This window comes from Cydia amplana, chromosome 26 (genome assembly GCF_948474715.1).
Source record: "Cydia amplana chromosome 26, ilCydAmpl1.1, whole genome shotgun sequence".
NCBI classification, from domain to species: domain Eukaryota; kingdom Metazoa; phylum Arthropoda; class Insecta; order Lepidoptera; family Tortricidae; genus Cydia; species Cydia amplana.
In genome coordinates this window covers 58435-127329 of record NC_086094.1, presented here as the reverse complement: position 1 = coordinate 127329, position 68895 = coordinate 58435, and the positions used below count along the sequence as shown (strand labels likewise).

The following is a 68895-nucleotide window of genomic DNA, read 5'->3' as shown; positions in this document are numbered from 1 at the left end:
CAACTATCACTATGCCCGTCACTTTCGCACTTACATACTTGTTAGAACGTGACAGGCATGGTGATAAACGATAAAAATGCGACCGTGCTACTAGGGCAGGAACTTACTTACTTACTTTTTGAACCATTGACATATATGTCGGAGCGAGACACCAGAAAGACGTATTGCAGCATTACAGTTCATAGTTAGACGCCTGTATAAAGTCGATTAGCAATGTTTGGCTACGTATTATTTGCTTGTAACGAAATAATAAAGTTGCGTAGTGAATAACGCCACCATCTATTGGCGTATTGATGAACTAAGATGACAGGTAGAAGGCTTTGGAACGTCAAGATGTGTATCTTGAGTGAACGTAGGCACGAGCAGCATTTTTGTCGTTATGTTGGTAGACTGGTCAGGCAGGCTTACCAACTTGAATTGGAGGCGGGAGCGGTTGGCTCCGCCGCTGGAACTGGCTTCCTTAATTCTTCTTGATCGGACCGCGCTAGAGATCGGACGTTAGCCAAGCTTATGCCTAATTCGCTACGTTCCTGAAGGCTTATACCTGAAGGATTATTCTGAAAGCTTATAGATTCTCACGTTCTTTAACCGTTTAAGTGTTTTATTCCAAGTGTTATTTTGATTTCTTGTGTGCCATTAGAAGCTTACTTTTGTAAAATAAAGATTATGTGTTGTTTTGAAAAGATATGTCCCGCCGAGTTTGTTGCCGTGTTAAATCTTCCCGGGTCAGCGGTGTAGGGTTGGAGCCGGTGTAGTTTGACTTGAATAAAGATTTGAACGGATTTATGCGATCTTTTTATTTTCAAATCAATCCTTTTAAAACTAAATAGCAATTAGTTCTTTTTATCGCTTAGTCCTAAAATATGGTAGGCACTAGTATGGTTAACAAGTCCGAATGTTTATTTCATGCGTTGGTAGCATACCTATTATTTTGGCTGTGAAGTAATACATCTAGGTACTACCCCCACGCGCCCACCGCCATTAGGATCATCTGTTCTCCGACATATATATCGTTCAAAAGCTTAAATTCCTGTTAGTTGTTAGTGAGGTTCCGCAGGGCAGTGGACATAAATTGAGTTTAAGCTTTTAAAATAAATAGTCACTGTTCACACACCAATTCGTTTTATTGTCTTAGAACATATGAATACGTATGGTACAGTATGTATTAAAAAATAGGGAGCGCACACGTCGACCATCGGCAAAGTCGATAGGTATCAAAGAGAGAAGGCATAAGGTAACGTGGAGTAAGACTATCGCCGACCCTATGGACTTGAACTGAGTTAGTTTACTCAAAGAGTCTCAAGAATACAATACCATTGTGTGGTAAACCACAAATTAGGATAACTACCTCGTAGTAAAAGCAGATTATAACCGCCTTGAAATGCGACTCATTAACGACTCTATTTCTTTAAACAATAGAAACATGACTTAACCTAGACGGCCCCGACCCCACGGTAGACCAAAAACCGGCCAAGTGCGAGTTGGACTCGCGCACGGAGGGTTCCGCACCATCAACAGAAAAATAGAGCAAAAAAATGTTTGTTGTATGGGAGCCCCCCTTAAATATTTATTTTATTTTATTTTTAGTATTTGTTGTTATAGCGGCAACAGAGATACATCATTTGTGAAAATTTCAACTGTCTAGCTATCGCGGTTCATGAAATACAGCCTGGTGACAGACGGACGGACGGACAGCGAAGTCTTAGTAATAGGGTCCCGTGTTTTACCCTTTGGGTACGGAACCCTAAAAAGCGATGCATCGATGTCGTGAAAGCAGATATGAGCGTAAACGGGTTCACACGAGCCGACGCCCAGGATCGGGCAAAGTGGGGGAAAGCAAGGCGGAAAGCGGACCCTGGCAAAGGCCGTGATAACGCTAGTTGGAAGAAGAATAGACTACAAAATACACTAACTAAATAATGGCTAATATACCTAACTTTATTTGCGTTTTACAACCGTCGACAGTATTTTGAAAGTAACTGGTTGGCGGCTACGAAAACAAAAGCAGATAATAGCATTGTAATAATACAATAGCATTATTAGTACAGGTAAGTGAGTTCAAATGATTTTTACTATACAACTCAGCATCAAAAGCATTAAGCATAATATATTTCCACCACACCAAGGTGACAGACAATCAATTGCGCTACGATAACGAAACGCTTTGTCTCTACACCACTCTTACATATTAGTGCGAGTGACAGTTGCGTTTCGTTCGCTACGGAGCGTAAACAATTGGCATGTTGGCTACGCACACAGTTCGTATAAGCTGTTTTTATTTTTTGCTTAACATCAGCTCTTCATTTCACATTTAAGTTTTTGATGTTGTGTGTTGTTGGTGTTTCTCTCCCGTGTATCATCTGGTGGTATCGCAGGTGCTGTTTCAGGCTGCACTTGTACTCGCTATTGCTGCGTGGTTAGGCTTCGCCCACTGATGCGTCTTCTGATGACGTAATAAGCTTGATTTTAGATTGAATTTGTAATCACAGTCGCTACACTGAAATGGGTTCGCCCCTGGTGTGTATCCTCTGGTGTTTTAGCAAGTTTCCTTTCGTCCTGCACCTGTAGTCACAGTTGCTACATTGAAATGGCTTCGCCCCAGTGTGTATCATCATGTGTCTCTTCAGGTTTGATTTTTCACGGCATTTGTAATCGCAGTGACTACACTGAAAAGGCTTCTCCCCGGTGTGTGTCATCTGATGAACTAGCAAGTGTCCTTTACGATCGAACCTGTATTCGCAGTTGCTACATTGAAATGGCCTCGCCCCACTGTGTATCGTCATGTGTATTTTAAGGTCTGATTTTCGACTGCATTTGTAATCGCAGTGACTACACTGAAAATGCTTCTCCCCGGTGTGTTTCATCTGGTGTATTAGCAAGGATCGTTTCTGCATGCACGTGTAGTCGCAGTTGCTACATTGAAATGGCTTCGTCCCAGTGTGTATCATAATGTGTTGTTTTAGGTCTGGTTTTCGACGGCATTTGTAATCGCAGTGACTACACTGTAAAGGCTTCTCCCCGGTGTGTGTCGTCTGCTGGTGTAATAGCAAGTGTGCTTTCTCCCTGCCGCTGTAGTCGCAGTAGCTACATTGAAATGGCTTCGCCCCAGTGTGTATCATAATGTGCCTTTTTAGGCTTGATTTTAGACTGAATTTGGAATCACAGTAGTTACACTGAAAAGGCTTCTCTCCGGTGTGTGTCCTCTGGTGAACTAGCAAGGATCTTTTCTGCGTGCAACTGTAGTCGCAGATGCTACATTGAAATGGCTTCGCCCCAGTGTGTGTCATCATGTGTATTTTCAGTTCATATTTTCGCCTGCATTTGTAATCGCAGTTACTACACTGAAAAGGCTTATCCCCGGTGTGTGTCCTCTGGTGTGATAGCATGTGTCCTTTCTGCCCGCAGCTGTAGTCGCAGTAGCTACATTGAAACTGCTTCGCCCCAGTATGTATCATCTGGTGTAATTGTAAGTATGATTTATCACGGCACTTGTAACCACAATGACAACATGTGTACGGCTTTTGGTGTCTTCTGGTGTGCGTCTTCTGGTGACGTCGCAGGTTTGATTTAACACTGCATTTGAGACCACGCTTTGTACACTTAAGAGGCTTTTCCCCAATTGTTTGGTGTTTGTGTATTTCACTTTTATACTGACTATTAAATAGATTCTCCGCAGAGTGACTCTTTACATGGATCCGCAAACTCTTCTTGGAACTTGTTGAATACTCACATTCAGCACACATGAAATTTGTAACACCGTGTTCCTTTTTTTCATGCTCAAATACAAGCAATTTAGTTCGAAATGTAAAGTTACAAAAATCACAAGTGAATTTCTTGGATCCAGACGATAAGTGAGTATCATGTATGTGTTTTCTTAAAATAGACATATTTATAAAATGTTCGTCACAGTGTCCGCAGCCATATGGTTTGTCTCCACTGTGAACAGTCGCGTCGTCACGGAGGCGCTCGAGCACCACGGAACAACCCATCGCGAGCTGTTCCATGCCGCGGGCGGCGCTGCCCTCCGAATACACTGAAAAACAAATTGACAAAACAATTTACCGCTTATACTCATAATTACTTTTTCAGCCCTTCGGCCGGAAAGCGCTAGCTTACAGCCCGCTGCGCTATACAAAGTTGCCGCTTTCCGACTGTAGCGCAGAAAAATAGTACACACACGGCCAGTAAATAAGAAAGTCTCAGATCACATGTAATTGTCGGCGGAAGGCGAAGATATTTCTCACTTTACTGTCCTGTGTGTGTCTAACGAGAGTAGGGTTTGCACGACGGATCCGAAATGTATGGGAATATCCGCGGATCCGGATCCAGATCCGGATAATTTCATACATTTCGGATCCGGATTGCAAACCCTAAACGAGAGTAACGAGTGACTCACCAATCAAGACAAATCGATTGAAGTAAGTGTCATCAAAGTTGGCTCACACGTGTGGTCTCAACAGTGCCACAAAGGAAATTTTTCGTGCTAGATAATAAATTTAATAATCCAAAATATCCGGTCATGTAGCGGATAGCTATACAAGTTCTACTCTACAGTATGTGTGTACTGTTTATCGATTTAACCAGGATTTAACCTTTCGTATGTTGCTGTCCAAATATATATTCTTAAGATGAACTTAATAATACACTAATCAATGCTACCCAAAGCTCATTGACAAAGCATACCGGTTACGTAGTTCAGCTTTGCTTAGCTTAACTAGGGCTAGGCCGACTTATGAAGGATTTAGGAAGGACTGTGGTCAAATGTTGATTTATTTAATTAATTTTAACCGCGCCATAACATCCACAAGGGTTCACCATCAATACAGAACTGGCGAACAATAGAAATATCCTCGCTTTATATCACGAGTATGGGTGATACACAGGAAATCATCAGGTCAATAGATCGTAGTGTCGCAGTACTCACCCGGCACCGGCACCGGCAGCCGCGACACGCAGTGCTCGTCACTCGCCGCGTCCCACACCTGCGCCCTGACCGCGCGCTCCTCCGCTACAACAACGACTCTACTTCACGCTGGCTCTATTACACGTGTACTTATTTAAAACTGAATAGTAGGTATTAAAGACTCGGACTACCGCGATAGAGTTTGGTGTATTCATGAATCAATGTTTTTTATAAGTTTTTTATGCAACACACGGTGAAGGAAACATCGTGAGGAAACCGGACTACTCCCGAAAAGGCCTAGTTTCCCTTCCCCTATAGATTGGAACGCAGCGAAATATAAGTAAAGAAAGAGTGGTAATTCCATACATCGGTTTTCTTATCACAACGCGAACTATTTCGTAATCGACATCTAACGTCAAGTAGCGGACATTATCGGTTCTGCTGTTGACAATAGATGTCGCAAAGTAAAATTCTAATGCTCAACAATTTTCAGCCAATATTATAAACGGACGCACCGGTACTCTATTTTCAACTCCTCCCGCTTATAATATTAGTAGTAAATTATTTTAGCAGTACATTTATCGTCAGTAGCGAAACTTGGGACATCTGGTGTCAAGTAGCGGTACTGATAGTTCAATACTGGACGTTAGATGTCGACTACGAAATAACTCGCAATTTGTGGTAAGAAAACTGATGTATGGAGTTACCACTCTTTCTTTACTTATATTTCTCTATGATTGGAAGGTCAAATGGCAGTAGTTTTCATAAAAACTAGTGCACACGCCAATTTGTTTGGATTAGTTGTCAAGCGGACCACAGGCTGAGTATCCACCGAGTATAGTTTAGGTATAGGTAGGTACTTAAGTTGTTAGGTACCACTTTCTGAACAAAGGATTTTAAAATTCTCGCATGAAACAAAGTCTCATCACAATCTACCGATAGCCCGGAGTACAATATATGTACACAAATTAACACACGTTATTATACTTTATTTCGAAAATAGTATTCTTAAATCTATGATATTAATCTTTAGTCCCAGTTTATTGGTAGATTGGTTCGCCCTTCCTTCCCAATGCTACAGTTTGTGTTTCCTATTCGAGTTGGTACTTACGCGACATCTCATCACTTGTGCCATCATCATCACTTGTGCCATCATCATCACTTGTGCCATCATCATCACCGCCCGCCAGCTCCGGCTTGATCAGGAGCTCCTCATCTGAAACAAACATAATACACTATTCGTGGGTTTGTATCAACCTTGCATCCTCTCCACGCTCCGGGTCCTACCTACTTCTATTCCTAGATAGTATTCTATTATATTATTTTAGTAGTATTTAAATACCTAGTAGTGAAAATAGTGTAACGGAATCGAGAAGTCGAAATTCAATAATCGGCCCCCTGGTGTACCAGATCTCGTTCAGTGTGCCAACGCTGCCAGTGATATAGTGAAGCTCGAATTTATTTTCGACACAATAGAAGAAAACCAGCCAGGTTCGAGTCGGGCTCGCCCACCGAGGGTTCCGTACAAATTTATAATTTTATTTATCTTCCTTATTTCTTACAAATTTTAGTTTTAAAAATTTTCCCCGTATTTGTAGTGTTTTTCCGATTTATGCCCCAAAAAATGTATATTTCGACACTCTCAAGGGAATCAAAATTGATAGGGTACTTCCCGTTCACCTAGAACTATGAAATTTGGCGAGTAATATCGTCTTACACTACAAGTACAGGGAAAAATCTGAAAACTATAAATTTGTAAAAACAAAAACCGGCCAAGTGCAAGTTTTTAAATACACATTTTATTTTACTTGTATTCGCAATGAAAAATAGAATGTTCAACTCGGGTGAAAGGCACCATTTCATTCCTTCGTTACCAATCTATATATACTATTACAGAAGGTCGTGTATGTTATCCTAATATCAATACATTTTAAGTTACTTCACTGGGTGTTTAGTCCAATATTTACATTATTTATGCAGATGGTTCAAATATAATCTGAGCCCGCAGCTGGTCTAGTCACCCCCCCCCCCCCTCTAAACCTGGCACTTACGCAGCATCTCACCCGGTGCGCCATCTTCATCCGGCCTCTCCGGCTTCACCAGGGGCTCTTCGCCTGAAGCAAACATACAACATTATAACCAACACATTACTTTAGCCATAAGCTACAAACATAGTAACCATTACTATGAAACAAATTCCCACTAGCCATTATAAAGTAGCGAGAGTGTGGGTTTGGACAAACTGCCAGATGACGTGGTCTCGGCCCATATTTTTTTTTTTTATCTTTATTTATGAAAAAATCGGCCAAGTGCGAGTCGGACTCGCGCACGGAGGGTTCCGCACCATCAACAAAAAATAGAGCAAAACAAGCAAAAAATCGGTCACCCATCCAAGTACTGACCCCGCCCGACGTTGCTTAACTTCGGTCAAAAATCACGTTTGTTGTATGGGAGCCCCACTTAAATCTTTATTTTATTCTGTTTTTAGTATTTGTTGTTATAGCGGCAACAGAAATACATCATCTGTGAAAATTTCAACTGTCTAGCTATCACGGTTCGTGAGATACAGCCTGGTGACAGACGGACGGACGGACGGACAGCAGAGTCTTAGTAATAGGGTCCCGTTTTTACCCTTTGGGTACGGAACCCTAAAAAAGGCCTTCGTCGCTGAGCGATGATGCCGGCCTCATAATAGTTACATATGATTATTGTCTACAATTTAACAATTTGATTATTAAGTGGTACAATTTAATAGTCTGCTTAGATTCGGCCCATAATGTCAATGTGTCTTCTAATACTTCACAATGACATTATCTGTTCTACATGACTAAAGCTCTCCAGAGGGCCTCTACGTGTTGGATCTATATTCCCACGCAAGCCTATCAAAAGACCGGGATTTATAGGCCAGTGAAATCCAAAATGGGTATGATATTGTCACCCTCTAGTTCACAAATTAGGCGGAAAATTTGGTCGTAATATAGACCTTTTGTTTGCACACTATGCTATGGTACTAATTGCAACATATTTTCGCCTTAATTAGTACGATTTTGAACTAGGGTGACGTTATTGGAACTGCAAAGTAGGTTTGCCTGATGTTTCGTTTGCCAAATTTTAATTTGGACCACAGACATAAAATTTTCACGCAATTCTATTTCTATGATTTGAACAAGTGGGTTTTTTTCTGAACAAATGAATTTTTCTAGACTTGTAACAAAGAGTAAGTAAAGTAGTTCTTAGAGTTTATACATACATACTTATAAAAAAGGCATCCTGTACAAGTCATTAGGTTAGGTTAGATGACTCTAAAATTAAAGAAACAAACATATTCAAATTTGGCTAAATGAAACATCAGACGTTTTGAAGTTGCAACAGCTAACCATAATCATGATTATTATTATTCATTGCAGAGGGATGGACTCATCTGATACTGTCTCACTGGTCCCCATTTCTGGATTCTCGGGCTCCACTGCACATTCTTCCTCGAGAGCAAACAAACACATGTCACATAATCTCACTATTAAATTTATGCTCATAAAAGCCATTACTAAGAAATGTAATAACACTATCCCGCAAGATATTGGACAGTAAACACATAGTAGGAGTGTGTATGGTTCAACCATCTACAATTGCGGATCCAAGTGTCATTGTACCATTGTGACTTAAAAGCTTTATGTACAGAAATCAAACGATGTGACTAAAATTCACTAGTTGTTCTCTACCTTTAACACCACTTGCACCCAGCGTGCGCGCCTGCAGCTCTGCCTGGCTGCGCTGCACTTGCAGCTTGAAGTCGCTCGCGTCTCGCAGGCGGCCCACGCACATAGAGCAGATGCCACACAAGCCCGAGCCGCCCACCACCAGCTGCATGTTAAATACTTAATCAATCACACACATTTGCTAGTATTAAATGAAAGATCAAGCTGTCCTAACACTGAAATAAATGTCATATACTAAGAAAAAGTGACCAAGGCCTCCAGTGCCCCAGGCTGGAATCGAACCAGCGTCCTCTGCCATTGCGGCAGGTGCCTGTGCCATTCGGCCGCCGGGCCACAGCGGCATAGGTCGAATTTTTCCAAGTATATGCACTTCTTACTGAAGGCTTATGGCGCCCCCTGGCCCTAACACTGTTACTAACAATATCATCCGTCTTTAACTTATCAAAATGTTAAGTTTGTGTACGTTTTGCTACAAGAATGTCCTACTTACATTTATGTCAAAGCACTGTTTGATCATGTCGGCGTAAATCTCTGTGTTGCCGAGATGTGTGTACGGCGTGGTCAGGTCCTTGTCCGGGGGACACCGCAGGCAGCACTGACACGCACGCATCACCTCCATCATGGCAACCGCCAAGCTACGTTGTACCTACTGGCCGATCCCTACAAGTAGCCCTTTGTCTCACAAACTCTCACAATGGGAAAGGGGAATGTAAACTAACGCAAAGAACTAGTAGTATCTAAAGTAAATAAAACAAAATGAAAATTGTGAAGTGCTTTTAGGGCTTTCCTTCGTGTTAATTACACAAACTACTAAGAAGTGGTTAATTAACACGTTAACCGTGCCGTGCGCGAACCAACGCATCGCTAATCGCTAACGGTAACCTCATTTCATAGTTTTATACACATCCATCATTTGACAGCTACCACAGACACAGACTTGAGATATTAAAAGTCGTAACACACTATCGCACCGCACCGTGACCTAGGTGCGTTACACCCATAAGTGAGAGTGAGAAAGAGATGTCTGTCTCTCGCCCTTACTCATAGATATAATATTTGTAAAGATGGACCCTAAGCGAGCTGTCACTGTTGCCACTTTTTAGGGTTCCGTAGCCAAATGGCAAAAAACGGAACCCTTATAGATTCGTCATGTCTGTCTGTCTGTCTGTCTGTCTGTCTGTCTGTCTGTCCGTCTGTCTGTCCGTCCGTATGTCACAGCCACTTTTCTCCGAAACTATAAGAACTATACTGTTGAAACTTGGTAAGTAGATGTATTCTGTGAACCGCATTAAGATTTTCATACAAAAATAGAAAAAAAAACAATAAATTTTTGGGGTTCCCCATACTTCGAACTGAAACTCAAAAATTTTTTTTTCATCAAACCCATACGTGTGGGGTATCTATGGATAGGTCTTCAAAAGCGGCCAAGTGCGAGTCGGACTCGCCCATGAAGGGTTCCGTATTTAAGCGATTTATGACGTATAAAAAAAACCTACTTACTAGATCTCGTTCAAACCAATTTTCGGTGGAAGTTTACATGGTAATGTACATCATATATTTTTTTTAGTTTTATCATTCTCTTATTTTAGAAGTTACAGGGGGGGGGACACACATTTTACCACTTTGGAAGTGTCTCTCGCGCAAACTATTCAGTTTAGAAAAAAATGATATTAGAAACCTCAATATCATTTTTGAAGACCTATCCATAGATACCCCACACGTATGGGTTTGATGAAAAAAAAATTATTGAGTTTCAGTTCGAAGTATGGGGAACCCCAAAAATTTATTGTTTTTTTTCTATTTTTGTGTGAAAATCTTAATGCGGTTCACAGAATACATCTACTTACCAAGTTTCAACAGTATAGTTCTTATAGTTTCGGAGAAAAGTGGCTGTGACATACGGACGGACAGACAGACGGACAGACAGACGGACAGACAGACAGATAGACAGACATGACGAATCTATAAGGGTTCCGTTTTTTGCCATTTGGCTACGGAACCCTAAAAATGATATTGAGGTTTCTAATATCATTTTTTTCTAAACTGAATAGTTTGCGCGAGAGACACTTCCAAAGTGGTAAAATGTGTGTCCCCCCCCTGTAACTTCTAAAATAAGAGAATGATAAAACTAAAAAAAATATATGATGTACATTACCATGTAAACTTCCACCGAAAATTGGTTTGAACGAGATCTAGTAAGTAGTTTTTTTTTAATACGTCATAAATCGCCTAAATACGGAACCCTTCATGGGCGAGTCCGACTCGCACTTGGCCGCTTTTTTATCATTGTGTGCGGTAGGCGCCGTGTAAAATGCTATACTGTGTGCGTGACAGTGCGTGTAAACGGCGACTGAGAAACTTTGATCCTAGTACTGTGTATTTGGTTTTATAGTATAGTATGTAACTACCGGACAGCATTAAAGATATTTGAAATGATCTGATATTTTATAAGTACTAAATTAAAAAAAACCGGCCAAGTGCGAGTCGGACTCGCGCACGGAGGGTTCCGCACCATCAACAAAAAATAGAGCAAAACAAGCAAATAAATAAAAAATAATAAAAAACTTAAAAATAAACAAAAAGAAAACCAAAACAAAATAACTTAATATAAATTCTTTTTTTAAAAAAGGGAACCGCCTTCAAAAATCCAACCCACTGAAAAGCATAAAATAATTGTTATATGGCACCCCTATACATGTCCAGTCCCTATATCCCGTCGTAAAGCAAATTTCTGCCAAAAAGTAATTAATACCTAATAATAAGAAAATTAATAATCATCCGGGTAATTACTTCGTTTTTGAAGTCGGTGCCAAACCAAAATTTTAGAGAACCGATATCTTAGACAACGAAGAACGCTGCACGTACTTGCATTATAAATACATACTTAGTTTACTCATTAATTTAGTTCTTGTAGGTACTACATACTCGTATTTTTTTTTTCTGATTTGGTAGCAAAGAATGTTTTTGTTGGTTTGGCACCGCCTTCAAAAACGAAGTAATTACCCGGATGATTATTAATTTTCTTATTATTAGGTATTAATTACTTTTTGGCAGAAATTTGCTTTACGACGGGATATAGGGACTGGACATGTATAGGGGTGCCATATAACAATTATTTTATGCTTTTCAGTGGGTTGGATTTTTGAAGGCGGTTCCCTTTTTTAAAAAAAGAATTTATATTAAGTTATTTTGGTTTGGTTTTCTTTTTGTTTATTTTTAAGTTTTTTATTATTTTTTATTTATTTTATTTTATTTTTTACTTTTTAGTGATAGGTCAATCATTTATTTTAGGTTTTGGGCTAAAATACTAGTTTGTTAGGCTTAGTTTTAGTGTAATTTAGTATTAAGTTATTTTGTTTTGGATTTCTTTTTGTTTATTTTTAATTTGTTTATTCTTTTTTATTTATTTAATTTTATTTTTTATTTTTAGTGATAGGTACTTCATTTATTTTAGGTTTTGGGCTAAAATACTTGTTTGTTAGGATCTTCATTTAGTTTTGGGCTAGTAAGTAACTACCTACCTACTAATGTTGCTGAACTGATGGCCTAACTCGATGATAATCGCGACAAAACATAAGATGACGTTTCGGTGCTAAACGATTTGTATTAATATTGCTCCCACTCCCACTGCCACTCCCACTTCCAGTCGCAGTCCCAGTCCCACTCCCATTCCCAGTCCGAGTCCAACTCCGACTCCCACTGCCACTATTTTATCTAAATCGGATTCAGCAACTTAAATTTGATGGTAGGTATACCGATAGCATCGCCACCTACCGGATCCAATTGGTTTTTCTAACCATCCATGTACTGTACACTAAAACTTTCTCCAGAATGTAACAAACACTTTTCCGAAAATGGCATCAAAATCGGTTCAGTCAAACACGAGATAATCACGAAGAAACATACATACAAACATACGGGTCAAACGGAGAACTTCCTTTTTTTAAAGGCGGTTAGAAAATAGTTGATCGACCCACCTAGTGGAGCTCTGCAACATAGGCACATGACGATAAGTCGGCTAACCAAAACAAAGTGTGCCTATGTTGCACCAAATCTGAGTTCCACTAGGTACAGCCAGGGTTCACCATCAGTTCTATCTAGGGTACTGCTCTCCCAAGTGCTCATCAAGATGTGACGGATGACCAAAATAGCGTGGGCCTATGTTGCACCAAACCTGAGTTCCACTAGGTACATCCAGGGTTCTGCATCAGCTCTATCTTGGGTACTGCTCTCCCAAGTGCTCATCAAGGCGTGTCGGATGACCAAAACAGCGTGGGACTATATTGCACCAAACCTTAGTTCCACTAGGTACAGCCAGGGTTCAGCATCAGCTCTATCTTGGGTACTGCTCTTCCAAGTGCTTATCAAGACGCGTCGGATGACCAAAACAGCGTGGGCCTATGTTGCACCAAACCTGAGTTCCACTAGGTACATCCTGAGTTCCACTAGATACATCCAGAGTTTAGCATCAGCTCCATCTTGGGTACTACTCTCCCAAGTGCTCATCAAGATGTGACAGATGACCAAAATAGCGTGGGCCTATGTTGCACCAAACCTGAGTTCCACTAGGTACAGCCAGGGTTCAGCATCAACTCTATCTTGGGTACTGCTCTTCCAAGTGCTCATCAAGACGCGTCGGATGACCAAAACAGCGTGGGCCTATGTTGCACCAAACCTGAGTTCCACTAGGTACATCCAGGGTTCAGCATCAGCTCTATCTTGGGTACTGCTCTTCCAAGTGCTCATCAAGACGCGTCGGATGACCAAAACAGCGTGGGCCTATGTTGCACCAAACCTGAGTTCCACTAGGTACTTCCAGGGTTCAGCATCAGCTCTATCTTGGGTACTGCTCTCCCAATTGCTCATCAAGGCGTGTCGGATGACCAAAACAGCGTGGGCCTATGTTGCACCAAACCTGAGTTCCACTAGGTACTTCCAGGGTTCAGCATCAGCTCTATCTTGGGTACTGCTCTCCCAATTGCTCATCAAGGCGTGTCGGATGACCAAAACAGCGTGGGCCTATGTTGCACCAAACCTGAGTTCCACTAGGTACAGCCAGGGTTCAGCATCAGCTCAGATCTATGTATACTAAAACCTTCTCCAGAATGTAACAAACACTTTTCTGAAAACCGCATCAAAATCGGTTCAGCCAAACGCGAGATAATCGCGAACAAATATACATACATACATACATACATACATACGGGTCAAACTGAGAACCTCCTCTTTTTTTGAAGGCGGTTAAAAAACGGTCACCCATCCAAGTACTGACCCCGCCCGACGTTGCTTAACTTCGGCCAAAAATCAGGTTTGTTATATGGGAGCCCCACTTAAATCTTTATTTTATTCTGTTTTTATTAGTATTTATTGTTATAGCGGCAACAGAAATACATCATCTGTGAACATTTCAACTGTCTAGCTATCACGGTTCGTGAGATACAGCCTGGTGACAGACGGACGGACGGACAGCGGAGTCTTAGTAAGAGGGTCAAGTTTTTACCCTTTGGGTACGGAACCCTAAAAATGGCTGAATACAAATGCTTTTGATGACATGTCAGAATCAGAATATATAGGTCTGATGATGGAGCTTGGAGGTGGTCACCGGTACCAGTCAACCACGCAACTAAACCACTTCGTGTTTCGGCTTGTTTGATTCGTCTCAACAAGATCTTTGACACAAGATAGGACTCAGGGTCTGATGATGGAGCTGGATGGTGGTCACCGGTACCAGTCAACCACGCAACTAAACCACTTCGTGTTTGGGCTCGTTTGATTCGTCTCAACAAGATCTTTGACATGATAGGACTCAGGGTCTGATGATGGAGCTGGAAGGTGGTCACCGGTACCAGTCAACCACGCAACTAAACCACTTTGTGTTTGGGCTCGTTTGATTCCTCTCAACGAGATCTTTGACACAAGATAGAACTCAGGGTCTGATAATGAAGCTGGAAGGTGGTCAACGGTACCAGTCAACCATGCAACTAAACCACTTCGTGTTTCGGCTCGTTTGATTCGTCTCAACAAGATCTTTGACACAAGATAGGACTCAGGGTCTGATGATGGAGCTGGAAGGTGGTCACCGGTACCAGTCAACCACGCAACTAAACCACTTCGTGTTTGGGCTCGTTTGATTCGTCTCAACAAGATCTTTGACATGATAGGACTCAGGGTCTGATGATGGAGCTGGAAGGTGGTCACCGGTACCAGTCAACCACGCAACTAAACCACTTCGTGTTTGGGCTCGTTTGATTCCTCTCAACGAGATCTTTGACACAAGATAGAACTCAGGGTCTGATGATGAAGCTGGAAGGTGGTCACCGGTACCAGTCAACCATGCAACTAAACCACTACGTGTTTGGGCTCGTTTGATTCCTCTCAACGAGATCTTTGACACAAGATAGAACTCAGGGTCTGATGATGAAGCTGGAAGGTGGTCAACGGTACCAGTCAACCATGCAACTAAACCACTTCGTGTTTCGGCTCGTTTGATTCGTCTCAACAAGATCTTTGACACAAGATAGTACTGAGGGTCTGATGATGGAGCTAGAAGGTGGTCACCGGTACCAGTCAACCACGCAACTAAACCACTTCGTGTTTGGGCTCGTTTGAATCATCTCAACAAGATCTTTGACACAAGATAGGACTCAGGGTCTGATTTTTGGGTTTGGGTTAGGTTTTGGGTTAGGTTTTGGGTTAGGTTTTGGGTTAGGTTTTGGGTTAGGTTTTGGGTTAGGTTTTGGGTTAGGTTTTGGGTTAGGTTTTGGGTTAGGTTTTGGGTTAGGTTTTGGGTTAGGTTTTGGGTTAGGTTTTGGGTTAGGTTTTGGGTTAGGTTTTGGGTTAGGTTTTGGGTTAGGTTTTGGGTTAGGTTTTGGGTTAGGTTTTGGGTTAGGTTTTGGGTTAGGTTTTGGGTTAGGTTTTGGGTTAGGTTTTGGGTTAGGTTTTGGGTTAGGTTTTGGGTTAGGTTTTGGGTTAGGTTTTGGGTTAGGTTTTGGGTTAGGTTTTGGGTTAGGTTTTGGGTTAGGTTTTGGGTTAGGTTTTGGGTTAGGTTTTGGGTTAGGTTTTGGGTTAGGTTTTGGGTTAGGTTTTGGGTTAGGTTTTGGGTTAGGTTTTGGGTTAGGTTTTGGGTTAGGTTTTGGGTTAGGTTTTGGGTTAGGTTAGGTTAGGTTTTTTTTTTTTTTTTTTTTTTTTTTTTTTTTTTTTTTTTTTATTCCTATTCTACCTCCAACATGATCGGAGCCTGTGTTTTCTATTTTCTCTTACATGCCAGTTCTCGCTTATTTGCTTCTCGCACTTTCATTCTACATACGATTCTTTCTTGCATTCATCGTCTTTCTTGCTTTTTTGTGGGTGGGATTCCCACCTATATCTCTATCTCTCTACACTATCTATATACTATCTATTTGTTTATTTATTTTCATTTTCATGCGTTTCGGGATGGGTGGGTGAATTAGTTTCAACACTTTTCCTTTATTGTTTGTTTTACAATTTTCACGTTTTTTATACATTTCTTATATCTATTACTTTTAAACTATATTTATTACATATTTCTTAGTTGGTTTCTTAATTATATTTCTTATTGCTCTATATAAAAATTTTATGCTTAACATTAATATAATCATTATATTATGTAAACATAATTTATGCACTCTCGTTTCGTTTTGCTACTTTTTTACAAATTTTCTCACAATAGTTTAAGAATTCCTCTCTGTTTACTGATGTTATTAGCTCATTTATATTTGCTAGTTTTAAGTTTAAGTTTAATTTCATTTCCAGGTCAAACCGCATCTGGTCATGGACAGGACACTCCAGCAAGATATGCGGCACCGTCTCCCTGACTGCGGGGTCGCAGATACACGACGGGCTCTCTTTACATTTGAAGCGATGTAGGTATTCCGAGAACCCGCCGTGGCCCGTCATCAGTTGGGTTCTTACTCCGGTTGGTTGTATTTTCCGTATCATTTTATAGGCATTTACTGCGTCCGGGAAAAATAGCTTTGTTCCAGAGCCGGTGTCGCTATCGACATATCTCCGGTTCCATTCCTCAATCGTTGCCGTTCGAATGGCTCGCTTCACAAATGAAACCGGGCACCTGTCGTAATTTGGTTTTCGCTTTGACCCAGCGGCGGCCTCCTTTGCCAACACATCCGCCCTCTCGTTTCCTTCCAGTCCCGCATGAGCTTTTATCCAGTGCAAGGTTACCATTTTGCCCTGCAGGGATGAAGTTCGAATGTTATCCCTGGCTTCTACTGCTAGAGGGTGGAAGCATTTTCGATTTTGGATCGTTTGGAGGGCCGCCATTGAGTCACTGTATATTCCAAAAGTCTTTTCCCTGCTCGCTGTGATCTCTCTCGTAGCTTTGCACAGCGCCAAGAGCTCAGCCTGGTAGACAGTGCATTGTTCGGAGAGAGCAAGTTTGTGGGCTTTGGTCTCGGTTTCGCCTTTCCATATGGATAACGCGGCCCCAACCTTGCCCCCTATCTTGCTCCCATCCGTAAAGATGCGAACTTGGTAGTTACTGTAGTTGTCTACTTGTTGTTGGTCTACCAGACTTATGACTTCCAGGTCACTGTGCTCAGCCGGGTGGGGTGCTTCTATGGCCGAAGACATCCTTTCCACTTCACGATCCAGCAATGCTGACTGGGGCACTCCTTTCTTTGCCTCGTACAGAGAAGCTGCCTCTTGAACTCTCAGGTCCAATGGGAGCATCCCCGCGAGTAGCAGTGCAGAGTTTAGTGAGACTGTCCTATATGCCTTGCATATCTTTTGGGCAAAACCTCTTTGTATGGTGTTTAGCTGCTTTATCACTCCCAGTTTTTTGGCGGCGGGTGCCCACGCGCTTGCGGCGTATAGGACAACCGGCTCCACTGCTGCCGTGTAGATGGTGCGGATGACCTCCGGGTGCAACCCCCAGCTAACACGGGCCGTCCGGGCCAGTTTTTTATACATATTAAGAGCCTTCCTACAGACGCTCGCTACATGCTGGTTGAATGTTAGCTTGTGGTCGATGGTGAGGCCTAGTATTTTTATTTCGTTTGACATGGCTATGTTCACCCCGCCCATGCTCAGGCGTGGCGCATCGAACTTTAGTTTTTTGGTAATTACCATTGCGCATGTTTTATGTGGAGCAAACTTTAGTTTGTGGTCGATGCCCCACGTCCGAACATGTTCGAGGGTCGCATTTGCCTGCGTTTCTATGTCTAGGGCCGTCTCGCCAACGAAAATCAACACCACATCATCCGCGAACGCCTGGCAGAAGACTCCGTTCTGCTCCAGTTTTCTCAGCAGAGGGTCCAGTAGGAGATTCCACAGAATGGGTCCCCCTATGGATCCCTGGACACACCCTTTGTTTGTGCCTTTGTTGTATTCTTGTCCAGCGTATCTCACTGTTACTTTCCTATTTTCTAGATAGCTGTCAATGGTCCGTCTCAGGTTCACCGGGCAGTCTTCTTCTGACAGTCTCGTTTTTATGGCAGGCCACCATGCGCTGTCGAAGGCTCCCTCTATATCCAGAGATATCATGGTAAGCAGCTTTCTTGCTTTTAATTTACCTTGTATGTGCTGCATCAGGTCATAGAGGGAGTCTTCGGTGCTTCTTTGGGGCATAAAGCCGTACTGTTTAGGGCTGATTCCCGGTAATATATGGTGCTTGAGGCGGGCCACCAACATCTTCTCATAGATCTTGCCCAACACAGGCAAAAGCCCAATCGGCCTGTAAGATTTGGGCAGGGTATAGGACTCCTTACCGGGTTTTTTGAGCACTACCACTGTGGCCTCTTTCCATATCTTTGGAAAATAGTAGTGTTCAAGGCACTTATTTAATAGTGCCAGAAAGAAGTCGGGACCACATTCTATGGCTTGAACGCATATGTCGGCGGTGAAGCCGTCGGCTCCTGGTGCCTTTTTTGGATTAAATGACCTCATTGTCGCATTTAGCTCACTCTGCGTAAACGGGGGATCATGTTTTTCATCATGATACCTCATGTTTACTTTTTGCGCTAGGTCTCTGATGCGACGATGGATCATCGTATCCTCTTCTTCGCTGTCATCAGGATAAAAGGTTCTGGCCAGTAACTCCACCGATCCTCTTTCATCTAACGTTTTTCCCTCGTTCTGTAACAGTTGGTCCTCCTCTCGCTTAGTAATTTTTCCCATCACCCTATATATCCCCTCCCACACTCCCTCCCGATCCTGCTTACAGCAAAACTCCTTCCAGCTCTCCGTCTGTGCAATTCGTACAGCATTCTCATACTCTTCTTTTTCTTTCAGGTAGAGGTCGATCACCATTGCTTTCCGGATGGGCGCGGCGTTGCGAATTCTGCGCTTTTTGGTGGCTACGCTTCTTTTCTTCTCTGCAAGTTCCTGGGACCACCACGGCAGGGTGAGTGTGTTTGCGTTCTTTTTGTTTGGTATAGTACTTTTACATGTGTTTGTAATGGCTTGTGTGTAATTTTTTATTATTTCATCTATTTGTTCTGTGTTGTGTACGTTTTCCAGGTTTTGTGTGGTGAGTAGAGTGTCTTGCAAAGCTTGGGTCAGTTTCTCATGAAACTGCTCCCAGTTTGCTTTTTTCGTGTTATAAATGCGTGTTGTTCTGTGTATGTTAGTTCCTTTCGATGTTTTTAGGTTTATTTTAAAAGTAATACCGTTGTGGTCTGAACTCGTAAGGCCTTCGTTCACTTGCCAGTTTTCGACTAGTTCGAGCGTGTCCACAGAGCAGAATGTTGCATCCACATGGCTGCTGTATCTTTTTCCACCTCTTATTGTGTCAAATGTTGGAGTTTTGCCCGTATTCAGGATCTGGAGTTCTAGTTCCTCTAGCAGTCCGCTCAGTTCTTTCCCTCTCTCGTCTTCGATTTGACTTCCCCACCAGGTACTCTTGGCATTGACATCGCCTCCAGCGATGATCTTCACTTGACCCATTTCTTTATGCACTTTTTTGAGGTGTTCCAGGTATCCCTCTATGGGTTTATCAGGCTCGAAGTACAGGGACACCGTCACTATTGTCCAGGCTGTTGTTCGGACTTTCACCACCACGATGTTCTTTGTGGTGAGGTCAGGGTACTGTGTGACATCGAGATCATCATCAAAGATCATGATTGCCGATTTCACAGGTCCCCCTTCCACTTTTTTGTCTTGAAAGATCCTAACCCCTGGATATCCCTGCATCTCTCCTTCCTTCCCCACATAGGGCTCCTGAATCATCGCGATGGCCGTTTTGCGCTTTTTGGCTTCTAGCAAAAGTTCGGTGGTTGCCAGTTTGCTGCGCTGGAGGTTTGCCTGCATACATTGGTATCCTTTGTTCTCCGGGGCCACCTTAGCAATACGCCACGGATGCCCGGGCTAATGTGTCCCACTTTCTCCTGACTGGGCACTCGTTGCTAAATGCATCGTGGGCCCAGTTTTCCATTTTGGCCCGAGTACAGTTTTTGCACGTTGCTGCTTCTCCAGTGAGTTTTTCCGGGCATGCTTCTCTTAAGTGCGGTCCACCGCAGTGGCCGCACAGATCTGCTGGCTCTTTGCAGAATCGCCGACTGTGGCCATAGCCCAGGCAGCGCGTGCATTGTACTAGGGGACTCTGGTCCTCTACACGAATACTCTGGAGATCTATCCTCAGGCGCTTTCCTTCAAGTGCTCTGTTCCAAATTTTGGGGGATACCCTTAGGACGACGTGGCACGTCAATGGATTTCTTGCCTTTCTGCGATATTTGATCTCCAGGTGTCTTTCCTCTTCGTCGAGGCCGTGGAAAACCTCCCGATTCTGATTTTGGAGGGCCCTTATTATGTCTTCGTCGCTATTTATCTGCAGCACATCTCTCATTATCAGAAGCGGGTTTTTGTTTTTCACTTCCTCGACGGTGAGGTCGACTCCCTGGCTCTCCATCCTTTCTCTGAATTTGTCCCTCTCTCCTTTGGTCCCGAATCCCATGAGTACCTTCCTGTCCTTTGCCTTCCTTACTCTTTCCACCTGTATCCAACCTTCCTTTGCGTCAATCGCTTTGCGAACTTTCTCGAGCACCTCCTCGCCTGTCTCTGTTTCCTTTTCCGAGGAGACCACTACCGAGTGCAGAGTACCTCTCCTGGAAGCTGGCCCTGCACTCTGCGTCGTGTTTGGGGACGCCGCCGCTACGCTTGCGTATGTCGCGGTCGTCGCCATCCTCTCGAGGGTCTCCCTTTGGGTCTCCATCGAGGCTCTCAACTCGTCCATTTTCTTGCCGTTCTCCTCTATGAGTTTGGTTTGCTCTTCGAGCTTTAACAGGAAAGTGTCAGTGCCCGCTCCGGCCGAAGTTTTTGTGGCCTCTTTGGTTTCCTTGGGCACTTCCCTGTTTGCTCCAGGTTCTCCCTTTTTCGTCTCAGCATCCGCCTCTTTCACCAGCTGGTACAAACGGTCTAGGGCCTCTAGGACATCGTTTTTGATGCTTGTTTTCACGTTTCTCCCTTCTTTGATGCTGCATGTAGCCTTGTCATGGATGATTCGGGCCTCCACCGTCCTGCTTGAGTAAACCTTTTTCGCAGGTGCGGTGGGTGTCTTCCTCGCTGGTGATATTATAATTATATTTTGGCGTGCAGGGCCGGCCTGTGTTTCTGTTTTTCCTGCTTTTGCTTGCTGTTTTGCTTCAGCCTTCGGTGGGCCGGCCTGCGTCTTTTCCTGTGGTGTCTTGGCCTGTGGTTTTGGGGTGTCGGTACCCACGGCCAGTAACGGGAGGGCCGCGGGGGCTGGCTTTGATGTCACCCCCGCTCCCGCGGCCTCTCCCGATGATGGGCTTGGTGAAAGCCGGTAGGTGCTATCAAGCTTCACCCGTTCCGCAGGACCTGCCCGCTTCGTTTCTGTAGTCGGGGTGGGAATAAGGCTTTTTCCCTGTTCCCACTCTCCGATGCTGCGTCTAACATTTGGGGCTGGGGTTGGCACCTCTTCCGACAGCCTACTTGCCGCCGGTGCTTGGTGCGAAGTGCCCTCCTCTAGTGTCTTTGGTGGAGACGGCATTTCCGTCTCCAGGTCGCCTTTTTGTTTTTTGCTCGGTGTCCTGAACATGTTGGAGGGTGTTCTGGTTCTATATAGCCCCTGTAAAGGGGGGGCGTCAAAATACAATAGGGGTATAGACAATAAAAGTTTGTGAAGAAAGAAGAAATAAAAAGTAGCGCAGTATAAGATACTCTATGTAGAGTTAGTCTAGCGACTATATTGTCGGTCTGCTGTCAAATTTTATTTGTCCGGATGTAGAGTCACAGACTCTGTCAATTTACAAAACCAAAACCAATTTTTTCTTTGCTCTATGTAGAGCCGTAAATGTGCCTCTGTACAGGGGAGACAATAATCACTTAATTCTAAGGATGAGCAGTCCGTCTGCGCTTTCAGGGTCTGAAAAGTCGGTTTCTGTGAGCTTTTACAAGGGAACGGAAAATGGCTCTATGTAGAGCCGTTTTCTCAGTACCGACTGATAGCTCTCCCCGAGCCCTTTCTAATGATACCAAACACGGGTCTGCTATTCCTATTGGTTCCGGAGTTACGAGGGTCTAAAATATCTGGTTTCCGTCCAGAAACCGGTTCCTGGATTCGGTATCCGCCTGTATCTCCGGTTCCGCTGGCCCCACAGATCCGCGCTTGGGCTCGTTTTTCTGGGCTCGACGAGCTCTATCCAGCGGGGACACTTTCAGGCGAGAAAAAATTTCAGTTTTTCAGTTTCCTGAAAGAACCTGAAATTGTCTGAAACCTTTTTCCTCACCCTCAGTTGCACCCGCTGATCTCCCTGGTGAAAATCCCAAGTTTCTACGACTCTCCGTTCCGGAGATAGAGGGATTTTAAGGTTTCCAAAATGGCGGCGAGAACTGTCAAAGTCCGACTTTGACCGCTGATTTCTCGGGTCCTAGAGGTCGCAGAAACGCCGGATTCTCGATGCCTATCCTAGCTTATCCTAAACTAATGGCTGACACCACTTTCAGGGCCGGAAAAATTTCAGAAATTTTCAGGTTAAATTTTCCCTGAAAGTTTCTGAAAAGTGTCTAAGGTGGTAGTTTGGCCTGCTGTGTCCACAAGGAAGAAAACCGCGATCTTCCAGCCCTCCCGGTTGCCGAGATATTGCTGCTGAAAGAAAACCAAGATGGCCGCCGAACTGTCAAACTCAATGTTTGAAGGCTGATATCTCTGGAACCGGTGGTCCTAGAAAGTTCGGACCTTCTTCCCTGCTTGTCGCCCCTTCTCCTTTCTCACTCTAGTGTGGTCTCAGCCCTTAGAAATAATTTGCGAGATAATCACCTAAAACCGGTTAAAATCGGTTTTTACTCAAAAATGGCTGCCGAAGGTGAAAATCCGAGTTTTCTATGTCTAGTGGTTTCTGAGATATTAAATTTTGAAAATTGAAACCAGAATAAACAAAATGGCGGATTTCTGGTTTCAGGCCAATTTAAAAGATACGGGGTCCGCGTTTTAAGTTTCCCGAGGTACAATTACGATTCTAAAACCAAATATAACGTGAAAAAATAATATTTTATATTAATTTGGAATATATTAAAGAAAATAAGTAAAAAATCTATAACTCCTGAACCACTTGACATAAAATTACACAAAAAACAGTAAAATTAGCACAAAATACACATCTACAATACACAATAAAAATATAAAACAGTTCCTTACAAAAAATTTTCACAGTCAAAGTTTTTCGAAATTTTCCGAAAAATCAAAATTTCACTATCTAAAAAGTGTCCAAAAATGTCCAGACTTGATAGGTGTGTTCTCCCGGCAAGCGCGCAGCAGATTTCACAATAAAAAGTATATGGTCTGCCTGAACTTTTTGCACTATTCACTCTTAAAGTTTGAGTTTTTGAAGTGAGTTATTTCCAAAACTAATTGTCCAAAAAATCTGTTCAAAATACCGTTTAGGTCCAGATGGTGTGCCGCTTCGTCCCACGTTGTCAAAGGTTGGCGCGCGCGTCCGGATCTATGACCACGCCACCACGTGGTTTTTGTTTTTCTGGCGATTGTGCTTCAGCCGGTTGTCGTATTGCGGCGCTGAGGGTGTCGGCGTGTAGAGCTCAATGCGGCGCTTCCAGCGGTGTATTGCACTTGTGTATTGCGATCTCCTGTCGCAATGTAGACAGCGTTTTAGTTCAACTTAACCTCACTTTTCACGGTTTTTGACACTTAGCGGCTTTTTAAGGGGTCCGCCACTCACACACTGCAATCCTTCGGATGGCGCGCACTGTTCCGCACACACTGGTTTTTGTTTGGAGCCGATCGGGCTAAAATAGCCACGTCCACGAATTTTTAAGAGCGGAGCTTTGCGAAAACGATGCTGCTATCCCATAGGGTGGGAAGCAAAACATGCAACCCACCCAAACGGAAGAAAACTGCTGCAGGTGGCCCCGGAGCCTCTACGCAGCCAAGTCCCCCACGAAGGCCTGAGCCTGGGGTCGAGGAGGATCGGACAGCCAATGGCTAGGAATGGCCGTCCGGTATCTGCAGGCGAATATCAACCATTCCGCCAGAGCTCAAGACCTCCTGCTCCAAAGCATGGCGGAGTGGTTGATACATGTCGCGGTGGTGGCAGAGCCCTACTCTGTGCCCCCGAGGGACAACTGGGCTGGTGACAGGGATGGCCTAGTAGCGGTTGTCACGCAGGCCCAAGCTAATGCGCCGCGTCACCAAAACGTCACCAGAGGCCACGGCTTTGTCGCCACACTATTAGGAGACACGATGGTGGTCGGGGCGTATTTCTCGCCAAACAGGAGATTGGTCGAGTTTGAGTCATTCCTGGATGAGGTGGGCTCTCTGATCGGCAGCAGTCGCCCGGGGCTGGTGCTCGTCGCTGGAGACTTTAACGCCAAGTCCACGACATGGGGATCCCCAGCGACGGACGCGAGAGGGCATGCCATGGAAGAATGGGCGGTCGAAGTGGGGTTGCAGATCCTCAACAGGGGGTCGACACACACGTGCGTGCGACAGCGGGGCGGGTCAATTGTGGATCTAACAATGGCCAGCCCTGCTCTCGCACGGCGCGTAATGGGGTGGGGAGTGAGGGTAGACGTGGAGACGCTGTCGGATCATCGCTACATTCGATTCGATGTCTCCACGTTCCCTGCCACTCCAAGGGGTGTCGGTCGACCCACTGCGGGGGAAGGGCCGCGCTGGAAACTGCGCAAACTCGACCGAGAAATGGCCAAAGAGGCAGCGATTGTCGAGGGGTGGCAGGCCGGGCCTAGGCCCATCGGTGAAGTCGACGCCGAGGCGGAGCGGCAGGTTGCTGCTCTCCAGCGCATATGCGATGCAGCAATGCCCCGAGCAAAGGCGACTCCGCCGCGGCGCCGGCTTTACTGGTGGCGCGAGGAGCTTCGTGAGGCACGAAGCGGATGCACAGCTGCGCGCCGCCAATACACCAGGAGCAGACGGAGAAGGATACGCGATCCGGCCAGGGAGGATGAGCTCTACGCCGCCTACCGAGCCAAATGCCACGCCCTGCAGGCAGGCATCGCACAGGCTAGGGAAGCGGCGTGGAAGGAGTGGCTGGAGACGCTGGACCGGGACCCATGGGGACGCCCTTACAAAACTGTAAGGGCAAAACTCCGGCCTTGGGCCCCTCCGCTAACCAGCAGCCTTGAGCCGGACCTCTTAGGACGAATCCTTACTGGTCTGTTCCCTGAAAGAGGTGTATGGCATCCGCCAGCGATGGGTGGGAACGCTACCAGCACTGCGGTAGAGGAGGACATACCTCCTGTCACAGAGGGGGAACTCGGGGCAGCGGTGTTAAGGCTCCGGCTGAAAAACAGCGCCCCCGGACTTGACGGTGTGCCCGGACGTGTCGTGGTGCTCGCGCTTGGTGAGCTGGAGGAGAGAGTGAGGGCCCTTTTCCACGCATGTCTCCAACAAGGTCGGTTCCCGCGAAGCTGGAAGACCGGTAAGCTCGTCCTTCTCCAGAAGGACGGGCGCCCGGCTGAGTCGCCGTCGGCCTATCGCCCCATAGTCTTGCTTGACGAGATGGGCAAGCTCCTTGAGCGAGTGCTCGCGGCCCGTCTCGTCAGACACCTCGGGGAGGTAGGACCCGACTTGCACGAGTGCCAGTACGGCTTTCGGCGGGAAAGGTCGACCATTGATGCCATAGCGCGGTTGAGGGTCCTCGCCGATGGGGCAGTCTCACGGGGTGGAGTGCTGTTGGCAGTGTCGCTAGACATAGCGAATGCCTTCAACACTTTGCCCTTTGAGACTGTCAAGGAGGCACTGAAGTACCACGGTGTGCCCCACTATCTCAGAATAGTAGTCGAGGACTACTTCAGAGACCGGGCCATCACATACCCGACTCAAGCTGGATGGGCAAGCAGGACGGTCACGTGCGGTGTCCCACAGGGGTCAGTCCTCGGACCACTCCTGTGGAACATCGGGTACGACTGGGTGCTTCGCGGTACCAACCTGCGGGGCGTCAACGTACTGTGCTACGCTGACGACACTCTCGTCACCGCAAAGGGGAGCACCCACAGGCAGGCCGTCCTGCTCGGCACAGCAGGGGTAGCTCACGTGGTGAGTCGCATTAGGGCCTTGGGACTCGAAGTGGCCCTCAACAAGTCCGAGGCTCTCTGTTTTCACGGGCCTCGAAACGCACCGCCTCCTGGGCTGGAAATAGTGGTCGGGGGAACCTCCATCGCCGTCGAGTCGACGATGCGGTACCTAGGCATTGTCCTCGACGGTCGGTGGAGCTTCACTGAGCACTTTGCGCGGAAGGCGCCAAAATTGCTGGCCGCAGCCGGAGCACTCGGGGGACTGCTCCCGAACACCGGGGGACCGGGCAGCACATGCCGCCGCCTTTATCAGGGTGTTGTGCGCTCCATGGCACTCTATGGGGCCCCAATATGGGCAGAATCCCTGAACGCTCGGAACGTGGCCCTGTTGCGCAGACCCCAACGGGTTATAGCCACAAGAGCGATACGAGCGTACAGGACGGTCTCCTTTGAGGCGGCGACGTTGCTGGCCGGCAGCCCACCATGGGACCTGGAGGCTGGGGTCCTGGCGGCGGTATATTGGCAACTTGCGGAAGAGCGGGCGGCGGGAAATCGTCCACTTCCGGAGGAGATCAAGCTTTGGAGGGAGGAGGCCAAGGATGACCTTCTCCGGAGGTGGGATGAAAGGCTAGAAGCCCCGAGCGCAAGCCGCGAGGTGGTGGGCGCAGTACGCCCAGTCCTTAGGGACTGGTTGAAGCGCGACTTCGGGCCAATGACGTACCACTTGACACAGGTACTTACTGGGCACGGTTGCTTTGGTAGGTACCTGTGGCGAGTGGCACGACGAGAGGACACAGCGGTGTGCAAGCACTGTGACAGAGGTGAGGAGGACACGGCGCATCACACCCGCGCCGTATGCCCTGCGTGGGATGAACCGAGATCGGAGATGGCTGCGGTTCTTGGAGCAGACCTATCGCTGCCGGCAATAGCCAGTGCGATGGTCCGCAACAGAGGCACCTGGGAGGCGGTCGTCGCGTTCTGCGACGCTGTCATGTCCCTAAAGGAGGCGGCGGAGAGAGAGCGAGAGGACGATCCCCTCTCGCTCCCTATCCGCCGAAAAAGGACCGGGCGGAGGCGGGCCGCGTATGACCGCCGCTTGCCGCCCTAACTGGGACCTCGGGCAGGAGATCGGGGGGTCTCCTGCCTGACGAGAGTGTCCCGAGGCGGATAAGGCACAAAAGTGCACACCTAGGAGGGACAGTGGCAAAAGCCGCAATAGCCGAGCCCGCAAGGGCGACACGCACATGGCAGGGCCGAGGTAAGCGCCAAGCGTTCCCTTAGCCCTACCTCAGGCGGAGCGAGGGTACACCGAGGGGTTTTAGTGGGTAGGCCTCCCCCTAAGGGAGGAGAGTCCCACATAACTCCCGACCCCCCCCCCCGGGGGCGGGAGTATGCGCAACGCATTTCCCCTCGTAAAAAAAAAAAAAAAAAAAAAAAAAAAAAAAAAAAAAAAAAAAAAAAAAAAAAAAGGTTAGGTTAGGTTCCCCGTAGAGACAACGTGCGGTGTTCCACAGGGCTCGGTCTTAGGGCCGCTCCTGTGGAACATTGGGTACGACTGGGTGCTGCGGGGGGAGCTTCTCCCGGGGTCAAGTGTGACCTGCTACGCAGATGACACGCTGGTCACGTCCCGGGGGACCTCGTACCGGGAAGCAGCACGCCTCGCCACCGTGACGGTGGCACAGGTGGTGAGGCGTATAACGATGCTGGGTCTGGAGGTGGCGCTACACAAGTCCGAGGCGCTCTGCTTCCACGCAGCCCGGAAGGCGCCGCCTGCAGGATCCAGCATCATCGTTGGTGGCACCCGAATCGAGGTAAAGTCCGACATGAAATATCTTGGACTTGTCCTCGATTCCCGATGGAACTTCCGCGAGCACTTTGCCCGCCTGACCCCCCGACTAATGGCAGCATCGGCCGCACTGAAGAGGCTGATGCCCAATATCGGGGGGCCGGAGGTAGCGAGCCGCCGTCTGTATATGGGGGTGGTGCGATCGATGGCCCTGTACGGGGCGCCGATCTGGGCGGAGAATCTGGCGGCCCGAAATATCGCCCTGCTGAGAAAGGCTCAGAGGGCGATGGCCATCAGCGTCGTACGCGGGTACCGCACCACCTCATACGATGCGGCGTGCTTGCTGGCGGGAACGCCTCCTTGGGATCTGGAGGCGGAGGCCCAGGCGTCTCTGTACGAGTGGCGCAGGGAGCTCCGGCTGCGGGAGTTCCATCCTGCGCCTAGGGAGGTAGAGGCGCAAAAGCTCCTCGTCCGGCAGTCCATTGTCCTCCAATGGGAGGAGCAACTGGCTGGACGCGAGGAAGGACACAGGACTGTCGAGGCGGTCCGGCCGGTCCTACAAGACTGGCTGGAGAGAGAGCGGGGCTCGCTAACCTTCCGGCTGGTGCAGGTGCTCACGGGGCATGGCTGTTTCGGGAGCTACCTGCACCGGTACGCAAGACGGGAGGAGACGGCGGAGTGCCACCAGTGTGGCTGCGGCGAGGACACGGCGCAGCATACCCTGGAGGAATGCCCAGTCTGGGAGGGGCAGCGCCGCGAACTCGCGGCAGTGGTGGGGAACGACCTCTCCTTGCCAGCCGTAGTTAAGGCTATGGTTGCCGACGAGAGGTCGTGGAAAGCGGTCCTCTCCTTCTGCGAGGATGTAATGTCGCAGAAGGAGGCAGCGGAGAGGGAAAGGGAGGCCAACCCAGCCTCGCACCCGATCCGCCGCAAGCGCGCAGGGGCCCGGAGGAGAGCGTATGCCCATCTCCTCCCCCCCACCTAGCGAGGTCTGGGCAGCGGCGCGGGGGCGTCGCTGCCCATTACATAGGCCTCGCAGAGAGGGCGCGCGTGGTATGCCCACGCGCCTTCTGAGGAGGCAGGGGTAGAAGTTCCTCAAGAGAAGGGCCCGCTGCATAGGCGGGCGGCGCCGGCGTGGTTGCGGTTGCGTACTCCAGAGAACCCGTGGCCACGCCCCACTGGCGGCGTGCAGGCATACCGTTGGTTTTTTAGTGGGTAGCGGCACCTTTGCCGAGTCCCACATAACCCGCATTTCCTCCCCCGGGTGTGCGGGTATGCATAAAGCATTTTTCCAACGAAAAAAAAAAAAAAAAAAAAAAAAAAAAAAAAAAAAAAAAAAAAAAGGTTCCCCCACGCATTTCCGGCCTGGATGACTCGGTTTCAGAAGAAGAGCTCGCCGCTGCCGTGGCGAAAGTTGGAGGGTGTGCCCTAGAGGCAGTGAAAGTTGGCCGGATCTCCCGCGCGCCAACAGGCCTGGGCACAGCGTGGGCTCGCTGCCCCGTAGCAGCCGCCAAGAAAGTGGCTGAGGGGCGACTCCTCGTCGGTTGGGCTTCGGCAAACGTGAAGCTGCTGGAGTCCCGACCCCTGAGGTGCTTCCGCTGCCTGGTGCCTGGCCATGTTAGGAAGGGGTGCACCTCAGAAATCGACCGCAGTGACCAGTGCTACCGATGCGGTCAATCTGGTCACCGGGCCAGGGACTGCACCGCCGCGCCCCACTGCACTCTGTGCACTGCAGCGGGCAAATCTGCTGACCACAGTGCCGGCAGCAGTACCTGCGCGATGGGGGCTAAAGCCCCAAAACGCATGTCCCGGAAGGTGACCAACAAATCAGGCACCCCTGGAGTGGCGGCGCCTCTGGCTGCACAAGAGGGCCCGATTAGCAATGCGCCAAATGACGAGGTCAACTAATCGGATCCTCCAGGCGAACATAAACCACTGCGCCGGGGCGCAAGATCTCCTCCTGCAGTCCATGGCGCAGTGGTCGATAGATGCTGCCGTGGTCGCCGAGCCGTACTACGTCCCCCCCAGCCACAACTGGGCTGCGGACCTGGATGGCTTGGTGGCCATTATAACAAAAGCAGGGGTAGAGGGTATACCGCCCCCCTCCACGTTGTCGAGGGGTCGAGGCTATGTGGCTGTCCTCTGGGGCGAAATTACCCTGATCGGGGTATATTTCTTCCCCAACAGAAGAGTCTCCGAGTTCGAAGCCTTCCTCGGCCAGCTGGCGGCTCTCGTTGGGCAGACCCAACCGCGCCAGGTAGTTGTCGCAGGTGACTTAAACGCCAAATCCATGGCCTGGGGCTGTCCCGCAACCGACATTCGCGGAGACCTTCTAGAGGAATGGGCGACGATGACCGGAATGTCGGTTCTGAACCGAGGGTCGGCCAGCACCTGCGTGCGCTGGCAGGGAGAATCCATAGTGGACGTGACGTTCGCGACCCCGGCACTCGCGACCCGCGTCCGTGGCTGGAGAGTACTGGAGACGGTGGAGACATTATCAGACCATTTGTACATCCGGTTTGATGTCTCCACGTCCTCCGGAGGCACGACAGACACGGATCGTCGTCCGAATGGCCGTGCTGCGACCCCTTACCCTCGTTGGGCCCTGAACAGCCTGGATCGCGAAGCGGTGGAGATAGCGTCCCTCGTCCAGGCCTGGACAACATCTCCTGGGCCTGTGGAGACCGAGGAGGAGGCAGCCTGGTTCCGCGAAGCCATGTCACAAGTCTGTGACGCAGGCATGTCGCGAGCCAAGCCACGGCCTCCGAAGCGTCAAGTGTACTGGTGGTCGCGAGAAATCGAAGAACTCCGATCCCGCTCCAACAGGGCGAGACGCCAGTACACACGGTCCCGTCGACGCAGACACCGAGACGTTGAAGAGGAGACGCGGCTGTACAGTGCCTACAGGGAGGCGGTCAAGGCGCTGCAGCTCTCCATCTGCGAGGCAAAGGCGAGCGCCAGAGCGGAGCTTCTCGAGACTCTAAACCGAGACCCATGGGGGAGGCCGTACAAGACGGTCAGGGGTAAATTACGCCCTTGGGCCCCCCCCTTGACAGAGAGTCTCGAGCCTCGACTACTGGGGGTGGTTGTTTCCAACTTGTTTCCGAACAGACCGGAACACCAGCCCCCAGAAATGGCACCTCCCCATCAGCTCGCAGGGTTCGAGGGTGCGGAAGTCGGGGTGCCTCCGGTAACGGAGGCAGAGCTAGACGCAGCCGTGCGGAGGCTAAAAGCCAAAAACACGACACCGGGTCCAGATGGGATCCCAGGACGCGTCCTGGCTCTGGCGCTGCGGTCCCTAGGGGAGAGATTCCGCGGGCTACTGGACGCCTGTCTACAGTCCGGCCAATTTCCGACCATATGGAAAACCGGCCGGCTCGTCCTCCTAAAAAAGGATGGGCGTCCCGCGGAATCTCCATCAGCCTACCGTCCGATCGTATTGCTCGACGAGGCTGACAAGCTCTTCGAGCGCATCATCTGCTGTCGCCTCGTCGAGCACCTCCGAGGTGTGGGACCCGACTTGTCCGAGCAGCAGTTTGGATTCCGGGAAGGCAGGTCGACCGTGGATGCGGTCGCACGCATCAAAGCCCTCTCGGATGAGGCGGTTGACCACGGTGGGGTTCTCCTGGCGGTGTCCTTGGATATCGCCAATGCCTTTAACACCCTGCCGTGGTCGTGCATTAGGGAGGCGCTAAAATACCACAAAGTGCCTCCCTATTTGTGCCAAATAGTCGGGGCCTACCTCTCGGAGCGGTGTGTGGAGTATCCGGTCCGGGGTGGCGGGCTTATAAGGTGGGAGACATCGTGCGGTGTTCCACAGGGCTCGGTCTTAGGGCCGCTCCTGTGGAACATTGGGTACGACTGGGTGCTGCGGGGGGAGCTTCTCCCGGGGTCAAGTGTGACCTGCTACGCAGATGACACGCTGGTCACGTCCCGGGGGACCTCGTACCGGGAAGCAGCACGCCTCGCCACCGTGACGGTGGCACAGGTGGTGAGGCGTATTACGATGCTGGGTCTGGAGGTGGCGCTACACAAGTCCGAGGCGCTCTGCTTCCACGCAGCCCGGAAGGCGCCGCCTGCAGGATCCAGCATCATCGTTGGTGGCACCCGAATCGAGGTAAAGTCCAACATGAGATATCTTGGACTTGTCCTCGATTCCCGATGGAGCTTCCGCGAGCACTTTGCCCGCCTGACCCCCCGACTAATGGCAGCTTCGGCCGCACTGAAGAGGCTGATGCCCAACATCGGGGGGCCGGAGGTGGCGAGCCGCCGTCTATATATGGGGGTGGTGCGATCGATGGCCCTGTACGGGGCGCCGATCTGGGCGGTGAATCTGGCGGCCCGAAATGTCGCCCTGCTGAGAAAGGCTCAGAGGGCGATGGCCATCAGCGTCGTACGCGGGTACCGCACCACCTCATATGATGCGGCGTGCTTGCTGGCGGGAACGCCTCCTTGGGATCTGGAGGCGGAGGCCCAAGCGTCTCTGTACGAGTGGCGCAGAGAGCTCCGGCTGCGGGAGTTCCATCCTGCGCCTAGGGAGGTAGAGGCGCAAAAGCTCCTCGTCCGACAGTCCATTGTCCTCCAATGGGAGGAGCAACTGGCTGGACGCGAGGAAGGGCACAGGACTGTCGAGGCGGTCCGGCCGGTCCTACAAGACTGGCTGGAGAGAGAGCGGGGCTCGCTAACCTTCCGGCTGGTGCAGGTGCTCACGGGGCATGGCTGTTTCGGGAGCTACCTGCACCGGTACGCAAGACGGGAGGAGACGGCGGAGTGCCACCAGTGTAGCTGCGGCGAGGACACGGCGCAGCATACCCTGGAGGAATGCCCAGCATGGGAGGGGCAGCGCCGCGAACTCGCGGCAGTGGTGGGGGACGACCTCTCCTTGCCAGCCGTAGTTAAGGCTATGGTTGCCGACGAGAGGTCGTGGAAAGCGGTCCTCTCCTTCTGCGAGGATGTAATGTCGCAGAAGGAGGCAGCGGAGAGGGAACGGGAGGCCAACCCAGCCTCGCACCCGATCCGCCGCAAGCGCACAGGGGCCCGGAGGAGAGCGTATGCCCATCTCCTCCCCCCCACCTAGCGAGGTCTGGGCAGCGGCGCGGGGGCGTCGCTGCCCATTACATAGGCCTCGCAGAGAGGGCGCGCGTAGTATGTCCACGCGCCTTCTGAGCAGACAGGGGTAGAAGTTCCTCAAGAGAAGGGCCCGCTGCATAGGCGGGCGGCGCCGGCGTGGTTGCGGTTGCGTACTATAGAGAACCCGTGGCCACGCCCCACTGGCGGCGTGCAGGCATACCGTTGGTTTTTTAGTGGGTAGAGGCACCTTTGCCGAGTCCCACATAACCCGCATCTCCTCCCCCGGGTGTGCGGGTATGCATAAAGCATTTTTCCAACGAAAAAAAAAAAAAAAAAAAAAAAAGGTTCCCCCACGGACCTGCTCGGGTGTCCGAGTGGGCGGGGAGGTGAACCCCGACGTGGCGCGTCCCCAGGTGGTGGATAGGGGAATGCCCCGGCCCTTTGTCGTGCTGGGGTAGGACGTAGTCCCGCGAACCAAACACCAGGGGGGGAATTTGGGGGGCTTTGTGCCCGAGAATGGCTCTCCACGCGTCCCTCTGAATAAGCAGACGGCGCAGTGGATGAGCAGAGAGGAGGAGCTATGAGAGCAGTATGTAGGGTCAATCAAGTCACTGTTTCGCGCGCGGACGTCTGGGGAGGAGGCTGAGGGCTCCCTGACGCGTCGTGGATGTGGGTGGTTGCCGGATTGGAGAGCCTTCTGCTTTTCTGACATTGCCTAGCTGTCTGGAAGGATTGTGCATTGGGCTTCTGTGAAACCCAATTGCAGATCTATTTCTCCGGGCGGGTCGGCGGTGTCAGCGGATCGGGAGGATCGCGCACCGGATGCCGCGTGGATCTGTTGTGCGTCTGGGGGGCTTTTGGCTTCCAATGACGGCTGCGGGGGGTCACATTCCGGATCTTTGCCCGAGGAGCAGTTCCTTGATTGATACCCTGAGGAGTGGCTGGGCGGGTGGCTCCGCGTGTCCCTCTGAATAGCAGAGGGCACAGTGTGAGCTGCAAAATCCCTGTTGGGAATTTCTAATAGGTCCCCTATTAGAAATTACCTCTGGCGGGGGGAGGAGTGGGGATGGCTCCGGCCACCAAGCGCGGCGGATGGAAAAGTGGAAGAAAACCACTATAAAAATCACCCCAATCCCAAGGTGTGTCTGGCGTGCCGATGGGATGCGTGGCTGGAGGGAGTCCAGTCACAAACGTCAGGGAGGGGCATACCTCCTCAAAATAGCACACAAAATGAGTGGAAACGAAAATGTAGAACTACCCCAGGAGGTTTCAATCCTCCATGTCGCCACAGGACGGGCAATTGCCCATGCTGTGGCGACATGCCGCCTTCCGTATTCTGGGGGGGCAAACCACTCACGATCCCGAAACGACAACACAAGCAAACACTTCATGGACACCGATTTGCAGAGTGATTTGGTATTGAGGCTGCAAGGAGGGGGTGATGGGGAGAATAGCAGTCCGGCGGAGGCAGGAGCCTCCACTGGCCACCCCAAGGATGGATTCCGACCATTTCAGGACGCCCAGGGGCGCTGGGTGTTCCATGATGAGGACGTGCCTCCGGGGACGGCGGTGGATTCTACACGCTCCCCACCCAAACCCGCTAGGGGGCTTAGTGAGAGACGGCAACCCGTAGTGCGAATAGAACGCATGCCAGAAAGGGTCCCCTCTCTTGGCAGGGAGGAGTTCTTCTCCCCCATGAGAATAGACACGGGTGACCTCCCTGGGGACGGAGTATTTTTCTCTCCGGTGCCAACCGACGGGGAAACCGCCGAATCCGACGTTTCGCTAACTGCCCAAATGGCCGCAGGACGGAAGAGGCAGCGAAGCAGTGGTAGCGACACGGGAGCATCGCCGAGCGGCGAGGCTTCCGATCTTGCGGAGCGAGGAAAGTCCGCCTCGGGGCCCTCCAAGCGAGGAACAGGCCGCCAACCATCCACGGCGCGCCACGCCGGGCTAACCAAGGAAAAGGCTAAGCGCCGGGAGCTCGAGCTGCAAACTGAAGAGGACCTGATGGCCGCGTCCAAAATGGTGACGCTAAGACGGCTTGCCCGCCATCCGGATTCGTTTGGGACGACAAGTGGGTCAGACGACGAAGAAAACCGCACTGTCCTGGCCCTAAACCAGCAGGTGCGTGATAGTCTGGGGCTTATCAAGGACGTGGCCACCAAGTCCAAAAACCTAAAGGGCACGTACCAACGAATCCTGAAGGAGGCTGTGGCTGCGATCAGGGAAGCTGTCGGTGAGATGAGGGGCCGGACTGTCTCCGATGAGACGAGGAGGCTCGCCGCCGAAAACGCTCGCCTTAAGGCGGAAATGGCCGAGCTCCGTAAGGAGATGGGCGACTTGCGCACTAGCCTTGGGCAGCGCCTCGAAGGGACGCGCCAAGAGACGACGACATCACCTGCTCGGGAGCAAGGTGACTTAGAGCGCAATATCGTGGCCAAGGTGACTGAAATGATGGGTACAAGGTTGAGCGCCCTGGAGGAGAAACTGCTCCCACAGCAACCTACTCAGGTGTCGTCTGCTCCCACACCTTCCAAAGCAGGAAGCTCTCCCCCCGGTCACACTCCAGCTCCTACCAACCCAGCGGGTGCGAAGCGGGCTGCGAAAAAGAATAAAAAGAAGGAGGGGCCCAAAAAGCGTCCTACGAGTGTTCCTGGCCCCGCTTCCCAAGTCCGGCAGCCTCGGCTGCAGACAACAGTGCCTGCCTCGGAAGAGGAATGGACGACTGTGGTCAAGCGGGGTAAGAAGAACAAAAAGAAGTCTCCCGTTGGAGCAGCGACGACTGCGAAGCCGCAACAGCCGGCGGCACCGCGGAAAGCGCAAGAAGGGAAGGGTCGCAATAAGACCAAGGCGCTACTGCGCACCCCGCGGTCAGCCGCCGTAGTCCTCACCCTGGAGACGGGAGCAGAAGAGAGGGGCGTTACCTACGGAACGTTGATCACGGAGGCCAAGTCCAAAATTTCCCTGGATGGGCTCGGTATCGCCGGTCTAAGGTTCCGTAGGGCAGTGACAGGGGCGGCAATCCTGGAGATCCCAGGCCCAGACACCACCAGCGGCAACCAAGCAGACTCTCTTGCTGCCAAGTTGAGGGAGACGCTTAATGTGGCCGACGTCCGCATCTCTAGGCCGGTAAAATGCGCGGAGATGTGCATTTCCGGCCTGGATGACTCGGTTACAGAGGAAGAGCTCGCCGCTGCCGTGGCGAAAGTTGGAGGGTGTGCCCTAGAGGCAGTGAAAGTTGGCCGGATCTCCCGCGCGCCAACAGGCCTGGGCACAGCGTGGGCTCGCTGCCCCGTAGCAGCCGCCAAGAAAGTGGCTGAGGGGCGACTCCTCGTCGGTTGGGCTTCGGCAAACGTGAAGCTGCTGGAGTCCCGACCCCTGAGGTGCTTCCGCTGCCTGGTGCCTGGCCATGTTAGGAAGGGGTGCACCTCAGAAATCGACCGCAGTGACCAGTGCTACCGATGCGGTCAATCTGGTCACCGGGCCAGGGACTGCACCGCCGCGCCCCACTGCACTCTGTGCACTGCAGCGGGCAAATCTGCTGACCACAGTGCCGGCAGCAGTACCTGCGCGATGGGGGCTAAAGCCCCAAAACGCATGTCCCGGAAGGTGACCAACAAATCAGGCACCCCTGGAGTGGCGGCGCCTCTGGCTGCACAAGAGGGCCCGATTAGCAATGCGCCAAATGACGAGGTCAACTAATCGGATCCTCCAGGCGAACATAAACCACTGCGCCGGGGCGCAAGATCTCCTCCTGCAGTCCATGGCGCAGTGGTCGATAGATGCTGCCGTGGTCGCCGAGCCGTACTACGTCCCCCCCAGCCACAACTGGGCTGCGGACCTGGATGGCTTGGTGGCCATTATAACAAAAGCAGGGGTAGAGGGTATACCGCCCCCCTCCACGTTGTCGAGGGGTCGAGGCTATGTGGCTGTCCTCTGGGGCGAAATTACCCTGATCGGGGTATATTTCTCCCCCAACAGAAGAGTCTCCGAGTTCGAAGCCTTCCTCGGCCAGCTGGCGGCTCTCGTTGGGCAGACCCAACCGCGCCAGGTAGTTGTCGCAGGTGACTTAAACGCCAAATCCATGGCCTGGGGCTGTCCCGCAACCGACATTCGCGGAGACCTTCTAGAGGAATGGGCGACGATGACCGGAATGTCGGTTCTGAACCGAGGGTCGGCCAGCACCTGCGTGCGCTGGCAGGGAGAATCCATAGTGGACGTGACGTTCGCGACCCCGGCACTCGCGACCCGCGTCCGTGGCTGGAGAGTACTGGAGACGGTGGAGACATTATCAGACCATTTGTACATCCGGTTTGATGTCTCCACGTCCTCCGGAGGCACGACAGACACGGATCGTCGTCCGAATGGCCGTGCTGCGACCCCTTACCCTCGTTGGGCCCTGAACAGCCTGGATCGCGAAGCGGTGGAGATAGCGTCCCTCGTCCAGGCCTGGACAACATCTCCTGGGCCTGTGGAGACCGAGGAGGAGGCAGCCTGGTTCCGCGAAGCCATGTCACAAGTCTGTGACGCAGGCATGTCGCGAGCCAAGCCACGGCCTCCGAAGCGTCAAGTGTACTGGTGGTCGCGAGAAATCGAAGAACTCCGATCCCGCTCCAACAGGGCGAGACGCCAGTACACACGGTCCCGTCGACGCAGACACCGAGACGTTGAAGAGGAGACGCGGCTGTACAGTGCCTACAGGGAGGCGGTCAAGGCGCTGCAGCTCTCCATCTGCGAGGCAAAGGCGAGCGCCAGAGCGGAGCTTCTCGAGACTCTAAACCGAGACCCATGGGGGAGGCCGTACAAGACGGTCAGGGGTAAATTACGCCCTTGGGCCCCCCCCTTGACAGAGAGTCTCGAGCCTCGACTACTGGGGGTGGTTGTTTCCAACTTGTTTCCGAACAGACCGGAACACCAGCCCCCAGAAATGGCACCTCCCCATCAGCTCGCAGGGTTCGAGGGTGCGGAAGTCGGGGTGCCTCCGGTAACGGAGGCAGAGCTAGACGCAGCCGTGCGGAGGCTAAAAGCCAAAAACACGGCACCGGGTCCAGATGGGATCCCAGGACGCGTCCTGGCTCTGGCGCTGCGGTCCCTAGGGGAGAGATTCCGCGGGCTACTGGACGCCTGTCTACAGTCCGGCCAATTTCCGACCATATGGAAAACCGGCCGGCTCGTCCTCCTAAAAAAGGATGGGCGTCCCGCGGAATCTCCATCAGCCTACCGTCCGATCGTATTGCTCGACGAGGCTGACAAGCTCTTCGAGCGCATCATCTGCTGTCGCCTCGTCGAGCACCTCCGAGGTGTGGGACCCGACTTGTCCGAGCAGCAGTTTGGATTCCGGGAAGGCAGGTCGACCGTGGATGCGGTCGCACGCATCAAAGCCCTCTCGGATGAGGCGGTTGACCACGGTGGGGTTCTCCTGGCGGTGTCCTTGGATATCGCCAATGCCTTTAACACCCTGCCGTGGTCGTGCATTAGGGAGGCGCTAAAATACCACAAAGTGCCTCCCTATTTGTGCCAAATAGTCGGGGCCTACCTCTCGGAGCGGTGTGTGGAGTATCCGGTCCGGGGTGGCGGGCTTATAAGGTGGGAGACATCGTGCGGTGTTCCACAGGGCTCGGTCTTAGGGCCGCTCCTGTGGAACATTGGGTACGACTGGGTGCTGCGGGGGGAGCTTCTCCCGGGGTCAAGTGTGACCTGCTACGCAGATGACACGCTGGTCACGTCCCGGGGGACCTCGTACCGGGAAGCAGCACGCCTCGCCACCGTGACGGTGGCACAGGTGGTGAGACGTATAACGATGCTGGGTCTGGAGGTGGCGCTACACAAGTCCGAGGCGCTCTGCTTCCACGCAGCCCGGAAGGCGCCGCCTGTAGGATCCAGCATCGTCGTTGGTGGCACCCGAATCGAGGTAAAGTCCAATATGAGATATCTTGGACTTGTCCTCGATTCCCGATGGAGCTTCCGCGAGCACTTTGCCCGCCTGACCCCCCGACTAATGGCAGCTTCGGCCGCACTGAAGAGGCTGATGCCCAACATCGGGGGGCCGGAGGTGGCGAGCCGCCGTCTATATATGGGGGTGGTGCGATCGATGGCCCTGTACGGGGCGCCGATCTGGGCGGTGAATCTGGCGGCCCGAAATGTCGCCCTGCTGAGAAAGGCTCAGAGGGCGATGGCCATCAGCGTCGTACGCGGCTACCGCACCACCTCATATGATGCGGCGTGCTTGCTGGCGGGAACGCCTCCGTGGGATCTGGAGGCGGAGGCCCAAGCGTCTCTATACGAGTGGCGCAGGGAGCTCCGGCTGCGGGAGTTCCATCCTGCGCCTAGGGAGGTAGAGGCGCAAAAGCTCCTCGTCCGGCAGTCCATTGTCCTCCAATGGGAGGAGCAACTGGCTGGACGCGAGGAAGGGCACCGGACTGTCGAGGCGGTCCGGCCGGTCCTACAAGACTGGCTGGAGAGAGAGCGGGGCTCGCTAACATTCCGGCTGGTGCAGGTGCTCACGGGGCATGGCTGTTTCGGGAGCTACCTGCACCGGTACGCAAGACGGGAGGAGACGGCGGAGTGCCACCAGTGTGGCTGCGGCGAGGACACGGCGCAGCATACCCTGGAGGAATGCCCAGCCTGGGAGGGGCAGCGCCGCGAACTCGCGGCAGTGGTGGGGAACGACCTCTCCTTGCCAGCCGTAGTTAAGGCTATGGTTGCCGACGAGAGGTCGTGGAAAGCGGTCCTCTCCTTCTGCGAGGATGTAATGTCGCAGAAGGAGGCAGCGGAGAGGGAAAGGGAGGCCAACCCAGCCTCGCACCCGATCCGCCGCAAGCGCACAGGGGCCCGGAGGAGAGCGTATGCCCATCTCCTCCCCCCCACCTAGCGAGGTCTGGGCAGCGGCGCGGGGGCGTCGCTGCCCATTACATAGGCCTCGCAGAGAGGGCGCGCGTGGTATGCCCACGCGCCTTCTGAGGAGGCAGGGGTAGAAGTTCCTCAAGAGAAGGGCCCGCTGCATAGGCGGGCGGCGCCGGCGTGGTTGCGGTTGCGTACTCCAGAGAACCCGTGGCCACGCCCCACTGGTGGCGTGCAGGCATACCGTTGGTTTTTTAGTGGGTAGCGGCACCTTTGCCGAGTCCCACATAACCCGCATTTCCTCCCCCGGGTGTGTTTTCCAACGAAAAAAAAAAAAAAAAAAAAAAAAAAAAAAGGTTAGGTTCCCCCTCGACCTGCCACGGACCTGCTCGGGTGTCCGAGTGGGCGGGGAGGTGAACCCCGACGTGGCGCGTCCCCAGGTGGTGGATAGGGGAATGCCCCGGCCCGTTGTCGTGCTGGGGTAGGACGTTGTCCCGCGAACCAAACACCAGGGGGGGGATTTGGGGGGCTTTGTGCCCGAGAATGGCTCTCCACGCGTCCCTCTGAATAAGCAGACGGCGCAGTGGACGAGCAGAGGGGAGGAGCAATGTTGTGTCAATCGAGTCACTGTTTCGCGAGCGGACGTCTGGGGACTTCCCCCCGTAGGCGCTGGGGGAGGCTGAGGGCTCCCTGACGCGTCGTGGATGTGGGTGGTTGCCGGATTGGAGAGCCTTCTGCTTTTCTGACATTGCCTAGCTGTCTGGAAGGATTGTGCATTGGGCTTCTGTGAAACCCAATTGCAGATCTATTTCTCCGGGCGGGTCGGCGGTGTCAGCGGATCGGGAGGATCGCGCACCGGATGCCGCGCGGATCTGTTGTGCGTCTGGGGGGCTTTTGGCTTCCAATGACGGCTGCGGGGGGTCACATTCCGGATCTTTGCCCGAGGAGCAGTTCCTTGATTGATACCCTGAGGAGTGGCTGGGCGGGTGGCTCCGCGTGTCCCTCTGAATAGCAGAGGGCACAGTGTGAGCTGCAAAGTCCCTGTTGGGAATTTCTAATAGGTCCCCTATTAGAAATTACCTCTGGCGGGGGGAGGAGTGGGGATGGCTCCGGCCACCAAGCGCGGCGGATGGAAAAGTGGAAGAAAACCACTATAAAAATCACCCCAATCCCAAGGTGTGTCTGGCGTGCCGATGGGATGCGTGGCTGGAGGGAGTCCAGTCACAAACGTCAGGGAGGGGCATACCTCCTCAAAATAGCACACAAAATGAGTGGAAACGAAAATGTAGAACTACCCCAGGAGGTTTCAATCCTCCATGTCGCCACAGGACGGGCAATTGCCCATGCTGTGGCGACATGCCGCCTTCCGTATTCTGGGGGGGCAAACCACTCACGATCCCGAAACGACAACACAAGCAAACACTTCATGGACACCGATTTGCAGAGTGATTTGGTATTGAGGCTGCAAGGAGGGGGTGATGGGGAGAATAGCAGTCCGGCGGAGGCAGGAGCCTCCACTGGCCACCCCAAGGATGGATTCCGACCATTTCAGGACGCCCAGGGGCGCTGGGTGTTCCATGATGAGGACGTGCCTCCGGGGACGGCGGTGGATTCTACACGCTCCCCACCCAAACCCGCTAGGGGGCTTAGTGAGAGACGGCAACCCGTAGTGCGAATAGAACGCATGCCAGAAAGGGTCCCCTCTCTTGGCAGGGAGGAGTTCTTCTCCCCCATGAGAATAGACACGGGTGACCTCCCTGGGGACGGAGTATTTTTCTCTCCGGTGCCAACCGACGGGGAAACCGCCGAATCCGACGTTTCGCTGACTGCCCAAATGGCCGCAGGACGGAAGAGGCAGCGAAGCAGTGGTAGCGACACGGGAGCATCGCCGAGCGGCGAGGCTTCCGATCTTGCGGAGCGAGGAAAGTCCGCCTCGGGGCCCTCCAAGCGAGGAACAGGCCGCCAACCATCCACGGCGCGCCACGCCGGGCTAACCAAGGAAAAGGCTAAGCGCCGGGAGCTCGAGCTGCAAACTGAAGAGGACCTGATGGCCGCGTCCAAAATGGTGACGCTAAGACGGCTTGCCCGCCATCCGGATTCGTTTGGGACGACAAGTGGGTCAGACGACGAAGAAAACCGCACTGTCCTGGCCCTAAACCAGCAGGTGCGTGATAGTCTGGGGCTTATCAAGGACGTGGCCACCAAGTCCAAAAACCTAAAGGGCACGTACCAACGAATCCTGAAGGAGGCTGTGGCTGCGATCAGGGAAGCTGTCGGTGAGATGAGGGGCCGGACTGTCTCCGATGAGACGAGGAGGCTCGCCGCCGAAAACGCTCGCCTTAAGGCGGAAATGGCCGAGCTCCGTAAGGAGATGGGCGACTTGCGCACTAGCCTTGGGCAGCGCCTCGAAGGGACGCGCCAAGAGACGACGACATCACCTGCTCGGGAGCAAGGTGACTTAGAGCGCAATATCGTGGCCAAGGTGACTGAAATGATGGGTACAAGGTTGAGCGCCCTGGAGGAGAAACTGCTCCCACAGCAACCTACTCAGGTGTCGTCTGCTCCCACACCTTCCAAAGCAGGAAGCTCTCCCCCCGGTCACACTCCAGCTCCTACCAACCCAGCGGGTGCGAAGCGGGCTGCGAAAAAGAATAAAAAGAAGGAGGGGCCCAAAAAGCGTCCTACGAGTGTTCCTGGCCCCGCTTCCCAAGTCCGGCAGCCTCGGCTGCAGACAACAGTGCCTGCCTCGGAAGAGGAATGGACGACTGTGGTCAAGCGGGGTAAGAAGAACAAAAAGAAGTCTCCCGTTGGAGCAGCGACGACTGCGAAGCCGCAACAGCCGGCGGCACCGCGGAAAGCGCAAGAAGGGAAGGGTCGCAATAAGACCAAGGCGCTACTGCGCACCCCGCGGTCAGCCGCCGTAGTCCTCACCCTGGAGACGGGAGCAGAAGAGAGGGGCGTTACCTACGGAACGTTGATCACGGAGGCCAAGTCCAAAATTTCCCTGGATGGGCTCGGTATCACCGGTCTAAGGTTCCGTAGGGCAGTGACAGGGGCGGCAATCCTGGAGATCCCAGGCCCAGACACCACCAGCGGCAACCAAGCAGACTCTCTTGCTGCCAAGTTGAGGGAGACGCTTAATGTGGCCGACGTCCGCATCTCTAGGCCGGTAAAATGCGCGGAGATGCGCATTTCCGGCCTGGATGACTCGGTTACAGAGGAAGAGCTCGCCGCTGCCGTGGCGAAAGTTGGAGGGTGTGCCCTAGAGGCAGTGAAAGTTGGCCGGATCTCCCGCGCGCCAACAGGCCTGGGCACAGCGTGGGCTCGCTGCCCCGTAGCAGCCGCCAAGAAAGTGGCTGAGGGGCGACTCCTCGTCGGTTGGGCTTCGGCAAACGTGAAGCTGCTGGAGTCCCGACCCCTGAGGTGCTTCCGCTGCCTGGTGCCTGGCCATGTTAGGAAGGGGTGCACCTCAGAAATCGACCGCAGTGACCAGTGCTACCGATGCGGTCAATCTGGTCACCGGGCCAGGGACTGCACCGCCGCGCCCCACTGCACTCTGTGCACTGCAGCGGGCAAATCTGCTGACCACAGTGCCGGCAGCAGTACCTGCGCGATGGGGGCTAAAGCCCCAAAACGCATGTCCCGGAAGGTGACCAACAAATCAGGCACCCCTGGAGTGGCGGCGCCTCTGGCTGCACAAGAGGGCCCGATTAGCAATGCGCCAAATGACGAGGTCAACTAATCGGATCCTCCAGGCGAACATAAACCACTGCGCCGGGGCGCAAGATCTCCTCCTGCAGTCCATGGCGCAGTGGTCGATAGATGCTGCCGTGGTCGCCGAGCCGTACTACGTCCCCCCCAGCCACAACTGGGCTGCGGACCTGGATGGCTTGGTGGCCATTATAACAAAAGCAGGGGTAGAGGGTATACCGCCCCCCTCCACGTTGTCGAGGGGTCGAGGCTATGTGGCTGTCCTCTGGGGCGAAATTACCCTGATCGGGGTATATTTCTCCCCCAACAGAAGAGTCTCCGAGTTCGAAGCCTTCCTCGGCCAGCTGGCGGCTCTCGTTGGGCAGACCCAACCGCGCCAGGTAGTTGTCGCAGGTGACTTAAACGCCAAATCCATGGCCTGGGGCTGTCCCGCAACCGACATTCGCGGAGACCTTCTAGAGGAATGGGCGACGATGACCGGAATGTCGGTTCTGAACCGAGGGTCGGCCAGCACCTGCGTGCGCTGGCAGGGAGAATCCATAGTGGACGTGACGTTCGCGACCCCGGCACTCGCGACCCGCGTCCGTGGCTGGAGAGTACTGGAGACGGTGGAGACATTATCAGACCATTTGTACATCCGGTTTGATGTCTCCACGTCCTCCGGAGGCACGACAGACACGGATCGTCGTCCGAATGGCCGTGCTGCGACCCCTTACCCTCGTTGGGCCCTGAACAGCCTGGATCGCGAAGCGGTGGAGATAGCGTCCCTCGTCCAGGCCTGGACAACATCTCCTGGGCCTGTGGAGACCGAGGAGGAGGCAGCCTGGTTCCGCGAAGCCATGTCACAAGTCTGTGACGCAGGCATGTCGCGAGCCAAGCCACGGCCTCCGAAGCGTCAAGTGTACTGGTGGTCGCGAGAAATCGAAGAACTCCGATCCCGCTCCAACAGGGCGAGACGCCAGTACACACGGTCCCGTCGACGCAGACACCGAGACGTTGAAGAGGAGACGCGGCTGTACAGTGCCTACAGGGAGGCGGTCAAGGCGCTGCAGCTCTCCATCTGCGAGGCAAAGGCGAGCGCCAGAGCGGAGCTTCTCGAGACTCTAAACCGAGACCCATGGGGGAGGCCGTACAAGACGGTCAGGGGTAAATTACGCCCTTGGGCCCCCCCCTTGACAGAGAGTCTCGAGCCTCGACTACTGGGGGTTGTTGTTTCCAACTTGTTTCCGAACAGACCGGAACACCAGCCCCCAGAAATGGCACCTCCCCATCAGCTCGCAGGGTTCGAGGGTGCGGAAGTCGGGGTGCCTCCGGTAACGGAGGCAGAGCTAGACGCAGCCGTGCGGAGGCTAAAAGCCAAAAACACGGCACCGGGTCCAGATGGGATCCCAGGACGCGTCCTGGCTCTGGCGCTGCGGTCCCTAGGGGAGAGATTCCGCGGGCTACTGGACGCCTGTCTACAGTCCGGCCAATTTCCGACCATATGGAAAACCGGCCGGCTCGTCCTCCTAAAAAAGGATGGGCGTCCCGCGGAATCTCCATCAGCCTACCGTCCGATCGTATTGCTCGACGAGGCTGACAAGCTCTTCGAGCGCATCATCTGCTGTCGCCTCGTCGAGCACCTCCGAGGTGTGGGACCCGACTTGTCCGAGCAGCAGTTTGGATTCCGGGAAGGCAGGTCGACCGTGGATGCGGTCGCACGCATCAAAGCCCTCTCGGATGAGGCGGTTGACCACGGTGGGGTTCTCCTGGCGGTGTCCTTGGATATCGCCAATGCCTTTAACACCCTGCCGTGGTCGTGCATTAGGGAGGCGCTAAAATACCACAAAGTGCCTCCCTATTTGTGCCAAATAGTCGGGGCCTACCTCTCGGAGCGGTGTGTGGAGTATCCGGTCCGGGGTGGCGGGCTTATAAGGTGGGAGACATCGTGCGGTGTTCCACAGGGCTCGGTCTTAGGGCCGCTCCTGTGGAACATTGGGTACGACTGGGTGCTGCGGGGGGAGCTTCTCCCGGGGTCAAGTGTGACCTGCTACGCAGATGACACGCTGGTCACGTCCCGGGGGACCTCGTACCGGGAAGCAGCACGCCTCGCCACCGTGACGGTGGCACAGGTGGTGAGACGTATAACGATGCTGGGTCTGGAGGTGGCGCTACACAAGTCCGAGGCGCTCTGCTTCCACGCAGCCCGGAAGGCGCCGCCTGTAGGATCCAGCATCGTCGTTGGTGGCACCCGAATCGAGGTAAAGTCCAATATGAGATATCTTGGACTTGTCCTCGATTCCCGATGGAGCTTCCGCGAGCACTTTGCCCGCCTGACCCCCCGACTAATGGCAGCTTCGGCCGCACTGAAGAGGCTGATGCCCAACATCGGGGGGCCGGAGGTGGCGAGCCGCCGTCTATATATGGGGGTGGTGCGATCGATGGCCCTGTACGGGGCGCCGATCTGGGCGGTGAATCTGGCGGCCCGAAATGTCGCCCTGCTGAGAAAGGCTCAGAGGGCGATGGCCATCAGCGTCGTACGCGGCTACCGCACCACCTCATATGATGCGGCGTGCTTGCTGGCGGGAACGCCTCCGTGGGATCTGGAGGCGGAGGCCCAAGCGTCTCTATACGAGTGGCGCAGGGAGCTCCGGCTGCGGGAGTTCCATCCTGCGCCTAGGGAGGTAGAGGCGCAAAAGCTCCTCGTCCGGCAGTCCATTGTCCTCCAATGGGAGGAGCAACTGGCTGGACGCGAGGAAGGGCACCGGACTGTCGAGGCGGTCCGGCCGGTCCTACAAGACTGGCTGGAGAGAGAGCGGGGCTCGCTAACATTCCGGCTGGTGCAGGTGCTCACGGGGCATGGCTGTTTCGGGAGCTACCTGCACCGGTACGCAAGACGGGAGGAGACGGCGGAGTGCCACCAGTGTGGCTGCGGCGAGGACACGGCGCAGCATACCCTGGAGGAATGCCCAGCCTGGGAGGGGCAGCGCCGCGAACTCGCGGCAGTGGTGGGGAACGACCTCTCCTTGCCAGCCGTAGTTAAGGCTATGGTTGCCGACGAGAGGTCGTGGAAAGCGGTCCTCTCCTTCTGCGAGGATGTAATGTCGCAGAAGGAGGCAGCGGAGAGGGAAAGGGAGGCCAACCCAGCCTCGCACCCGATCCGCCGCAAGCGCACAGGGGCCCGGAGGAGAGCGTATGCCCATCTCCTCCCCCCCACCTAGCGAGGTCTGGGCAGCGGCGCGGGGGCGTCGCTGCCCATTACATAGGCCTCGCAGAGAGGGCGCGCGTGGTATGCCCACGCGCCTTCTGAGGAGGCAGGGGTAGAAGTTCCTCAAGAGAAGGGCCCGCTGCATAGGCGGGCGGCGCCGGCGTGGTTGCGGTTGCGTACTCCAGAGAACCCGTGGCCACGCCCCACTGGTGGCGTGCAGGCATACCGTTGGTTTTTTAGTGGGTAGCGGCACCTTTGCCGAGTCCCACATAACCCGCATTTCCTCCCCCGGGTGTGTTTTCCAACGAAAAAAAAAAAAAAAAAAAAAAAAAAAAAAGGTTAGGTTCCCCCTCGACCTGCCACGGACCTGCTCGGGTGTCCGAGTGGGCGGGGAGGTGAACCCCGACGTGGCGCGTCCCCAGGTGGTGGATAGGGGAATGCCCCGGCCCGTTGTCGTGCTGGGGTAGGACGTTGTCCCGCGAACCAAACACCAGGGGGGGGATTTGGGGGGCTTTGTGCCCGAGAATGGCTCTCCACGCGTCCCTCTGAATAAGCAGACGGCGCAGTGGACGAGCAGAGGGGAGGAGCAATGTTGTGTCAATCGAGTCACTGTTTCGCGAGCGGACGTCTGGGGACTTCCCCCCGTAGGCGCTGGGGGAGGCTGAGGGCTCCCTGACGCGTCGTGGATGTGGGTGGTTGCCGGATTGGAGAGCCTTCTGCTTTTCTGACATTGCCTAGCTGTCTGGAAGGATTGTGCATTGGGCTTCTGTGAAACCCAATTGCAGATCTATTTCTCCGGGCGGGTCGGCGGTGTCAGCGGATCGGGAGGATCGCGCACCGGATGCCGCGCGGATCTGTTGTGCGTCTGGGGGGCTTTTGGCTTCCAATGACGGCTGCGGGGGGTCACATTCCGGATCTTTGCCCGAGGAGCAGTTCCTTGATTGATACCCTGAGGAGTGGCTGGGCGGGTGGCTCCGCGTGTCCCTCTGAATAGCAGAGGGCACAGTGTGAGCTGCAAAGTCCCTGTTGGGAATTTCTAATAGGTCCCCTATTAGAAATTACCTCTGGCGGGGGGAGGAGTGGGGATGGCTCCGGCCACCAAGCGCGGCGGATGGAAAAGTGGAAGAAAACCACTATAAAAATCACCCCAATCCCAAGGTGTGTCTGGCGTGCCGATGGGATGCGTGGCTGGAGGGAGTCCAGTCACAAACGTCAGGGAGGGGCATACCTCCTCAAAATAGCACACAAAATGAGTGGAAACGAAAATGTAGAACTACCCCAGGAGGTTTCAATCCTCCATGTCGCCACAGGACGGGCAATTGCCCATGCTGTGGCGACATGCCGCCTTCCGTATTCTGGGGGGGCAAACCACTCACGATCCCGAAACGACAACACAAGCAAACACTTCATGGACACCGATTTGCAGAGTGATTTGGTATTGAGGCTGCAAGGAGGGGGTGATGGGGAGAATAGCAGTCCGGCGGAGGCAGGAGCCTCCACTGGCCACCCCAAGGATGGATTCCGACCATTTCAGGACGCCCAGGGGCGCTGGGTGTTCCATGATGAGGACGTGCCTCCGGGGACGGCGGTGGATTCTACACGCTCCCCACCCAAACCCGCTAGGGGGCTTAGTGAGAGACGGCAACCCGTAGTGCGAATAGAACGCATGCCAGAAAGGGTCCCCTCTCTTGGCAGGGAGGAGTTCTTCTCCCCCATGAGAATAGACACGGGTGACCTCCCTGGGGACGGAGTATTTTTCTCTCCGGTGCCAACCGACGGGGAAACCGCCGAATCCGACGTTTCGCTGACTGCCCAAATGGCCGCAGGACGGAAGAGGCAGCGAAGCAGTGGTAGCGACACGGGAGCATCGCCGAGCGGCGAGGCTTCCGATCTTGCGGAGCGAGGAAAGTCCGCCTCGGGGCCCTCCAAGCGAGGAACAGGCCGCCAACCATCCACGGCGCGCCACGCCGGGCTAACCAAGGAAAAGGCTAAGCGCCGGGAGCTCGAGCTGCAAACTGAAGAGGACCTGATGGCCGCGTCCAAAATGGTGACGCTAAGACGGCTTGCCCGCCATCCGGATTCGTTTGGGACGACAAGTGGGTCAGACGACGAAGAAAACCGCACTGTCCTGGCCCTAAACCAGCAGGTGCGTGATAGTCTGGGGCTTATCAAGGACGTGGCCACCAAGTCCAAAAACCTAAAGGGCACGTACCAACGAATCCTGAAGGAGGCTGTGGCTGCGATCAGGGAAGCTGTCGGTGAGATGAGGGGCCGGACTGTCTCCGATGAGACGAGGAGGCTCGCCGCCGAAAACGCTCGCCTTAAGGCGGAAATGGCCGAGCTCCGTAAGGAGATGGGCGACTTGCGCACTAGCCTTGGGCAGCGCCTCGAAGGGACGCGCCAAGAGACGACGACATCACCTGCTCGGGAGCAAGGTGACTTAGAGCGCAATATCGTGGCCAAGGTGACTGAAATGATGGGTACAAGGTTGAGCGCCCTGGAGGAGAAACTGCTCCCACAGCAACCTACTCAGGTGTCGTCTGCTCCCACACCTTCCAAAGCAGGAAGCTCTCCCCCCGGTCACACTCCAGCTCCTACCAACCCAGCGGGTGCGAAGCGGGCTGCGAAAAAGAATAAAAAGAAGGAGGGGCCCAAAAAGCGTCCTACGAGTGTTCCTGGCCCCGCTTCCCAAGTCCGGCAGCCTCGGCTGCAGACAACAGTGCCTGCCTCGGAAGAGGAATGGACGACTGTGGTCAAGCGGGGTAAGAAGAACAAAAAGAAGTCTCCCGTTGGAGCAGCGACGACTGCGAAGCCGCAACAGCCGGCGGCACCGCGGAAAGCGCAAGAAGGGAAGGGTCGCAATAAGACCAAGGCGCTACTGCGCACCCCGCGGTCAGCCGCCGTAGTCCTCACCCTGGAGACGGGAGCAGAAGAGAGGGGCGTTACCTACGGAACGTTGATCACGGAGGCCAAGTCCAAAATTTCCCTGGATGGGCTCGGTATCACCGGTCTAAGGTTCCGTAGGGCAGTGACAGGGGCGGCAATCCTGGAGATCCCAGGCCCAGACACCACCAGCGGCAACCAAGCAGACTCTCTTGCTGCCAAGTTGAGGGAGACGCTTAATGTGGCCGACGTCCGCATCTCTAGGCCGGTAAAATGCGCGGAGATGCGCATTTCCGGCCTGGATGACTCGGTTACAGAGGAAGAGCTCGCCGCTGCCGTGGCGAAAGTTGGAGGGTGTGCCCTAGAGGCAGTGAAAGTTGGCCGGATCTCCCGCGCGCCAACAGGCCTGGGCACAGCGTGGGCTCGCTGCCCCGTAGCAGCCGCCAAGAAAGTGGCTGAGGGGCGACTCCTCGTCGGTTGGGCTTCGGCAAACGTGAAGCTGCTGGAGTCCCGACCCCTGAGGTGCTTCCGCTGCCTGGTGCCTGGCCATGTTAGGAAGGGGTGCACCTCAGAAATCGACCGCAGTGACCAGTGCTACCGATGCGGTCAATCTGGTCACCGGGCCAGGGACTGCACCGCCGCGCCCCACTGCACTCTGTGCACTGCAGCGGGCAAATCTGCTGACCACAGTGCCGGCAGCAGTACCTGCGCGATGGGGGCTAAAGCCCCAAAACGCATGTCCCGGAAGGTGACCAACAAATCAGGCACCCCTGGAGTGGCGGCGCCTCTGGCTGCACAAGAGGGCCCGATTAGCAATGCGCCAAATGACGAGGTCAACTAATCGGATCCTCCAGGCGAACATAAACCACTGCGCCGGGGCGCAAGATCTCCTCCTGCAGTCCATGGCGCAGTGGTCGATAGATGCTGCCGTGGTCGCCGAGCCGTACTACGTCCCCCCCAGCCACAACTGGGCTGCGGACCTGGATGGCTTGGTGGCCATTATAACAAAAGCAGGGGTAGAGGGTATACCGCCCCCCTCCACGTTGTCGAGGGGTCGAGGCTATGTGGCTGTCCTCTGGGGCGAAATTACCCTGATCGGGGTATATTTCTCCCCCAACAGAAGAGTCTCCGAGTTCGAAGCCTTCCTCGGCCAGCTGGCGGCTCTCGTTGGGCAGACCCAACCGCGCCAGGTAGTTGTCGCAGGTGACTTAAACGCCAAATCCATGGCCTGGGGCTGTCCCGCAACCGACATTCGCGGAGACCTTCTAGAGGAATGGGCGACGATGACCGGAATGTCGGTTCTGAACCGAGGGTCGGCCAGCACCTGCGTGCGCTGGCAGGGAGAATCCATAGTGGACGTGACGTTCGCGACCCCGGCACTCGCGACCCGCGTCCGTGGCTGGAGAGTACTGGAGACGGTGGAGACATTATCAGACCATTTGTACATCCGGTTTGATGTCTCCACGTCCTCCGGAGGCACGACAGACACGGATCGTCGTCCGAATGGCCGTGCTGCGACCCCTTACCCTCGTTGGGCCCTGAACAGCCTGGATCGCGAAGCGGTGGAGATAGCGTCCCTCGTCCAGGCCTGGACAACATCTCCTGGGCCTGTGGAGACCGAGGAGGAGGCAGCCTGGTTCCGCGAAGCCATGTCACAAGTCTGTGACGCAGGCATGTCGCGAGCCAAGCCACGGCCTCCGAAGCGTCAAGTGTACTGGTGGTCGCGAGAAATCGAAGAACTCCGATCCCGCTCCAACAGGGCGAGACGCCAGTACACACGGTCCCGTCGACGCAGACACCGAGACGTTGAAGAGGAGACGCGGCTGTACAGTGCCTACAGGGAGGCGGTCAAGGCGCTGCAGCTCTCCATCTGCGAGGCAAAGGCGAGCGCCAGAGCGGAGCTTCTCGAGACTCTAAACCGAGACCCATGGGGGAGGCCGTACAAGACGGTCAGGGGTAAATTACGCCCTTGGGCCCCCCCCTTGACAGAGAGTCTCGAGCCTCGACTACTGGGGGTTGTTGTTTCCAACTTGTTTCCGAACAGACCGGAACACCAGCCCCCAGAAATGGCACCTCCCCATCAGCTCGCAGGGTTCGAGGGTGCGGAAGTCGGGGTGCCTCCGGTAACGGAGGCAGAGCTAGACGCAGCCGTGCGGAGGCTAAAAGCCAAAAACACGGCACCGGGTCCAGATGGGATCCCAGGACGCGTCCTGGCTCTGGCGCTGCGGTCCCTAGGGGAGAGATTCCGCGGGCTACTGGACGCCTGTCTACAGTCCGGCCAATTTCCGACCATATGGAAAACCGGCCGGCTCGTCCTCCTAAAAAAGGATGGGCGTCCCGCGGAATCTCCATCAGCCTACCGTCCGATCGTATTGCTCGACGAGGCTGACAAGCTCTTCGAGCGCATCATCTGCTGTCGCCTCGTCGAGCACCTCCGAGGTGTGGGACCCGACTTGTCCGAGCAGCAGTTTGGATTCCGGGAAGGCAGGTCGACCGTGGATGCGGTCGCACGCATCAAAGCCCTCTCGGATGAGGCGGTTGACCACGGTGGGGTTCTCCTGGCGGTGTCCTTGGATATCGCCAATGCCTTTAACACCCTGCCGTGGTCGTGCATTAGGGAGGCGCTAAAATACCACAAAGTGCCTCCCTATTTGTGCCAAATAGTCGGGGCCTACCTCTCGGAGCGGTGTGTGGAGTATCCGGTCCGGGGTGGCGGGCTTATAAGGTGGGAGACATCGTGCGGTGTTCCACAGGGCTCGGTCTTAGGGCCGCTCCTGTGGAACATTGGGTACGACTGGGTGCTGCGGGGGGAGCTTCTCCCGGGGTCAAGTGTGACCTGCTACGCAGATGACACGCTGGTCACGTCCCGGGGGACCTCGTACCGGGAAGCAGCACGCCTCGCCACCGTGACGGTGGCACAGGTGGTGAGACGTATAACGATGCTGGGTCTGGAGGTGGCGCTACACAAGTCCGAGGCGCTCTGCTTCCACGCAGCCCGGAAGGCGCCGCCTGTAGGATCCAGCATCGTCGTTGGTGGCACCCGAATCGAGGTAAAGTCCAATATGAGATATCTTGGACTTGTCCTCGATTCCCGATGGAGCTTCCGCGAGCACTTTGCCCGCCTGACCCCCCGACTAATGGCAGCTTCGGCCGCACTGAAGAGGCTGATGCCCAACATCGGGGGGCCGGAGGTGGCGAGCCGCCGTCTATATATGGGGGTGGTGCGATCGATGGCCCTGTACGGGGCGCCGATCTGGGCGGTGAATCTGGCGGCCCGAAATGTCGCCCTGCTGAGAAAGGCTCAGAGGGCGATGGCCATCAGCGTCGTACGCGGCTACCGCACCACCTCATATGATGCGGCGTGCTTGCTGGCGGGAACGCCTCCGTGGGATCTGGAGGCGGAGGCCCAAGCGTCTCTATACGAGTGGCGCAGGGAGCTCCGGCTGCGGGAGTTCCATCCTGCGCCTAGGGAGGTAGAGGCGCAAAAGCTCCTCGTCCGGCAGTCCATTGTCCTCCAATGGGAGGAGCAACTGGCTGGACGCGAGGAAGGGCACCGGACTGTCGAGGCGGTCCGGCCGGTCCTACAAGACTGGCTGGAGAGAGAGCGGGGCTCGCTAACATTCCGGCTGGTGCAGGTGCTCACGGGGCATGGCTGTTTCGGGAGCTACCTGCACCGGTACGCAAGACGGGAGGAGACGGCGGAGTGCCACCAGTGTGGCTGCGGCGAGGACACGGCGCAGCATACCCTGGAGGAATGCCCAGCCTGGGAGGGGCAGCGCCGCGAACTCGCGGCAGTGGTGGGGAACGACCTCTCCTTGCCAGCCGTAGTTAAGGCTATGGTTGCCGACGAGAGGTCGTGGAAAGCGGTCCTCTCCTTCTGCGAGGATGTAATGTCGCAGAAGGAGGCAGCGGAGAGGGAAAGGGAGGCCAACCCAGCCTCGCACCCGATCCGCCGCAAGCGCACAGGGGCCCGGAGGAGAGCGTATGCCCATCTCCTCCCCCCCACCTAGCGAGGTCTGGGCAGCGGCGCGGGGGCGTCGCTGCCCATTACATAGGCCTCGCAGAGAGGGCGCGCGTGGTATGCCCACGCGCCTTCTGAGGAGGCAGGGGTAGAAGTTCCTCAAGAGAAGGGCCCGCTGCATAGGCGGGCGGCGCCGGCGTGGTTGCGGTTGCGTACTCCAGAGAACCCGTGGCCACGCCCCACTGGTGGCGTGCAGGCATACCGTTGGTTTTTTAGTGGGTAGCGGCACCTTTGCCGAGTCCCACATAACCCGCATTTCCTCCCCCGGGTGTGTTTTCCAACGAAAAAAAAAAAAAAAAAAAAAAAAAAAAAAGGTTAGGTTCCCCCTCGACCTGCCACGGACCTGCTCGGGTGTCCGAGTGGGCGGGGAGGTGAACCCCGACGTGGCGCGTCCCCAGGTGGTGGATAGGGGAATGCCCCGGCCCGTTGTCGTGCTGGGGTAGGACGTTGTCCCGCGAACCAAACACCAGGGGGGGGATTTGGGGGGCTTTGTGCCCGAGAATGGCTCTCCACGCGTCCCTCTGAATAAGCAGACGGCGCAGTGGACGAGCAGAGGGGAGGAGCAATGTTGTGTCAATCGAGTCACTGTTTCGCGAGCGGACGTCTGGGGACTTCCCCCCGTAGGCGCTGGGGGAGGCTGAGGGCTCCCTGACGCGTCGTGGATGTGGGTGGTTGCCGGATTGGAGAGCCTTCTGCTTTTCTGACATTGCCTAGCTGTCTGGAAGGATTGTGCATTGGGCTTCTGTGAAACCCAATTGCAGATCTATTTCTCCGGGCGGGTCGGCGGTGTCAGCGGATCGGGAGGATCGCGCACCGGATGCCGCGCGGATCTGTTGTGCGTCTGGGGGGCTTTTGGCTTCCAATGACGGCTGCGGGGGGTCACATTCCGGATCTTTGCCCGAGGAGCAGTTCCTTGATTGATACCCTGAGGAGTGGCTGGGCGGGTGGCTCCGCGTGTCCCTCTGAATAGCAGAGGGCACAGTGTGAGCTGCAAAGTCCCTGTTGGGAATTTCTAATAGGTCCCCTATTAGAAATTACCTCTGGCGGGGGGAGGAGTGGGGATGGCTCCGGCCACCAAGCGCGGCGGATGGAAAAGTGGAAGAAAACCACTATAAAAATCACCCCAATCCCAAGGTGTGTCTGGCGTGCCGATGGGATGCGTGGCTGGAGGGAGTCCAGTCACAAACGTCAGGGAGGGGCATACCTCCTCAAAATAGCACACAAAATGAGTGGAAACGAAAATGTAGAACTACCCCAGGAGGTTTCAATCCTCCATGTCGCCACAGGACGGGCAATTGCCCATGCTGTGGCGACATGCCGCCTTCCGTATTCTGGGGGGGCAAACCACTCACGATCCCGAAACGACAACACAAGCAAACACTTCATGGACACCGATTTGCAGAGTGATTTGGTATTGAGGCTGCAAGGAGGGGGTGATGGGGAGAATAGCAGTCCGGCGGAGGCAGGAGCCTCCACTGGCCACCCCAAGGATGGATTCCGACCATTTCAGGACGCCCAGGGGCGCTGGGTGTTCCATGATGAGGACGTGCCTCCGGGGACGGCGGTGGATTCTACACGCTCCCCACCCAAACCCGCTAGGGGGCTTAGTGAGAGACGGCAACCCGTAGTGCGAATAGAACGCATGCCAGAAAGGGTCCCCTCTCTTGGCAGGGAGGAGTTCTTCTCCCCCATGAGAATAGACACGGGTGACCTCCCTGGGGACGGAGTATTTTTCTCTCCGGTGCCAACCGACGGGGAAACCGCCGAATCCGACGTTTCGCTGACTGCCCAAATGGCCGCAGGACGGAAGAGGCAGCGAAGCAGTGGTAGCGACACGGGAGCATCGCCGAGCGGCGAGGCTTCCGATCTTGCGGAGCGAGGAAAGTCCGCCTCGGGGCCCTCCAAGCGAGGAACAGGCCGCCAACCATCCACGGCGCGCCACGCCGGGCTAACCAAGGAAAAGGCTAAGCGCCGGGAGCTCGAGCTGCAAACTGAAGAGGACCTGATGGCCGCGTCCAAAATGGTGACGCTAAGACGGCTTGCCCGCCATCCGGATTCGTTTGGGACGACAAGTGGGTCAGACGACGAAGAAAACCGCACTGTCCTGGCCCTAAACCAGCAGGTGCGTGATAGTCTGGGGCTTATCAAGGACGTGGCCACCAAGTCCAAAAACCTAAAGGGCACGTACCAACGAATCCTGAAGGAGGCTGTGGCTGCGATCAGGGAAGCTGTCGGTGAGATGAGGGGCCGGACTGTCTCCGATGAGACGAGGAGGCTCGCCGCCGAAAACGCTCGCCTTAAGGCGGAAATGGCCGAGCTCCGTAAGGAGATGGGCGACTTGCGCACTAGCCTTGGGCAGCGCCTCGAAGGGACGCGCCAAGAGACGACGACATCACCTGCTCGGGAGCAAGGTGACTTAGAGCGCAATATCGTGGCCAAGGTGACTGAAATGATGGGTACAAGGTTGAGCGCCCTGGAGGAGAAACTGCTCCCACAGCAACCTACTCAGGTGTCGTCTGCTCCCACACCTTCCAAAGCAGGAAGCTCTCCCCCCGGTCACACTCCAGCTCCTACCAACCCAGCGGGTGCGAAGCGGGCTGCGAAAAAGAATAAAAAGAAGGAGGGGCCCAAAAAGCGTCCTACGAGTGTTCCTGGCCCCGCTTCCCAAGTCCGGCAGCCTCGGCTGCAGACAACAGTGCCTGCCTCGGAAGAGGAATGGACGACTGTGGTCAAGCGGGGTAAGAAGAACAAAAAGAAGTCTCCCGTTGGAGCAGCGACGACTGCGAAGCCGCAACAGCCGGCGGCACCGCGGAAAGCGCAAGAAGGGAAGGGTCGCAATAAGACCAAGGCGCTACTGCGCACCCCGCGGTCAGCCGCCGTAGTCCTCACCCTGGAGACGGGAGCAGAAGAGAGGGGCGTTACCTACGGAACGTTGATCACGGAGGCCAAGTCCAAAATTTCCCTGGATGGGCTCGGTATCACCGGTCTAAGGTTCCGTAGGGCAGTGACAGGGGCGGCAATCCTGGAGATCCCAGGCCCAGACACCACCAGCGGCAACCAAGCAGACTCTCTTGCTGCCAAGTTGAGGGAGACGCTTAATGTGGCCGACGTCCGCATCTCTAGGCCGGTAAAATGCGCGGAGATGCGCATTTCCGGCCTGGATGACTCGGTTACAGAGGAAGAGCTCGCCGCTGCCGTGGCGAAAGTTGGAGGGTGTGCCCTAGAGGCAGTGAAAGTTGGCCGGATCTCCCGCGCGCCAACAGGCCTGGGCACAGCGTGGGCTCGCTGCCCCGTAGCAGCCGCCAAGAAAGTGGCTGAGGGGCGACTCCTCGTCGGTTGGGCTTCGGCAAACGTGAAGCTGCTGGAGTCCCGACCCCTGAGGTGCTTCCGCTGCCTGGTGCCTGGCCATGTTAGGAAGGGGTGCACCTCAGAAATCGACCGCAGTGACCAGTGCTACCGATGCGGTCAATCTGGTCACCGGGCCAGGGACTGCACCGCCGCGCCCCACTGCACTCTGTGCACTGCAGCGGGCAAATCTGCTGACCACAGTGCCGGCAGCAGTACCTGCGCGATGGGGGCTAAAGCCCCAAAACGCATGTCCCGGAAGGTGACCAACAAATCAGGCACCCCTGGAGTGGCGGCGCCTCTGGCTGCACAAGAGGGCCCGATTAGCAATGCGCCAAATGACGAGGTCAACTAATCGGATCCTCCAGGCGAACATAAACCACTGCGCCGGGGCGCAAGATCTCCTCCTGCAGTCCATGGCGCAGTGGTCGATAGATGCTGCCGTGGTCGCCGAGCCGTACTACGTCCCCCCCAGCCACAACTGGGCTGCGGACCTGGATGGCTTGGTGGCCATTATAACAAAAGCAGGGGTAGAGGGTATACCGCCCCCCTCCACGTTGTCGAGGGGTCGAGGCTATGTGGCTGTCCTCTGGGGCGAAATTACCCTGATCGGGGTATATTTCTCCCCCAACAGAAGAGTCTCCGAGTTCGAAGCCTTCCTCGGCCAGCTGGCGGCTCTCGTTGGGCAGACCCAACCGCGCCAGGTAGTTGTCGCAGGTGACTTAAACGCCAAATCCATGGCCTGGGGCTGTCCCGCAACCGACATTCGCGGAGACCTTCTAGAGGAATGGGCGACGATGACCGGAATGTCGGTTCTGAACCGAGGGTCGGCCAGCACCTGCGTGCGCTGGCAGGGAGAATCCATAGTGGACGTGACGTTCGCGACCCCGGCACTCGCGACCCGCGTCCGTGGCTGGAGAGTACTGGAGACGGTGGAGACATTATCAGACCATTTGTACATCCGGTTTGATGTCTCCACGTCCTCCGGAGGCACGACAGACACGGATCGTCGTCCGAATGGCCGTGCTGCGACCCCTTACCCTCGTTGGGCCCTGAACAGCCTGGATCGCGAAGCGGTGGAGATAGCGTCCCTCGTCCAGGCCTGGACAACATCTCCTGGGCCTGTGGAGACCGAGGAGGAGGCAGCCTGGTTCCGCGAAGCCATGTCACAAGTCTGTGACGCAGGCATGTCGCGAGCCAAGCCACGGCCTCCGAAGCGTCAAGTGTACTGGTGGTCGCGAGAAATCGAAGAACTCCGATCCCGCTCCAACAGGGCGAGACGCCAGTACACACGGTCCCGTCGACGCAGACACCGAGACGTTGAAGAGGAGACGCGGCTGTACAGTGCCTACAGGGAGGCGGTCAAGGCGCTGCAGCTCTCCATCTGCGAGGCAAAGGCGAGCGCCAGAGCGGAGCTTCTCGAGACTCTAAACCGAGACCCATGGGGGAGGCCGTACAAGACGGTCAGGGGTAAATTACGCCCTTGGGCCCCCCCCTTGACAGAGAGTCTCGAGCCTCGACTACTGGGGGTTGTTGTTTCCAACTTGTTTCCGAACAGACCGGAACACCAGCCCCCAGAAATGGCACCTCCCCATCAGCTCGCAGGGTTCGAGGGTGCGGAAGTCGGGGTGCCTCCGGTAACGGAGGCAGAGCTAGACGCAGCCGTGCGGAGGCTAAAAGCCAAAAACACGGCACCGGGTCCAGATGGGATCCCAGGACGCGTCCTGGCTCTGGCGCTGCGGTCCCTAGGGGAGAGATTCCGCGGGCTACTGGACGCCTGTCTACAGTCCGGCCAATTTCCGACCATATGGAAAACCGGCCGGCTCGTCCTCCTAAAAAAGGATGGGCGTCCCGCGGAATCTCCATCAGCCTACCGTCCGATCGTATTGCTCGACGAGGCTGACAAGCTCTTCGAGCGCATCATCTGCTGTCGCCTCGTCGAGCACCTCCGAGGTGTGGGACCCGACTTGTCCGAGCAGCAGTTTGGATTCCGGGAAGGCAGGTCGACCGTGGATGCGGTCGCACGCATCAAAGCCCTCTCGGATGAGGCGGTTGACCACGGTGGGGTTCTCCTGGCGGTGTCCTTGGATATCGCCAATGCCTTTAACACCCTGCCGTGGTCGTGCATTAGGGAGGCGCTAAAATACCACAAAGTGCCTCCCTATTTGTGCCAAATAGTCGGGGCCTACCTCTCGGAGCGGTGTGTGGAGTATCCGGTCCGGGGTGGCGGGCTTATAAGGTGGGAGACATCGTGCGGTGTTCCACAGGGCTCGGTCTTAGGGCCGCTCCTGTGGAACATTGGGTACGACTGGGTGCTGCGGGGGGAGCTTCTCCCGGGGTCAAGTGTGACCTGCTACGCAGATGACACGCTGGTCACGTCCCGGGGGACCTCGTACCGGGAAGCAGCACGCCTCGCCACCGTGACGGTGGCACAGGTGGTGAGACGTATAACGATGCTGGGTCTGGAGGTGGCGCTACACAAGTCCGAGGCGCTCTGCTTCCACGCAGCCCGGAAGGCGCCGCCTGTAGGATCCAGCATCGTCGTTGGTGGCACCCGAATCGAGGTAAAGTCCAATATGAGATATCTTGGACTTGTCCTCGATTCCCGATGGAGCTTCCGCGAGCACTTTGCCCGCCTGACCCCCCGACTAATGGCAGCTTCGGCCGCACTGAAGAGGCTGATGCCCAACATCGGGGGGCCGGAGGTGGCGAGCCGCCGTCTATATATGGGGGTGGTGCGATCGATGGCCCTGTACGGGGCGCCGATCTGGGCGGTGAATCTGGCGGCCCGAAATGTCGCCCTGCTGAGAAAGGCTCAGAGGGCGATGGCCATCAGCGTCGTACGCGGCTACCGCACCACCTCATATGATGCGGCGTGCTTGCTGGCGGGAACGCCTCCGTGGGATCTGGAGGCGGAGGCCCAAGCGTCTCTATACGAGTGGCGCAGGGAGCTCCGGCTGCGGGAGTTCCATCCTGCGCCTAGGGAGGTAGAGGCGCAAAAGCTCCTCGTCCGGCAGTCCATTGTCCTCCAATGGGAGGAGCAACTGGCTGGACGCGAGGAAGGGCACCGGACTGTCGAGGCGGTCCGGCCGGTCCTACAAGACTGGCTGGAGAGAGAGCGGGGCTCGCTAACATTCCGGCTGGTGCAGGTGCTCACGGGGCATGGCTGTTTCGGGAGCTACCTGCACCGGTACGCAAGACGGGAGGAGACGGCGGAGTGCCACCAGTGTGGCTGCGGCGAGGACACGGCGCAGCATACCCTGGAGGAATGCCCAGCCTGGGAGGGGCAGCGCCGCGAACTCGCGGCAGTGGTGGGGAACGACCTCTCCTTGCCAGCCGTAGTTAAGGCTATGGTTGCCGACGAGAGGTCGTGGAAAGCGGTCCTCTCCTTCTGCGAGGATGTAATGTCGCAGAAGGAGGCAGCGGAGAGGGAAAGGGAGGCCAACCCAGCCTCGCACCCGATCCGCCGCAAGCGCACAGGGGCCCGGAGGAGAGCGTATGCCCATCTCCTCCCCCCCACCTAGCGAGGTCTGGGCAGCGGCGCGGGGGCGTCGCTGCCCATTACATAGGCCTCGCAGAGAGGGCGCGCGTGGTATGCCCACGCGCCTTCTGAGGAGGCAGGGGTAGAAGTTCCTCAAGAGAAGGGCCCGCTGCATAGGCGGGCGGCGCCGGCGTGGTTGCGGTTGCGTACTCCAGAGAACCCGTGGCCACGCCCCACTGGTGGCGTGCAGGCATACCGTTGGTTTTTTAGTGGGTAGCGGCACCTTTGCCGAGTCCCACATAACCCGCATTTCCTCCCCCGGGTGTGCGGGTATGCATAAAGCATTCTTCCAACGAAAAAAAAAAAAAAAAAAAAAAAAAAAAAAAAAAAAAAAAAAAAAAAAAAAAAAGGTTCCCCCTCGAAGTGCTGCCACCTTGCCGTGGTGGGGGGGCTTGCGTGTCTCAATGATCCTCGGGGCTACGCCGGACAGGGCTACCCATACCAGACAGGCCTGGGGTGAGAGACCAGACAAAGAGCGGCACATGACGGTTCTCCCCGCGTCCCTCTGACGGAGCAGAGGGCGCAGGGGAAGTACATAGGGTGGGCGGGCCTGGCCTGAGATGTGTGTGGATCTCACGAGGCCAGGTACCCGCGACGGAGGCACGCACGGTGGTGGTGCGCGTGCACCGTGTTTGAAGGAGCCCTAATACTGGGCAGCGGCCGCCTTTCGAGCGGCGTGGGATGGCGGGCCTTCAAGGCTCGCGGCGCGACGGGTCTGGCAGTTGCAGTCATGCGACTGCTGGGTGAGTTTTGGCTCCCCGTCGGGCAACCCGTAACCCGCACTGAGCCGGCCGGGGGTGCTGCTCATTGAGAGTAGCACCGCGTGGAAGAAAACCACTATAATAAATTACCCCAATCCCAAGGTGAGCAATCGCGCCGATGGGATGCGTGGCTGGAGGGAGTCCAGTCCCGAGCGTGCGGGGGAGCCCACCCCTTAAAAAAGCTAATCATGGAAATCGGCAACTTTAAAATTCTCCGGGCGGGTACCCAATCCCGTTCACTCGCTTCGGCGGGTGAGAGCCCCGTCGTATACGGAGGGGGCAAAAGTTGCTTCGTGGGCCGGCGGGATGCCGGCTCTCGTGAACACGACATTGGCTATGAACAAACGGAACTCGATTACGCAAGCGATATGGATATTTTGCGGATGAGGGGAGGAAACTCTGAGGACGAGGAGGAAAGGGTCTTTTTCCCGCGAAGCTCCTTGGCGCGTTCGCCCGTGCAGGGGCCTGTCCCTGCACAGGCGAACGTGTCACAGCACAGTCAATGTGTGGACTATCCAAGCCCACGCATTGACCTCAGCTTGCCCGAGCTGCAGATTCCTCCGTTTGGAGGGGTTGACGTCCTAACAGAGGCAAGGGACAGGCAGGGCCGCTTTATACGGCGTGCGCCAAATGCAACTCCGAGCACCGCCACAGAAGTAGGGGCAAGACAGGAGGAGCCACGCGCACTACTGGCGCTCGAGGGAGGCCGTGAGGCCAGGTTCGAGAGGGTCGCCAAAGTCCTCCTGACCCGAATAGACCCAGGGATTCTAGCGGGAGGGGGGGGTGACTCGGACGGCACCATGTACACGGTGCGGTCCAGCCCGTCGCCGGTGACTCCCCCCCCCCCTAGTCGCCATGGGAACCCGACCACGGAACGTCAAGGAACCGACGTGGAGGGGAAGGCTCCAACGGGCAACCCCAGAAACCGGGGAAAGGGAAAGGTGCGCCCACGGATGCCGACCCCACTCAAACCCGCGGGCCCAGTGCCAATTTCGGACGTGGAGACAACGGAGGGTGAAGAGTGGAGTGGTGGGAGGATGTGGCAGGACCGCCCAGAAAAAAGACCTCGACCATCCGACTCGGACTCTATGCCGGGCTCCAGCGGAGATGAGGGACGCCGTTCAACCGGCAGCGGGGGCTCATCCCAAGCCTCTAAACGCCGGGGCCGCCCCCCCACGACTGGGAATTACATGGGCATGGCTAAGGCAAGAGAAGCTTATAACCGTGCCCTCCGGGAAGAGGCTCGCCTCGAGGCGGAGAAAGAGCTGGAACAAATGGAAATCCGAACGCGGCAAGGGTTCCGCAAAGACACCATTCCTCGGCCTGGGGCGAACCCCGAAGAAGAGCCCGGCATACGGGACCTGAGACGACAGGTCGCGGATAGTGTGGCTGTCATCGAAAGGGTGGCAGCCACATCAAAGAATCTGAAGGGCCCGTACATCCGCCGCCTAAAAGACGCCTCGTCGGCAATCACGGATGCGTTTGCTGAACTCAGCCAACGCACAGCCACCGAGGAAACGACGCGGCTTCAGGCCGACAACGACCGGCTGAGGGGGGAGATGGCCAGTCTCCGAAAAGAAATGGCCGAAATTAAGGCCCAAATGGAGGCGATGCGTCAGCAGGGCAGTGCTGCATCCTCCCTACCCGGACAGGATAGGAGTTCGAAGACGGTGGCCGAACAGAGCAAAACCTCGGCGCCTCTGACGAAGGAGATCTGTCGCGTGGTCATGGCCCAGGTGACGTCGTACCTGGACGCCCACATGACCACAATCAAAGACAGACTCCTCCCTCCGCCCGGCGCGAGGCTCGCGGGCGCTTCTTCGAAGGCCCTGGTCTCGCCTATGGTGCCTGCAAAGGGACCTTCCTCCTCAGGCTCTGTGGGGAGGGAGAAGAAGAAGAAGCCCCGGAAGGGAAGTTCCGCCCAGGAAATCCCGGCCCCGGTAATGCCAGGCTCCGCCGCTGCTGCGCTGGCGCCTGCACCTGCCACGTCAACCTGGTCCGAGGTAGTAAAGAAGGGGAAAAAGGGAAAGCCCAAGGGTGCAAAAAAGGAGGTGAGCCCGAATACGAACAAGGCTCCACCAAAGAAAGCCCGGAAGCTTCGCCTTCCTAACACATCAGCGGTGGTGCTGACACTGATACCCCAGGCCGATAGCAGCACGAGCTACGCCGCCGTACTCAACGAGGCTAAAAGCAAGGTCGACATTGACTCGATGGGGATCGCGGGTGTTCGGATCCGAAGGACCGCCACGGATGCCCGCGCCTTCGAGATCCCCGGAGCGGCGAGCGGCCAAAAGGCAGATGATCTGGCCGCCAAACTGCGGGAGGTACTGGACCCTGCCCTGGTCCGTATATCTAGGCCCACCAAATGCGCGGAGATGCGCATCTCGGGCCTGGACGACTCCGTACTTTCCTCGGAAGTGGTGGCGGCGGTAGCAAAGGAAGGTGGCTGCGCAGAGGAGGACATCAAGTCCGGGGAGGTCACGCTCGGCCCTTCGGGGTTGGGTACGGTGTGGCTGCGGTGTCCTATCGCAGCTGCCAAAAAGGTGGCGCAGGGCGGACGGGTCCGCGTGGGGTGGGTGTCGGCGCAGGTCAGACTGCTCGACAGTCGGCCCACGCGATGCTTCCGATGCTTGGAAGTGGGACACGTGCGTGCGAAGTGCAAGTCGGAGGTGGATCGGAGCCTTATATGTTACCGTTGCAGTGGGACGGGCCATATCGCGCGTGACTGCAATGCCACCGCGCATTGCTCATTGTGCGCCGCTGCGGGCATCCGTGCAGACCATAGGGTGGGAAGCAAAACATGCAACCCACCCAAACGGAAGAAAACTGCTGCAGGTGGCCCCGGAGCCTCTACGCAGCCAAGTCCCCCACGAAGGCCTGAGCCTGGGGTCGAGGAGGATCGGACGGCCAATGGCTAGGAATGGCCGTCCGGTATCTGCAGGCGAATATCAACCATTCCGCCAGAGCTCAAGACCTCCTGCTCCAAAGCATGGCGGAGTGGTTGATACATGTCGCGGTGGTGGCAGAGCCCTACTCTGTGCCCCCGAGGGACAACTGGGCTGGTGACAGGGATGGCCTAGTAGCGGTTGTCACGCAGGCCCAAGCTAATGCGCCGCGTCACCAAAACGTCACCAGAGGCCACGGCTTTGTCGCCACACTATTAGGAGACACGATGGTGGTCGGGGCGTATTTCTCGCCAAACAGGAGACTGGCCGAGTTCGAGTCATTCCTGGATGAGGTGGGCTCTCTGATCGGCAGCAGTCGCCCGGGGCTGGTGCTCGTCGCTGGAGACTTTAACGCCAAGTCCACGACATGGGGATCCCCAGCGACGGACGCGAGAGGGCAGGCCATGGAAGAATGGGCGGTCGAAGTGGGGTTGCAGATCCTCAACAGGGGGTCGACACACACGTGCGTGCGACAGCGGGGCGGGTCAATTGTGGATCTAACAATGGCCAGCCCTGCTCTCGCACGGCGCGTAATGGGGTGGGGAGTGAGGGTAGACGTGGAGACGCTGTCGGATCATCGCTACATTCGATTCGATGTCTCCACGTTCCCTGCCACTCCAAGGGGTGTCGGTCGACCCACTGCGGGGGAAGGGCCGCGCTGGAAACTGCGCAAACTCGACCGAGAAATGGCCAAAGAGGCAGCGATTGTCGAGGGGTGGCAGGCCGGGCCTAGGCCCATCGGTGAAGTCGACGCCGAGGCGGAGCGGCAGGTTGCTGCTCTCCAGCGCATATGCGATGCAGCAATGCCCCGAGCAAAGGCGACTCCGCCGCGGCGCCGGCTTTACTGGTGGCGCGAGGAGCTTCGCGAGGCACGAAGCGGATGCACAGCTGCGCGCCGCCAATACACCAGGAGCAGACGGAGAAGGATACGCGATCCTGCCAGGGAGGATGAGCTCTACGCCGCCTACCGAGCCAAATGCCACGCCCTGCAGGCAGGCATCGCACAGGCTAGGGAAGCGGCGTGGAAGGAGTGGCTGGAGACGCTGGACCGGGACCCATGGGGACGCCCTTACAAAACTGTAAGGGCAAAACTCCGGCCTTGGGCCCCTCCGCTAACCAGCAGCCTTGAGCCGGACCTCTTAGGACGAATCCTTACTGGTCTGTTCCCTGAAAGAGGTGTATGGCATCCGCCAGCGATGGGTGGGAACGCTACCAGCACTGCGGCAGAGGAGGACATACCTCCTGTCACAGAGGGGGAACTCGGGGCAGCGGTGTTAAGGCTCCGGCTGAAAAACAGCGCCCCCGGACTTGACGGTGTGCCCGGACGTGTCGTGGTGCTCGCGCTTGGTGAGCTGGAGGAGAGAGTGAGGGCCCTTTTCCACGCATGTCTCCAACAAGGTCGGTTCCCGCGAAGCTGGAAGACCGGTAAGCTCGTCCTTCTTCAGAAGGACGGGCGCCCGGCTGAGTCGCCGTCGGCCTATCGCCCCATAGTCTTGCTTGACGAGATGGGCAAGCTCCTTGAGCGAGTGCTCGCGGCCCGTCTCGTCAGACACCTCGGGGAGGTAGGACCCGACTTGCACGAGTGCCAGTACGGCTTTCGGCGGGAAAGGTCGACCATTGATGCCATAGCGCGGTTGAGGGTCCTCGCCGATGGGGCAGTCTCACGGGGTGGAGTGCTGTTGGCAGTGTCGCTAGACATAGCGAATGCCTTCAACACTTTGCCCTTTGAGACTGTCAAGGAGGCACTGAAGTACCACGGTGTGCCCCACTATCTCAGAATAGTAGTCGAGGACTACTTCAGAGACCGGGCCATCACATACCCGACTCAAGCTGGATGGGCAAGCAGGACGGTCACGTGCGGTGTCCCACAGGGGTCAGTCCTCGGACCACTCCTGTGGAACATCGGGTACGACTGGGTGCTTCGCGGTACCAACCTGCGGGGCGTCAACGTACTGTGTTACGCTGACGACACTCTCGTCACCGCAAAGGGGAGCACCCACAGGCAGGCCGTCCTGCTCGGCACAGCAGGGGTAGCTCACGTGGTGAGTCGCATTAGGGCCTTGGGACTCGAAGTGGCCCTCAACAAGTCCGAGGCTCTCTGTTTTCACGGGCCTCGAAACGCACCGCCTCCTGGGCTGGAAATAGTGGTCGGGGGAACCTCCATCGCCGTCGAGTCGACGATGCGGTACCTAGGCATTGTCCTCGACGGTCGGTGGAGCTTCACTGAGCACTTTGCGCGGAAGGCGCCAAAATTGCTGGCCGCAGCCGGAGCACTCGGGGGACTGCTCCCGAACACCGGGGGACCGGGCAGCACATGCCGCCGCCTTTATCAGGGTGTTGTGCGCTCCATGGCACTCTATGGGGCCCCAATATGGGCAGAATCCCTGAACGCTCGGAACGTGGCCCTGTTGCGCAGACCCCAACGGGTTATAGCCACAAGAGCGATACGAGCGTACAGGACGGTCTCCTTTGAGGCGGCGACGTTGCTGGCCGGCAGCCCACCATGGGACCTGGAGGCTGGGGTCCTGGCGGCGGTGTATTGGCAAGTTGCGGAAGAGCGGGCGGCGGGAAATCGTCCACTTCCGGAGGAGATCAAGCTTTGGAGGGAGGAGGCCAAGGATGACCTTCTCCGGAGGTGGGATGAAAGGCTAGAAGCCCCGAGCGCAAGCCGCGAGGTGGTGGGCGCAGTACGCCCAGTCCTTAGGGACTGGTTGAAGCGCGACTTCGGGCCAATGACGTACCACTTGACACAGGTGCTTACTGGGCACGGTTGCTTTGGTAGGTACCTGTGGCGAGTGGCACGACGAGAGGACACAGCGGTGTGCAAGCACTGTGACAGAGGTGAGGAGGACACGGCGCATCACACCCGCGCCGTATGCCCTGCGTGGGATGAACCGAGATCGGAGATGGCTGCGGTTCTTGGAGCGGACCTATCGCTGCCGGCAATAGCCAGTGCGATGGTCCGCAACAGAGGCACCTGGGAGGCGGTCGTCGCGTTCTGCGACGCTGTCATGTCCCTAAAGGAGGCGGCGGAGAGAGAGCGAGAGGACGATCCCCTCTCGCTCCCTATCCGCCGAAAAAGGACCGGGCGGAGGCGGGCCGCGTATGACCGCCGCTTGCCGCCCTAACTGGGACCTCGGGCAGGAGATCGGGGGGTCTCCTGCCTGACGAGAGTGTCCCGAGGCGGATAAGGCGCAAAAAGTGCACACATGGGAGGGACAGTGGCAAAAGCCGCAATAGCCGAGCCCGCAAGGGCGACACGCACATGGCAGGGCCGAGGTAAGCGCCAAGCGTTCCCTTAGCCCTACCTCAGGCGGAGCGAGGGTACACCGAGGGGTTTTAGTGGGTAGGCCTCCCCCTAAGGGAGGAGAGTCCCACATAACTCCCGAACCCCCCCCGGGGGGCGGGAGTATGCGAAACGCATTTCCCCTCGTAAAAAAAAAAAAAAAAAAAAAAAAAAAAAAAAAAAAAAAAAAAAAAAAAGGTTAGGTTAGGTTACCCATGGGCAGAATCCCTGAACGCTCGGAACGTGTTAAAAGGTTAGGTTTTTTTTTTTTTTAATATACTATATTATTATGGGAGAATGGCCCTCGCTATCAATACGGGCGACCATTGCCCCTGCGGCTATAATTCTGATATTTCTATTAATCTTATGTGTGGGCGCCGGGGCTCAACTAATTTGAGACCCGGCATCGCATTACCTTTAATCTTGAATATAATGTCCCCGCAAAGGATACGGGCGACATTATTTCAAGTTTTTTATATGAATTATTTTTATAATATTAGAACTATGGTTTTTAAGTTTTATCTATAATTTATTAATCTTTATAAATTGTTTAAACTGTTATATTTGTACTATGATTTAATAGTTAACTTTAAGTATTATTGAATTTCTTTAAACTGTTTATAATTTTATTTATGAATTTATTGAACGATTCTATAGATGTTTCCTTAGTTATTATACTATTGATGTCATAAGGATCTATATTGATATTTTGGCATATTATTTCGTGCTCAATACGAGCTCGGTCATAATACGGGCACTGTGTTAATAGATGGTCAATAGTTTGACAGGTAGTATTGTCACAGGGGCATCGGTTGTCATCTGCTATCTTGAAGCGGTGTAAGTATGTTTTATGATAGCCATGCCCCGTGAGTATTTGAGTCAACTGAAAACTGACTGACATAGAGCCGCGCAGCTTTCTGATTGTTTCGATGCTAGGTAAGTACTTTTTCATGTGTCTGCCAGTCGTGCTGTCCTCATACCATTTACTCTGCTTCTCGAAAATGTATTTCTTATGGTTGATTTTGTGATACGACAGCGGGAAAAGATCGTAATCTGGTGACTTATGTAATGCTGCTGCAGCTTTGGCCGCCATGTCAGCCCTTTCGTTCCCGATCAGGCCAACATGCGCCTTAATCCAGCAGAATTGTATCGCTGTTTTCCCAGACTCCCTGATATTATATAATAACTTATGAATTCTGTTCACAATGCTGTTTGTACTGCTACGATTAGAGATTTCCATCAGTGCAGCTTTGGAGTCCGAGAAAACAGCGACCTTTGGTAATTCTTGTTCAATGCACTCTCTACAAGCACTTTCTACTGCTAAGCACTCGGCCTGGAATACAGTGCAGCTGCTGTGTAACTTGAGTTTCTTCATTAAACTCCTACCGTCAGGGTAGTCAATCACAACAGCCGCAC

General features: G+C 54.8%; 6 protein-coding genes across 6 annotated transcripts; 5 read left to right on the top strand and 1 right to left on the bottom strand.

Moving 5' to 3' along the window:
- Positions 1 to 2492: 2492 nt before the first annotated feature.
- Positions 2493 to 8403, bottom strand: LOC134659968 (zinc finger protein OZF-like). Its single transcript, XM_063515664.1, has 6 exons — positions 8340 to 8403; positions 6955 to 7017; positions 6015 to 6119; positions 4925 to 5008; positions 3945 to 4033; positions 2493 to 3455 (listed from the first exon to the last, which is right to left on the bottom strand). Exons 1-6 carry the CDS (start codon positions 8401 to 8403, stop codon positions 2493 to 2495), a joined length of 1368 nt encoding a protein of 455 aa, XP_063371734.1.
- Positions 8404 to 29255: 20852 nt separating this feature from the next.
- LOC134659966 (uncharacterized) lies at positions 29256 to 29794 on the top strand. The gene is made up of 2 exons (XM_063515663.1): positions 29256 to 29307; positions 29358 to 29794. The coding sequence occupies exons 1-2, from the start codon at positions 29256 to 29258 to the stop codon at positions 29792 to 29794; spliced, it is 489 nt and encodes a 162-aa protein (XP_063371733.1).
- A 4551-nt stretch (positions 29795 to 34345) lies between these two features.
- LOC134659965 (uncharacterized) lies at positions 34346 to 36661 on the top strand. The gene is made up of 2 exons (XM_063515662.1): positions 34346 to 35546; positions 35736 to 36661. Exons 1-2 carry the CDS (start codon positions 34346 to 34348, stop codon positions 36659 to 36661), a joined length of 2127 nt encoding a protein of 708 aa, XP_063371732.1.
- Positions 36662 to 41225: 4564 nt separating this feature from the next.
- Positions 41226 to 43541, top strand: LOC134659964 (uncharacterized). Its single transcript, XM_063515661.1, has 2 exons — positions 41226 to 42426; positions 42616 to 43541. Exons 1-2 carry the CDS (start codon positions 41226 to 41228, stop codon positions 43539 to 43541), a joined length of 2127 nt encoding a protein of 708 aa, XP_063371731.1.
- A 4564-nt stretch (positions 43542 to 48105) lies between these two features.
- Positions 48106 to 50421, top strand: LOC134659963 (uncharacterized). Its single transcript, XM_063515660.1, has 2 exons — positions 48106 to 49306; positions 49496 to 50421. The coding sequence occupies exons 1-2, from the start codon at positions 48106 to 48108 to the stop codon at positions 50419 to 50421; spliced, it is 2127 nt and encodes a 708-aa protein (XP_063371730.1).
- Positions 50422 to 54985: 4564 nt separating this feature from the next.
- On the top strand, positions 54986 to 57301 carry LOC134659962 (uncharacterized). The gene is made up of 2 exons (XM_063515659.1): positions 54986 to 56186; positions 56376 to 57301. The coding sequence occupies exons 1-2, from the start codon at positions 54986 to 54988 to the stop codon at positions 57299 to 57301; spliced, it is 2127 nt and encodes a 708-aa protein (XP_063371729.1).
- Positions 57302 to 68895: the final 11594 nt, after the last annotated feature.

Bases quoted from the DNA above. Each gene is read 5' to 3' on its own strand.
- LOC134659963 (XM_063515660.1), top strand. From the start codon at position 48,106: ATGGACACCGATTTGCAGAGTGATTTGGTATTGAGGCTGCAAGGAGGG. The intron at 49,307-49,495 runs GTGCGAAGCGGG...CCGTTGGAGCAG, and splicing joins AGCTCCTACCAACCCAGCGG to CGACGACTGCGAAGCCGCAA.
- LOC134659968 (XM_063515664.1), bottom strand. From the start codon at position 8,403: ATGTGTTTGTTTGCTCTCGAGGAAGAATGTGCAGTGGAGCCCGAGAAT. The intron at 5,009-6,014 runs GTAAGTACCAAC...TCGTTGTTGTAG, and splicing joins CACAAGTGATGAGATGTCGC to CGGAGGAGCGCGCGGTCAGG. The intron at 3,456-3,944 runs GTTCACAGTGGA...CAATTACACCAG, and splicing joins GCCTCCGTGACGACGCGACT to ATGATACATACTGGGGCGAA.
- LOC134659962 (XM_063515659.1), top strand. From the start codon at position 54,986: ATGGACACCGATTTGCAGAGTGATTTGGTATTGAGGCTGCAAGGAGGG. The intron at 56,187-56,375 runs GTGCGAAGCGGG...CCGTTGGAGCAG, and splicing joins AGCTCCTACCAACCCAGCGG to CGACGACTGCGAAGCCGCAA.
- LOC134659964 (XM_063515661.1), top strand. From the start codon at position 41,226: ATGGACACCGATTTGCAGAGTGATTTGGTATTGAGGCTGCAAGGAGGG. The intron at 42,427-42,615 runs GTGCGAAGCGGG...CCGTTGGAGCAG, and splicing joins AGCTCCTACCAACCCAGCGG to CGACGACTGCGAAGCCGCAA.
- LOC134659965 (XM_063515662.1), top strand. From the start codon at position 34,346: ATGGACACCGATTTGCAGAGTGATTTGGTATTGAGGCTGCAAGGAGGG. The intron at 35,547-35,735 runs GTGCGAAGCGGG...CCGTTGGAGCAG, and splicing joins AGCTCCTACCAACCCAGCGG to CGACGACTGCGAAGCCGCAA.
- LOC134659966 (XM_063515663.1), top strand. From the start codon at position 29,256: ATGACTCGGTTTCAGAAGAAGAGCTCGCCGCTGCCGTGGCGAAAGTTG. The intron at 29,308-29,357 runs GTGTGCCCTAGA...GCGCGCCAACAG, and splicing joins GCCGTGGCGAAAGTTGGAGG to GCCTGGGCACAGCGTGGGCT.